Source organism: Solanum dulcamara, chromosome 1, assembly GCF_947179165.1.
Source record: "Solanum dulcamara chromosome 1, daSolDulc1.2, whole genome shotgun sequence".
Taxonomy (NCBI): domain Eukaryota; kingdom Viridiplantae; phylum Streptophyta; class Magnoliopsida; order Solanales; family Solanaceae; genus Solanum; species Solanum dulcamara.
In genome coordinates this window covers 28,282,847-28,354,935 of record NC_077237.1, presented here as the reverse complement: position 1 = coordinate 28,354,935, position 72,089 = coordinate 28,282,847, and the positions used below count along the sequence as shown (strand labels likewise).

Here is a 72,089-nt window from a genome sequence, read left to right as displayed (position 1 = left end):
GTTTAGGAATAGAGAGTTGGAGGGGGGAGAAAGGAAAGAAAACAAAATAAAAAAGAAAGGAGACAGAAAGACAGAGAGGAGATACACATATTAGAAAGAGAAAAGCGAAGATAATCGAGGGTCTTTTTTTAGGCATAAATCAGAGGCTAGGAGTCCAGAGTCTGATTTCTTTTTTTGCCTTGATTGTTGTTGAGTCGTGGTGCGAAAGGTTCATTTTCATCCTAAGCTCGTCGAGTCTCAAGTTCGTTTCTCTTGAAAAGGAAAAAATTTTCTTTGATCTTAACTCGTTTTAGTTGATATATTTTGGTTAATTGAATAAAGTTTTCTTTTTTCTTTTATTCTATTTTTTCTAAATTGTTCGTCTCTTTATTTCCTTTTCGAGTATCTATGTTTGTCTTAACTGGTTGGGTTTGCTGTTAATATTGAGTAAATCAATATTTGGTTCAAATGGGTATGTTTTTGTTGTTGTTTGGTTCAAATGGGTATGTTTTTTGCTGTTAATGTGTAAAGCTTATCTCTTGGGCATATGTTGATTTACAACTGCTCGCTTATTCCCCATATTGAATCAAAGAAAGCATGGTTTAGTTGTTTTAAAGTTGTTATAATCTGTGGCACGATTAAGTGTTTGTGTAGCAGCAATTTGATTTCAACATTTAATGACAATATGTTGTTCTTTCTTGTTGGAATATGTTGAAGGCTTGACTAATACTCACTTTTCTTTGAGTAATTAGAGTCTTTTAAGTCGTATTATTTAATATCACTTATATAATAGGTCATATTCTTGTTAAACTGTTTAAGTATTGGGTATGGTCTGTATCATGCTTTGAGACTCTTATGCTGGACCGAACCTATTTTGGATAAATTCAGTTTCATTTCTTTAGGTCCTTTCATTGCTTCTTTTATCTCTCTATCTATTTTCAGTTTCTCATAAATTTAACATATAGTTTGATACATTTTAAGTTCTCTGTTCCTTTCCCCCTTCATGGTAGTCTATTCAATCTTTTAATTTATCATAGTGTGTTAGCTCAATCCCAAATCTGTTATGGTAGACATTGATAGCAGTTTATTTTTATTTCTTAATTTTATTTGGTATCGGATTAAAATTTGGTAAGAGTTTGATTTAGTGGAGCAGGTTAATACAGTGATTACCTCCCCCCCCTCCCCATCTACATTTTGAAGCTATGCATGTAATAATCCAATAGTGTATACGATTTAATTTAATTTTAATTGATTTATAATTATCATGGTCTGTTGTCTTAAGATATATTGCCTTCTGAAGAATTATGGTTACCTTTAAGCTTTTAATGTGTAGATGTTAGACAGTAATCTGATAAAAAATAAACAAATAAATAAAAAATACTTAAGTGTCATTTATTTAAACCTAGTTTAATATATTAAATTAGCCCTCTCTTAGTTCTTTTACAAATTTAGTCTCCCTTTTTTGTTTGTTGTGAAACTTGCCTTGAGTCCATGATGGACTATTACCTCTTGTGCATTCTGGTTTTTTTGGGTCAAGGAGGCCCAAATCTCCTTTCCAACCTCATCAACAGAAGTCGGCGTATAGATTTCCGTAGCTGATTTACAAGTGTCGGAGCAATAAAATGGACTGATATACAGTCTGTATATGAAATATACAGGAGATATAAGGGGAAATTTGAAATATACACTGATATACAACAGTGGTATACAAAATCAAAATGGGCCAAAGTCCCAAAATACAGGTGGCCAACAGCTTAGTCAGGACGTACAGTAACTAATTGTTGGCAGATTTTCATTACTTTATTCATATATATATTTAATTTGGGTTGTAATAATTTATTTATGTATTTACGTTATTTATTTTGCTTAAATGTTAATTGTAGTTAGGTTTAACTTCTTAAATTCCCCTAAAAGAGGAACTGCTATCTCTTATGACTAATTTATTTTACCTAAATGATACACCCACACACATATATATATATATATATATATATATATTCTTGGTCATTTCGACCACAAATCCTCCTTTCAAAATATTTCAAAGTATTTTCAAATAACTAAATTTTTTCAGAACGAACTCAAGTGTCTTTTCTTTAAATATTTTTTAAATAGTCAAATGATATATGTCGTTAGACAACCACATGTTAGCGGCTATTTTAAGTGCTAAAACTTTCTTAAAATAGTAATATGAACCTCGTACCCTTCTCTCTAAATTTTAAGACTTATTTCCGTTAATGTCTTTTAAATTAAAGTTTTTTCTTAATTCCTTTAAAAAATTAAGTGGCGACTCATTATTAATTGGTTTATTTCTAAATTAATTTTAAACCCCATCTATTTTTCGATATAACAGAAATGGCGACTCCGCTGGAAAATTTAATAGGTTCTAATTATTAGATTTGATTATTTGGCTATATTTGTAATAATGTTTATTTGATTTTATTTGTTTAAATTTCACAAATTATAACAGTTGCACTTCATGACATTAAATTCCGCTAAATGACAAATAGTTTGTATTAGGATTACAACAGTTACGTAGTCACCTACGACTGTTCCTTCAGAAAATAACCACTACTTCTTGAATTAATAAACGGATAGTGGGTTTGTGGTCGTCCAACGCCGTTTATTATATTCAGTCCGCAGTTTGTCTGAATCGGATATCCAATCTCTTTTCAAAGCTCACTCTAGTCTACCTAGCATAAAGCGAAACCAAATCCCTATTTAAGCATTAGCCTAAGATGTATTAATACCCAAGGTGTATTAAGTCCATTAGTAAACAACCAAATCATGTCTAAGGTCCATAACCTAAAGACATATCATTCTTATGTGACATTTGAAAGATGTATGTGTGCAACCAAACTGTTATCCATGGGGGAGGGGATGCTAACAGTACCTTGTTTTGTAGGTATGGCTCATTCTCTCAAATTCGACATGGTCGTAGAAGCGCCTTTGAATCTTAAAATGTGGTGGAACAATCTCAATAGAGACCACAAAAAAACTCTTAATCAGCACATTGGGCTATTGCCATCACTCTTGGAAATGCCTGCTTGGCCTGAATTGATTGAAGCCCTCACCGGATATTGAATAATGAAAAAATGGTATTCCATTTTGGGACAGTAGAAATCACCCCAACAATTGACAAAATTCAAGATGCTATAGATACCATCGGTACGGGATTAAAAAGAAGAGTCAAAAAAGAAGAGAATATTCTGATTTCCAATAAGCCAACCGCCGAAGATATTATAAAATACCTCAAAAATTGACGAAATAAAATGAAAAAAATTCCAATTTCATGTCTTAAATGAAATGAGTGGATCAAGCGTTGCTTTCAGGGATCTATACAATCGATTTGGACATACATATTTCTACATAACTTTTAATCAGGATTTCCAGTCATACAAAGAATGGGATGAGACACGATCGCTAGCGTTTGGCATTCCACTATTCGGAACCATGGTGTTTCCTTAGGGTCCGAACCTTACTATTAACACTCAAATTATCATGTTTACTCACACCGCCTTCCATGGGCTTATTAGTCAAAGAGTGGTAAATTACTACCCGCTTACACCTACTATCTTAGCCGACATGTACCGCGCCTTGGGAAGGTGCAGAAATGGGCATCATTATTTTTACGGATGTAATATGCTCCTCCAATGGTGGATAATGAGTCACTTACTCAAGCTACAAGGAAATCAATATCTCACTATTCTAGATGATAGAGACCCTCTCTTAGGTCTTAAACATGGGCTATAATGGGAGGATCTTGATAGAAGAAGAACTAAGACAGAATGGGCTCAAATTTTCCACGGGCTCAAATTTTCCACGGGTTAAAAGACGATGAAATAAAATGGATGTTCACTAGGTTCATTTCAAAGAAAATCGTGATACGAGGCCATAAGCATCCATTTTTGCCGCTTTTGGGCATTTTAGTTATTCGTCCATACGCACCTATTCGGGTTATGAGGCAGTTTGGAAGAAAAAAAATCATACCTCTAACAGGATATCCTAATATTTATGTGTTCGACCACAGAGACGAAAAAGTCCCAAATATAGGGAATATATTGAAAGAATGGAATAATCCCCCAAAATTGGTTGAAGGTACTCTTGCCAAAGTTCGATTCAATGTCGGATACGTGGAAGGATACAAGAAGTGGCTAAGCAACAATGTGAAGGTCTTTCATTTTCAGTTCCAAACATTTATCAAGGTATTGAAGATAAAAAGTCAGAATCAAAGATAGAATTGGAACAAGTCAAGAATGAAGCACAGGGAATGCATAAGGTGTTCCTCCAAAAACAAGAAGAGGACATGCATACTATAGAAACCCACCAACGTAGTATGGAAAGCCTAACCCAAGAATTGGAAGACTTGAGGGGTAATTTGAGAAATTTAGATACTTGGATGGAAGAGCAAAAAGAGAGCACAAGGTCTCAAACTTGGGAGGAGAAGGGGCATTGGTATGATGGTTATTGGTTAATGGCTCAATATACGTTTCGTCAAGCCATGGGTCAAAAAAAGAAGAGCCGAGGGGAAGATGGACCATCGGGGAGCACCTCGGTAGTTTTGCCCCTGCGTGGGCTTCATTTCATGTATTTTTAATTATTCACCCCTACATGGGTTTGCCTTTACGTATTTTATTTTGATGCATTTTTCTGAAATGACCTATGCGTGGTCCTCTTTTGCTTTTTGTATTTCTCTTAAATCCCCCAGGTTTCATTTCGTTCTTATCCTCTTGGAAGGAACTCTTTATAATTTATGCAAAATTATCTCGGGGTAATGGAATGGTTTAAATGTTCACATACATCTTTCAAATCCACTAGGCCTATCCCTTGGTGTAAAAGGGCAACCTATTTATTTAGGACGCGAAATAACTGTTTATGTGTCTTATGTGTTATTTGCCTCATTGCATGTGATATTTTGCATTACATGCTCGGAACAAAGACTAACATATTTGTTTTTGAGTCATTTTTCTTTTATCAGGTATTTAGAATTAATCTATGTTGATAAACTGACCGAGCACCCTTATTTCACGAGATCAAAGGCTTTCAAAGATTCCTTTCTTAATCAAAATCTGTTAGTAGTGAAAAGAAAAATAATTGTCAATAATGAGAACACTAGTTTGACAGAGATTGTTGTGACAGACCCTGTCGCTAAAAAAATGAGTCGATTGCACAATTGGTTCAACAAATCGCTGAGATGAGAGTTGAGATACAAAAAAATCGAGAATTGTCAAATCTGGCTATCGCCGCCAACACGCCTGTTCCAAGCGAGGGAAGGCCTCCGTTTCATTTCCCTTCTCCAAGTTCAAGTACGGAACACATTCATCACCCATCCTCAAATACCTCCATTGTTGACCTCACTACCTCAAATCCCCATCATGCTTCCGCTTCCTACCAAGCACCACCTTACCCTCAAAATACCAATCCTCAAAACTTCCCTTCTCTATAAAATACCAACCCTCAAGCTTGTCCTCCCCTATGAAGTTAAAATGTTAACAATCCACAAACCTTTCCCCATAACCAAAATCATTATACTAACCAACAGACATTTTCCCAAAATTACCAAGCCCCTCAAAATACACAAAATTCCTCCATTATCCCGTCATTGCCTCAAAAGACAGCTTTTCAAATCTCAATTCCAAATGAACCCTATGCCAACAATTCTGAACTTGATCACTATAAGGAACAGGAAAAGGAGTGGAGGATGAAGGAAGAGACAACCAAATAGAATATGAAAGATGAGATCATGAAAGCTATGAAGGAGTTTCATTACGCTTCGAATGTTGCAAGATTAAATTATAAAGATTTGTGTATCTACCCGAATTTGGACCTCCCGAGGGGGTCAAAGTGCTAAAATTTGATACTTTCGGAAGAACCGAAAATCCTTTGGCTCATTTGAGAGCATATTGTGATCAACTAGTAGGAGTTGGGAAGAATGAAGCTTTGCTAATGCGGCTCTTTAGCCGAAGTTTAAGTGGAGAGGCCTTGGAATGGTTCACCACCCAAGAAATGAAATAATGGTCTAATTGGAATGCTCTGTCCAAAGAGTTTATCAAAAGGTTTGCGTATAACGTGGAGATTATTCCCGATTGATATTCTTTCGAGAAAATCAAGCAGAAATCCACTGAAAGTTATCGTAAGTATGCATACAAATGAAGGAAAGAGGTCGCTAGAGTTCGACCTCCTATGACAGAGAAAAGGATTGTTGAAGTATTTGTACGCATACAGGAGCCTGAATATTATGAGAGATTAATGTTGCTCATTGGAGCAATATTTGCCGAGATAGTCAAGGTAGGTGATACTATCGAGGATGGACTCAAGACTGGAAAGGTAGCCCGTGTAATCTCTTCAACCGAGTCTTCGGGACTGTTAAAGAAGAAAAGAGAGGATGTATCTGCCATCTCTTACACGCCCGAAGGGAAAAGATTCACCAACAGTAACCCCAAGAAATTTATGCCTTTTAAGGCCTCTCTGCGAGATCCACAAAGTTCATATCAAGTTTACTACACTCAACCGAATTACCAAACCCACCTTCCACCTTCTCTATTGTGAATATTTACTCATTATTTGCTTATCGGTCTATATTTTACTTATCTAACTTTGTTTTCTTATGATTTCAGTAAAAATAATGTAAAACTTGCCAATACCATGTCATGTCACAAGCTAAATGAGCAAAATGAGATAGATGATGATAAGTTTGAGGATTATGATGAAGAGGCTACGATACCCGAACACCTCGCCAAGGGATTAAAACAATTTGAAGAACAATATAAGCCAAATCAAGAGGAAACTAAGGCTGTGAATCTAGGGGATAAGGAGTGTACTAAGGAAATCAGAATCAGTGTCCATTTAACAAAGGCTCAAAGGAAGGAACTTATCAGTTTGCTTAGAGAGTACATCGATATATTTTCTTGGTCTTATGATGATGTGTCAGGTTTGAGTAAAGACATTGTTTCTCATAAATTGCCGATCAACTCAGATTGTAGTCTGGTAAAATAAAAGATTCGAAAGTTCAAGCTAGATTTGAGCTTGAGGATCAAGGAAGAGGTTACCAAGAAAATTCAATCTAGAGTTATGGAAGTGACACAGTATTCGAGTTGGTTAGCCAACTTTGTTCCAGTGCCTAAGAAAGATAGCAAGATCAGAATTTGTGTTGATTATAGAGATCTGAACAAAGCTAAAGATAACTTCCTGTTGCCAAATATCCACATTCTCATTGATAATTGTGCCAACCATGAGATGCAGTCGTTCGTGGACTTCTACCGGGTTATCACTATATTCTAATGGATGAAGAAGATGTAGAAAAAACAGCTTTCATCACACCTAGGGCGTGTATCATTATCGAGTAATGCCATTTGGTCTCAAGAATGATGGGGCCACTTACATGAGAGCCATGACGACTATTTTTCATGATATGATTCACAAGGAAATTAAAGTGTACATGGATGATGTCAGTATCAAATCCCGCAAGAGTGCGGATCATTCAATGCACTTGAATTTTTTTTTGATCGTCTACTCAAATACAACTTGAAATTAAATCCCACTAAATATGCTTTTGGAATGCCAACTGGCAAGTTATTGGGGTTTATAATCAGTAGAAGGGTTATCGAGCTTGATCCTACTAAAATCAAGGTGATTCAAGAATTACCTCCACTAAAGACCAAGAAGGAAATGATGAGCTTCCTGGAAAGATTGAACTACATCAGTCGATTCATAGCTCAGTCCACAATGATTTGTGAGCCTATCTTTAAGCTACTGAAAAAAGATGCATTGACAAAATGGATCAAAGAGTGTCAGTCAACTTTCGATGCTATCAAAAGTTACTTGTCTAATCTACCGGTGCTAGTTCCTCCGAGAAAAGAAGTTTTATTGTTGCTATATCTGTCTATCTCGGAAAATGCATTTGGATGCGTGCTAGGTCAACATGATGAGGCTGGGAAGAAGGAACGATCAATCTACTACTTAAGCAAGAAGTTTACTCCATACGATGCTCGTTACACTCTTTTGGAGTAATCTTATTGTGATTTAACCTGGATTGCTCAAAAGTTGAGACATTACTTGTGTTCATATACTACATATCTCATTTCCAAGATGGATTAATTAAAGTATATCTTTCAGAAAGCGATGCCGACTGGGAAGTTTGCAAAATGGCAAATGCTGTTAAGTGAGTTCGATATTGAGTATGTAACCCAAAAGGCGATAAAAGCACAAGCCTTAGCGGATCATCTCACAGAAAATCTAGCAGACGAAGCATATGAGCCACTCGGAACTTATTTTCCCGATGAAGAGGTATCATTCGTGGGTGAAGATATCTCCGAGGCATACCCTAGTTGGATTGTATTTTTTGATGGGGCAGTGAATCATAAAGGAAATGGAATTGGAGCAGTCCTAATATTAGAATCTGGCCAACATTATCTTATGGCGGCCAAACTCCAATTTCATTGCACGAACAACATGGTTGAGTATAAAGCATTCATCATGGATCTAAAGATGGCTATCGATAAGGATATTCAAGAGTTGCTGGTAATCGGAGATTCAGATTTACTAATTCATCAGGTTCAAGGGAAATGGGCCGTGAAGAATCCGAAGATTGCACCGTACGTGAAGTTAGTGCAAAGGTTGTGTAAAAGGTTCCTTAAGAATGAGTTTAGGCATACCCCAAGGTTGCAGAATGAATTTCCTGACGCTCTTGCTACTATCTCCTCAATGATCAAACATCCGGATACAAGTTATATTGACCCTGTGGAGATATATTTGAAAGAACAGCCCGCTCACTATTCGCATATCAAAGCAGAACCATACAGGATACCTTGGTATTTTGACATAAAAAAGTATCTAAAAACTAGAACTTATCCAAATAATGCGACTTTCAATCAGAAAAAAGCAATACGTCGAATGACTAACAATTTCTTTCCAAGTGGAGAAACCCTTTATAGGAGAGCTCCAGATATGGGACTTCTCAGATGTGTCGATGCCGTTGAAGCTATGAAGCTTCTCGAATAGATTCATGCCGGATTCTGTGGAACTTATATGAATGGGCTTACCTTGGCGAAGAAGATCCTTCGATCTGGCTATTTTTGGATGACTATGGAGTATGATTATTGTAAGTATGTGCAAAAATGTCATCAATGTCAAGTGCATGGTGATTTGATTCGAGTACCTCCTAACGAACTCAATGCTATGAGTTCTCCTTGGCCATTTGTGGCTTGGGGTATGGATATCATTGGTCCAATAGAGCCACCCGCCTCTAATGGACATAGGTTTAATTTAGTTGCCATTGATTACTTCACCAAGTGGGTGAAAGCAGCCTCGTATAAATCAGTTATGAAGAAGGTAGTAATAGACTTCGTTCGTAACAATTTGATATGTAGATTTGGAATACCGGATTCCATCATCAGTGATAATGGAGCAAATCTCAATAGTCATTTGATGAAGGAGATATGTGAGCAATTCAAGATTAATCACTGAAACTAAACCGCGTATCGTCCTTAAATGAATGGAGCCGTAGAAGCTGCCAACAAGAACATCAAAAAGATCACGAGGAGAATGATTGACAATAATAGAAGTTGGCATGAGATGTTGCCATATGCTTTGTCAGAACATCAATTGGAGCAACCCCATACTTGGTAGTATATGGGACGGAAGTCGTAATCCCCTCCGAAGTGGAAATACTTTCATTGAAAATCATTCAAGAAGCTGAATTGAGTAACGCTGATTGGATTCGTAATCGAATTGAACATTTGGATTTGATTGATGAAAAGAGAATGACCGCCGTTTGCCATGGTCAATTGTATCAACAAAGAATGATTCGTGCTTTAACAAACGAGTGAGACCAAGAATGTTTGAAGTTGGCCGGTTGGTTCTTAAACACATTTTTCCGCATCAAGATGAGTATAAAGGAAAGTTCACGCCAAATTGGCAAGGACCATACATGGTTCGCAAAGTGTAGTATAGAGGTGCCTTAATATTGTCCGAGATGAATGGCCAAGAGTGGTCGAAACCAATCAACTCAGATGCCGTCAAAAGATACTATGTTTAAAGGTTCAAAAATTTCCTTTATCACTTTACCTGTAATTGTGTCATTTGCTTATAATCGTTTCTATGCTTGTTTGTTTTAAATTAACCCTCTTTTTTGTAATGAACTACGTTTGACATGAATTCTCAAGAATGAGACACGTAGGCGGCCTATGTCGGCCTCGATCATTTTCTATCAAAATCTCTCATTTCTCATTTATATCCCGAGAGGGGAACTGTGTTTGACCTAATTTCTGCCTCAATGAGATACGTAGGCGCCACAACGGTTCGGTCATGTCTCCTATAAGTTCTCTATTTATGATAGAAACTGGAACAGAATTTTTGAGAGGGACTCAAAAATTTCAAAGAAGATCTTTCTACAGAAGAGTCAAGACTAAGGCGCATCAGAAAAAGCAACTGGGACAAAATTTTTGAGAGGGTCTCAAAAATTCTGCAAATATCTTATTGGTAGTTTGATATTCACCAAGACATCTAACTGGGAGGAAAATTTTTGAGGACGACCAAAAAAATTTATCAAGCAGTATCAGACATCTAAATGCAGTTTTGAATATTTTCAACATGATCAGAAATTTAAAGCTAACTACAAATGATCTTCAGCATCATCTGAATGTTTGGTCAGCTTTGAAAGTTAGTTCAAATGATCTCTAGTATTATTAGAAGTTTAATGTCAACCTCAACAATCTCCAGCACCATCTCAGTTCAAAGTCAACTACAAAAATATTCAGCTATGTCAGAATTCTCCAACTTCAACCCTCAAGGATTTTCAGAATTCTCCTAACGAGCTATCAAACATGCTTAAAGCTTTGAACCAAGGACATTTATCTAAGCTATGCATGACATGACATATGGCAGTGACCCTTTCCAAACTGCTTTTCAAAACTCATCTTTCTTAAAAGCTTTTAATACATCAAATATATTTTGAATAAATATATTTTTGTCTTATATCCACCGCGAAGTGGGGAATTAGAGCAAGCAATCGAAGATAGCAAATAAAAGGAGAAGTCAACACAGATCAATTCATTCAAAACTAACAAATTTTCTGTGGATGCAGATTTCTAAAGGATCATTATATTGATCCTTACATTATCCATATAAAAGATAAGATTCAAATTTGAAATATGGAGAATGGATTTGAAAAATCGAAAATCAAAATCAAAAGTTTGTCATGATATTTGAAATAGTTTGAGGTAATTATTCTATATAATCCCTCTTCTTAATGGAGAGAATGAATTTGGAAAAATCAAAAATAAAAATATTACCTTGAAATTTCCAAGCTCCCATCTCAGAGGAAGAAACTCAATTTTGAAAATAAAAAAGGCTCAACAACAAATTAGCGGACTTATTATATCTTTTTATGTGTTTATGGTGATTATATTGTTAGCATAAGTGTGTATTGGTGTTCGAACAATGTGTTTATAATATAAATATGTAATAGCCGTATCTATATTGTTATATATAGATGATTATATATTATCTATACAATATAGATACATCGCTTATATATTACCTAACAATGTATCCATATTGTATAACAAGTTTATATGGATGTATGCACATCTCTTATACATTATAATGCATTATATATACACGATATACATTATTCATATAATACAAATATATTACCTATATATTATATAATAACGTGTAAATATTATATAACAATGTATATATATATATATATATATATATATATATATTATGCATTGTTATATGATGTTTATATACTATACAATAGTGTTGGTAGTTTAACGATAATGTTTTAGAGTAATTGTCACGACCCAAGCCTAGGGCCTAGACGTGACATGGCGAATGAGGAACCCGAAAGTACCTCAAACAAGCCTCTTAGCATTCTTTTAGCCTTTCATAGGTAATGATGATAAATAAACAAGCGGAAATCATAATAAATCTTCAACTTACATATGTCCAACAATACCTCTAACTATTAGATTTAACGGGGCTAAGACAAGTCCCTAGCTCACCCTCAATCATAATAGAAGAAATTCCATAGTAAAATATCTTAACATATCATAAACTAGAAAGATAAAGGAGTATTGTTCCCAGAACATGGGAACTCACCAAAAGTAGTCTTCAATGGAATATCAACTAGCCACGTGGAGGAGAATGAGGAGGAGCACTGATCCCTACATGGTGATATCATGTAGGCAAAAGAGTATGCGTTAGTACTTTGAATGTACTAAGTATGTAAGGATGCATGAACATTGAGAAAACATTAAAACATTTATGTAATATGGAACATAATTTAATGTATGCATAATAAATCATATATATATCCTTTAAAACATTCATTTTGTGGGAAATTAACCATAACCGACATTTAAGACCACGCGAGCTATTACATGGAATCCAACATAACCCCCTACATTGGCCGGGGAGACTACTTGCCAGGTAGAACTCCGTCAACTTCATTCATTTCTTTAACTTTAACTTTAAGGGCTATTTATGGATCCATTAGCCTAAGCCTACAAGGGCTCCTATGTTGGCACATAGTTAATGAGACAAGGGGTTGCTACTAGGATTCCCTTACCGAATCCCACCTCAATGCCTCATTCGGTGCTAAGTCAATCCCACGGAATAGTTTAATACTTCAAAATATTCATAACATATAACTTGAGAATTCAAACATCATATTCGGTAGAATAGCTCATTAAAACATTTGATAATTCAAATATGCAAGAATTGTCCTTATTGCATAAAGAATCCATGATTCATATCATTTCATCATTCTTTCATTTCATAAGACTCCCTTTTTGATCATAGATATTACTTTCATAAATATTTATTTGGAGTCAAAGCTTTCAAGTCAAACTTTATTAAAAACATAGTAAAACTAGGTGGGTTCAAATCACTTCAACTTGCAAATATGTATGTAAATAAATATACATAAATACTTTGAAATCCATTAATTAAAAATCATGCTTTAAACAACCCACCATGAATTTCAAGAACCTTTAAATAGATAAATAAAAGAATTACTTGTAAACCATCAATTCATATATATGAAATTATGTTGCATCAAAATAGAGCAATAATCATTAGTTTAATCATGATTCATACTATTAAGTAAAATTAAGAATTACCATAAGAAAATATTACTTGAAATCAAGATATTTAATTAAAAGAGTTTTTGGACTACATGGGTAGAAGAACCCATGGATAAACACCCACATAACTTAGAGTAAAGCTTAAAGAAAATAAACATAATTTATCATATAATCAAAATAATTTAGACATGAGAGTGGAAGGAATACTCTCATTGAAACCTTACATACCTGGAAACCGAAGCTTTAGTTGGTACCGGAAGACTTAATGACCACTCTTGAGTCCTAGCTTCTCTCCTTGCCGGAACGTTTTGTGTACTACCCGGAATATATGAATTACCGGAATAGTATTTCTTCACTACTAAGAACTAAAACTATATTTGAGAATGTGTAAAGAAGTGCATAGAGAGAAGATTTGCTTGAGAAAGCTTGATGAATAAAATGAGGAAATAAGGTGGGTATTTATAGGTGGGAAAGAGGACCTAACAATAAATAAAATAATTATAAATAAAAATCTGAAAATTTAGTGGAATATATTGATGTCATGGATGATGTTAAATGGAGGACAATTTATGTCATGAGTGATGTCAAATGTATCTAGATCTTTCTATGGTAGGTGAAATGAGTTATCTTTGACAGAATACTCTTTTTGGGAGCTACGTTTGAATAAGATAAATTCCTTATTAGGATTTGGTGTCTTTATAAGAATTGTAGATATGGAAGTCTAGTTTCATATCGTTCAAGAATCAACCAATTTGGATAAACCTATAGTGATATATGATTTGCTTCTATAAACACTCAATTCCGTCACAGCATCCTACCTTACAAAGATTAATTTATTTGACCTACGTAACCTCCGAATCTTAAAATATGGTCTTCATAAAAGTTGTAGGTAATGATCTTGTGGTTACGGAAAAATTTGAATCACTCAATTTGGATATTCCTATGAAAAGTTATGACCAAAATACAGAGGCTGTATCATGTTTAGGCAAAAATTGAAACATCGTATACAACGTTTTTAGGGGATGTTACAGTAATAAATCGCTAAAGGCTATTTTTTTGATTAATTATGTAGAGAAAAAAATGAAATTAATGATACTTTGGACAATACATTTATAATGGTATTGACTATTTAATGATAAATTTTTATGGTAATGAATCTTTAAAAGGGATTGATTTACATTGAAATTTGAAAAATTAAACTAGTCTTGAAGGCTTGGTGGAAGAAGTTGGGATTCGGTGACTTGACTATTTAATGGTAATTTTTTATGTAACGAATCTTTAAAAGGGATTTATTTACATTGAAATTTGAAAAATTAAACTAGTCTTGAAGGCTTGGTGGAGGAAGTTGGTGTTCAGTGACTGAGTTGAACAATCTTATATTTGGTAAATGAATCCTTTTTAGGCTATGGTAAAGAATTTATTTTGAAAAAATTACATAAATACACATATTATTTTTATTATAATCTCCAAAATTCTCTACTATTTAAAAAAATTTCAAAGATTTCCTTTCGGATGCATCACTTCCCTCTCGCTGATAAATTTCTATTCCCCCCGAATACATCTCTCCCCTCTATGATACATTCCTTCCTTCTCAGATATATTCATCTCTTTTCGGAAATATCCTTCCCTTATGTATCCGGATGTTCTATCCTCTCTGATACATCCTCCCTCTCGGATATATCCCTCTTTTAGTAATCAGATGTCTTGATATATTCGGAAGTGCACTAATGTATTCAAAATTCATAAATTTTAAGAAATTTTATAATTTAAAAAATAATAAAAGAATAATATAATTAATATTTAAAACTATGAGATTTATCTAAATTAGATATCTAAAACTATGAGATTTTTATATATATATATATATATATATATATCTTATGCATTGTTATATGATGTTTATATACTATACAATAGTGTTGGTAGTTTAACGATAATGTTTTAGAGTAATAAATCGCTAAAGGCTATTTTTTTGATTAATTATGTAGAGAAAAAAATGAAATTAATGATACTTTGGACAATACATTTATAATGGTATTGACTATTTAATGATAAATTTTTATGGTAATGAATCTTTAAAAGGGATTGATTTACATTGAAATTTGAAAAATTAAACTAGTCTTGAAGGCTTGGTGGAAGAAGTTGGAATTCGGTGATTTGACTATTTAATGGTAAATTTTTATGTAATGAATTTTTAAAAGGGATTTATTTACATTGAAATTTGAAAAATTAAACTAGTCTTGAAGGCTTGGTGGAGGAAGTTGGTGTTCGGTGACTGAGTTGAACAATCTTATATTTGGTAAATGAATTCTTTTTAGGCTATGGTAAAGAATTTATTTTGAAAAAATTACATAAATACACATATTATTTTTATTATAATCTCTAAAATTCTCTACTATTTAAATTTTTTCAAAGATTTCCTTTCGGATGTATCACTTCCCTCTCGCTGATAAATTTCTATTCCCCCCGAATACATCTCTCCCCTCTATGATACATTCCTTCCTTCTCAGATATATTCATCTCTTTTCGGAAATATCCTTCCCTTATGTATCCGGATGTTCTATCCTCTCTGATACATCCTCCCTCTCGGATATATCCCTCTTTTAGTAATCAGATGTCTTGATATATTCGGAAGTGCACTAATGTATTCAAAATTCATAAATTTTAAGAAATTTTATAATTTAAAAAATAATAAAAGAATAATATAATTAATATTTAAAACTATGAGATTTATCTAAATTAGATATTTATTTTTGTTTGACGGTATATTTGTGCAATAAGCCCAATAAAATAATCAAAAAGATATTTTCAGTAAAATAGAGGAGGATGAAGGTTATATTTATATTCAATGTTTTTCAATATTCCAAATCATTTCTGGCCCTTTCCCGTTTTCAGTATAAACCAAACAACACCAATCCAACCATTCATCCTCCCTCCCGCTTTCCTGAGCAATCTAACCAGTGGCTTCTCCTTCACCAAGCAAATTCCAAATTCAAGACCAGCAAGAGAGTTGACGGCAAAAGAGAAGCAGAAACATACTCAAAAACCTCTTCTTTTCCATGGGAATATCTTGATTGGGAAGAAAAAAATTATATTAAATGGCAGCCATTTCCGCATGCTTCTTCACAGTGACACCCACCAGGAATCAATCCATCCTATTCTCTCAAAAACCCTCCTCCTTTGTCCTAAAACCTTCACGAATACACTCTTTTAATTCTTGGAATTTGAGCAATAATGGGTATAGGAGGAGTTCAGTTCATTTGGTTAGGGCCAGTCTTGATGTTGAGGTTAAGACTGGAGGGATTGTGGAGAGTGATAAGCTGCCATCTGATGTACGGAAGCGGGCTATGGACGCTATTGATGCATTGGGAAAGAGGGTTACAGTTGGGGATGTTGCTAGTAAAGCTGGGCTTCAATTGAGTGAAGCTCAGAAATCTTTGCAAGCTCTGGCTACTGATACAAATGGCTTCTTGGAGGTAAATATTGCATTTATTTTTATGGGGAAAAAGTTTGACTTGTGAATGTTATTTATTTTTGGCCTAGTAAAATCAATTGCTTGGTTTGTGAAAATTTTTGGGTTCTTATCAATTAATTTTTTTCATGTAATTGTATCATGTTTATTCCTTTTTCACTTTGTCCCTTGAGTGGCTTTTTTCCCCTTAATAAGGTAAAATTTATAAAAGTATTGTAGGGGTCCATCCCATGCCCGCGTTTTCCCAACAGGTATCAGCATCAAGAATATGCTGGTAGGAACATAAGTGTATACCAAAAAGGTTCTCAAAGATTGTGTAGAGAACTAGAAAGTCTACCATGGCTTCTACATTGTGATATTCAAGAGGGATGTGGTAGGGTGTTAGTAAGCCTGTAGTCAACTTTGATCTTGCAAAAGGTCAAGACAACATAATGGACATAAAAAAAAGTAAAGTAAATGCAGAATGTAAAGTAGACATACTTTATTCTGTTTCGGATCACCAATGTGGTGCTTAGTCCAGTTCCCTTGGGTTACAAGGGTTTCTCTTGAGCTTTGTTGTGTAATTTGGGTACAGTGTAGTTGTTGAAGTACAATGCTAAAAACTCCCTTGGTCACTTTAGTTTCACCTTTGGCATCAATCTCTACCTGTATAGCTACCTACTCTCCTTTCTTTTGTACTCACTAGTCATACTCCTTTCTGTGTAACTTTATGCGATTACTTTCCATGTCTGGAACCTTGACAGATTCTGGAACCCTTGAATGCCTATGTATTGATGGATATTTGCCTTATAATTGAGGCAACTTCTGATGTGGTGACTTGGCATATCGTCCTTGACCCTTGACCTTGGGATTGTTTGATTGCACTGCAAATTTCCTTCCTTGTGATAGTTAGTTTTTATCATTGAATCTATTGGGCTAACAATCTCCCCATTTTTGACGATGACAATCAAAGGGATACTTATTATTTATTCATTTTACTTCCCCGAGTATTTAGGATGATTTCTCCCCCTGAATATATGTTTGTAGTTTCATGTTTAGCTCCCCCTCATTCTTTGACTCTTGTGTGATATTAAGTGACTTGAGTCTTCTTCCCAATAGGTAACATCCCTGCTTCTGATACTAGATGATAAATACGGCACATAGAGACACAACAGGCTTGTGTCTATGACACATAGAAGCACACAAAAGCAATTTCATTAAAGCAGCTAAATATTCACAGGCAATTAATAATACCACATAGAATTAGATATACGCATATAATATTAGAAGAGCAATTTAAAAGAAACATGCATAGATATTATCCCCCTTCAGAATAAAAAAAGGATTAGCAGTCAGAGGAGGAAGAGGAGGTAAGGAACTGGTGGGTGCAAGAGAGGCCACCAAAAAGTACTGATAAGGTTATACAACTTAAAACAGAACCCACAGGAGAGGTAAAAGAAAACAGTTTAAAAGTCTTAATTTCCACCAAGGAAACACCTAAGGGTGTTGATCACCCATTGAAAGAAAGAGTAATAGGACTTCTCAATGTTCTTGGAGAGTGTGGAGTACGAATTCTGGACAGCAACAACTAGCTTCGTGTTTGAAGTCTCAGTCACATGAGCAGTAGAGTCAGCTTTCCTGAGGATTTCATTCACAGACTTGACTCTTTCAGCAGCTGTAGGTTGTAAACAGCTAGCTGTAGCTTATCCACATCAGTCATGTTACCTTTAGAGAGATTTACATTGTGTTCACTAACTCTTTAACTGTCTGCATGCCATCTGCCACTTAGCCAGGGTATCCTCGGATCTCTGCCACCTTAAATCATCCAGAAGCAAGAACATCCGCTATTTTGTCTTCAACAGTTGGGGCTGCCTTGGTCTTTGAAAGAGACTTCTTAGACCACTTACCATCAACAATCAGCTAGCCCATACTGGCAAAAGACTTCGTTTTGGCAAAGTTGAAATAGCAGAGATAATTTTTGGGCATTGAAGAAAACACTTATAGGGCAGTGGGAGTCCTCAAGTTGTTCAAGATTTATGACCCTTCCGGTGGTAATAGGCCCGGCCTTGAAGGCAGAGTACCTTTTCTTTTCTGTGATCCCTCAAAAGAGTTGCATGTCTTCATGACTGAAATCATCCCATTTCTTTGACTTGAGTCTTTTGTTTTCATGACCTTGAGATATAGACTATTTCTTTGTGTTGGTCTTGGATGATACAACAGCCTCTACGTCTGATGAATCTGAGATAATATCCACAATGAAATTTTTTTCTCCAGAGCTTTGAAGACGCTTGCTCGTATGTATGAGGGAACTGGGAGAAAACTTGTCTTTTGCCATGGGAGAGAACTTTAGAGAGAAGAAAATTTGAAAAGAAAGAGGTGAGAAAGGAGGTGAAGAAGGAGAGGGGTTATAAGGTGGTGAGAGGAGAAGGTTAAAGGTTGTGAGGAGATGTGAAAGGACGGATACTATAAAGGTGTATGGAAAATAGAGAGTAATTAAAGGCAAAACAAGAATGTAATTATAGAAGGTAAAACACACATAAGGAAAATAAATATATATAAACCAAGAGCAATAAACTTTTAAATTGATCATTGATTTCGGAAAATAAACATATAAGGAAAGAGAATAAATTTAACCCTTAAAAACAATTTAATTATTAAAATAAGTAACAAGCAGACTGCCCCTAAGGTAACAAAAACGTTCCTCTAGGAGGTTTTATGAAAATATCAGCCAACTGATTTCCTGAGTCAATAAATTCCTAAGTAAATCATCATTTTCAACATGATCTCGAATAAAATGATGCTTGATATCTACCGCCTTGCTCTAGAATGTGCACATTGTATCTAGATAAACTGATAGCACTAGTATTGTCACATAATATTGGCACATAATCATAAGATAAATCATAATTGATTAGTTGGTGCATCATCCATAGTAATTGAGCCCCACAGTTTCCCAGTCCTAAATATTCGGCCTCAGTGGTGGAAAGAGCTACTTATGTTTGTTTCTTGCTTTGCCCGGAAATGAGAGCTTCTCTAAGGATTTGACAAGTGCAACTAGTGCTCTTATGATTTGTTTTATCACTTGCAAAATCAACATTTGAATATCCAAATAAATCAAAGTTGTTAGTGTGGGGACACTAGAGACTGAGATCTTGAGTGCTGATCAAGTAACGAATAATTCGTTTAAGTGCAATGAGATGTGACTCCTTGGGAGCTGATTGGAATCTGGCACATTTGCATATGAATAATGTTCAGCCGACTTGCAGGAAGATACAAAAATGATCAATCATTCCTTGCTATGGCTTTTCATCCATATCTTTTTCGGGGGCATCAGTTCCCAGGCTTGTTGAAGGACTCATTGGAGTCCCAAAAACTTTTTTATTTTTCAATTCCAAACTTTTTAGGAGTTCTTTGGTGTACTTGGTTTGACTAATGAAAATCCCATTAGTTGACTGCCTAACGTGCAGTCCTACGGAAAAAAGTGAGTTCTCCCATCATGCTAATTTCAAATTCCCCTTTGATGAGATCAACAAATGAACTTTCTCTTTCCATTTCAAGTGAAAAAAGGAGGAACAAAGAGAGTGATGCAATGTCATCCTTGTTTTTTCCGGAGAAAGGTAACATACATTAATACTAGCACATAGGATGTGCTGAAGCCACATTTACAAGTAAAAAAAAGTGTCCTTGTTCTATGACTCTATCTTACAAAGAGTCTATGATGTCAAGCGAAGGTTCTCTAATTTTGTATCCTGAAGATGCAAAATTTCTCTGGGGTAGAGTTTAAGCAGTTTCATATGAGTTCCCTTTGTCAGAAATAAAGTCTCCTTTTTGGATATAAAAAAATTATTGTCTACAAATAGAAAAATGCTCTCTCTCTTCCTCTCTCTCTTATTCAATCCAGTTTCCGATGTACTTTTTTCTGATGGTTAACTTGTTTTTGTCTTGTGATGGAGTGAGGGATTACATTTGTTTCGAGCAGGAAAACATTTCATTTAGTCGATATCAGTAATGAAGGTGAACGCTGGTTCTCCCTTTCAGAAACCAGCAGGAGGTATAGAAGCAAGATTAATATCAATAAATGCTATCTACAGTGGGTAGTTGAAACATTGAAGCAGGCTTCACTTCAACCGGGCAATAAATGCAGAAGGTGGTGCAGAAAAGTAAAGAGTTACATTTTCAGGGCAATACAAAACTTTAATAGCTATGGCAGGTTCATCAGGATTGAAGCAATCCTAGGGGACAGGAAATCTGCCATCATTATCCCTGAAGGCAGTTACAACAGAGGTTGGGGAGACATACCTGAGAAAATACAGGGCTTCTTAGGAGATATTGTGGATCCAAGATTCCATCTATGGACAGATGAATCCAGGTCGTACATGGAAGCTGCGAACATCTCTCAATGGCCATGTTTGAATGATACTTTCAATGTAGATGGAACAAGGGAAAAGAACTGCAAGGAAGAAATCGAGCTTTTCCTGTCCAAATGCCTGATTGGGAGCTTCAATGACCCTTTCCACTTTAGCCTGAGATCAGAGGTGATCCAAAAATGGTTCCTAGGCAGATGGCAAATCACGGCAGGGCTGAAGGTCACTCCAATCCGTCACAATCAATTTTTGTTTGAACTTCCTTGAAAAGCAGAAGCAAACAGGGTCAAGGCAGGGGAGTGGTTCTGGAATGGAAGAAGACTTACCTTGGAATGGTGGTCACCTGTTACAGGAACAGGGATGACTACAGTGAAATCAAAAGAAAGATGGATTAGAGCAGTCGGAATCCCTTTCTCCACGCAGCCAACTTGGGAAGCTCTTCCGCCGACATGGTATGAAGGAGGCCCCTGTATGCAATTGGTCGACAAGCCAACTCTAGTTGAGACATCACAATGGACAGAAATCACCATGGTTAAAGCATGCAAGGCCTTTGGAGTTAATGCATCAGGGTTTGAACATGAATTGTTAGATATAGTTCTCAGAATGGAGCAGAGAAGGAGAATCCAAATTCAACAACAATTGGAGAAACATAAATCCGGGGTAAAGAAGAAAAACAAAGGTGAAAAGGAGATGAAAAGGCTGGAATGTGGGATCAATTATGCCACGATTAAGCAGAAAGCTAGTGGGAGTAGGGGTAGGCAATGCAACTTAGCTTCTGTATGAAGCTAAAAATATTAAGCTGGAACGTGCAGGGGTTGAATGAGAGTGGGAAAAGGAGCACAATAAAGTCTCTCATTTAAAAGTGGAGGGTGGATATCTTATGTCTGCATGAAACCAAAATGGAGGACTGCTCTATTAGTATAATAAGGCAGATATGGGGCAATAGGTGGGCTGAATGGTTGGAGTTAAAAGCTAGTGGTACCAGGGAGGTATTGTCATGATTTGGGAGAAGAGAAGATGTAACAAAATAGATTTTCATCAAGGAATCTATTCCATCTCCACCATGCTTGAAAGCACTCAAGAAACCTTCAGATGCTGCTTCACAGGTGTCTATGGGCCACACACCAACCTGGAAATGGAGGTGATGTGGAGTGAAATTGTAGGGGTGAGAGGATTGTGGGAAGGACACTGGATAATGGGAGGTGACCTTAATGTATGTAGATATGAAAGTGAGAGGTTGAATTGTTATAGAAGATCAAGGGCTATGCTAGAATTGTCAGATATGATTCAGGACCTGGACATCATTGATCTTCCTCTACAAGATGCTCAGTACACTTGGTCAAGAGGGGGAAATAGTTTGCCGGCTTCCAGAATTGATAGATTTCTAATCTCACATGAATGGAAAGACACATTCAAAGCAGTGAGACAAACAACATTGCCAAAGGTAATCTCTGATCATAGACCAATATTTCTAGAGAATGGGGATTGGGATGCCACTCCATATTTCAAATTCGAAAACATGTGGCTACAATTTGAAGGATTTACCGAAAAATTGAAGAATTGGTGGGAAAGTTATAGCTTCAATGGCTGGGCAGATTACATAATAATGCAGAATTACAAACTGGAAAAAAATGGAGTTTGGTAAGGTGGAAACTAGAAAATCCAAAGCATTGGAAGATCTTATGGTTCTTGAGAAATCCACAGAAGGCAGGCAGATGAGTCTCTCAGAGGCCAACCAAATGATTAACTTGAGGATAGAAATCCAACAATTAGCCAAAGCGCAGAAATCAAGATGATGCCTTTGGCTAAGAGAAGGAGATAAGAACACAAAATTCTTTCACAAGATTGCTAACTCAAACAGGAGAAACACACGCATGGACAGACTTACGGTGGACAATGTAATCATAGAAGATAATGAGCTAATTAAAAAGGAGACTTTAGACTTCTTTGAGAATTTGTACACAGAACATGAAGATTGGAGACCGTCTGTCAAATTTGAAGGTATTACTACCATTACAGAAGAAGAGAAGGTTGGGTTAGAGCAACCCTTTGAGGAGGAAGAAATCAAAACAGCCATTGACTCTAGTGCTCCTGACAAAGCGTTTGGTTCTGATGGGTATACAATGGCCTTCATCCAAAAGTCTTGGGACTTCATCAAGCCAGATTTTATTGCAGCCATGAATCACTATCATCAACATTGCTGGATGGTGAGATCTTGCAATGCTTCCTTCATTGCCCTTATCCCTAAAAAGAAAGAGGCAATGGAACTTAGAGATTATAGGCCAATTAGACTTATTGGAAATGTTTACAAAATTATAGCTAAAGTTTTGGCAGAAAGATTGAAGAAGGTTATGGAGAAGCTAGTCTCAAATCACCAGAACGCCTTTATTAAAGGAAGGCAAATCACAGATGCATCTCTGATTGCAAATGAAGTACTAGACTGACAGTTAAAACAAGGGGGTATTGGTATATTATGCAAATTGGATGTCGAGAAAGCTTTTGACAAATTGAACTGGTCCTATCTCATTTTCATACTCAGACAAATGGGTTTTGGTGAAAGATGGATTAAATGGATAAAGTTCAATATTTCAACAGTGAAATACTCCATTCTCATCAATAGAAGTCCAGTTGGTTTTTTCTCACCTCAAAGAGGATTAAGGCAGGGAGATCCACTCTCTCCTTTCCTCTTTATTTTAGCAATGGAGGGGTTGAGCAGAATGCTAGACAAGGCCAAACAAATGCAATAGATAAGTGGTTTTGATGTGGCAAGAGTTATCCAGTGAACATCTCTCATCTGCTTTATGCAGATGACACTTTGATTTTCTGTGGAGCAGACAGAAATCAAGTTCTCTTTTTGAATCTAACTTTGTTTATTTTTGAAGCTCTTTCAGGTCTTCACATTAACATGCTCAAAAGTGTTATGTATCCTGTTAATGCGGTGAACAATATGGAGGAACTGGTAGAGATCCTAGGCTGCAGTATTGGATCCTTCCCAACCACCCACCTCGGCCTCCCGCTTGGTGCAAAATTTAAATCATCTTCCATATGGAGTGGAGTCTTGGAAAAGTTTGAGAAAAAGCTTGCATCCTCGCAAATGCAATAACTTTCAATGGGTGGCAGGTTAACCTTAATAAATAGTGTGCTTGGCAGCATTCCAACTTACTCCATGTCACTATTCCCCTACCAAGCAAGACTTTGGAGAAACTGGATCAAATCAGGAGGAACTTTTGTGGGAAGGGAATAGTACTGAGCACAAATTCCATTTAGTCAAATGGGATAAGGTGATGTTGCCAAAGCACCAAGGTGGGCTCGGCATCAATGATCTGGCCAAGCACAATAAATGTCTGCTAATGAAATGGCTGTGGAGATATACACAAGAGGACCAAAGTCTTTGGAAGGAAGTGGTTAGGGCAAAGCATGGAAGCCAAGACCAGTGGAGTACTAAACAAGCAATTGGCCCACATGGAGTAGGAGTTTGGAAGTGCATAAGCAGGCTTTGGATGAATTCTCACGAAATCATCATCTGATTGTTGGAAATGGTTAGCATGTCAAGTTTTGGAAGGACCGATGGCTGGGGAACATCACTCTAAAGGGTGATTTCCCCGCTTTGTTTCAAATAGCCTGGGAGCCAGATGCAACAGTGCAACATTACAGACATGGAAATTTTTGGAATCTAACTTTCAGAAGGAGCTTGCAAGATTGGGAAATAGAGGATTTTCTCAAACTGTTACAAGCTCTCAATAGGTTCATAGGGAATGACATTGCACCAGACCAGTTCAGATGTTGGCATACTGATGGAGGAAAGTTCACAGTGAAGGCAACCTACAATATAACAATGGACCTAAATGCTATCACGGACAACTGGCCTTGGAAACTAATCTGGAAGGTCAAACTTCCACCCAAAATTGTTTGTTTCACCTGGACAACAATGCATGAAGTCACTCTAACATAGGACAACCTTAAAAGGAGGAAGCTTCAGATTGTGAATAGATGCCACATGTGCAACAGAGAAGCAGAAACTCATAGCCATCTGTTTCTGCAGTGTCCAGTTGCTGCAGACTTATGACACATGTTCCTCTCCCTTTTTGGCCTCAGATGGGTAATGCCTAACACTATCAGGGAAGTTTTTGAATGCTGGAGCCACTGGAAAGTTGACAGCACCATCAAAAAGATTTGGAAGATGATACCAGCTTCCATCTTTTGGACTATCTGGAATGAAAGAAATAGAAGATATTTTGATGGCCTCTCAACTAGCCAATCTATGCTCAAAGCTAAATGTCTTTCGTATTTATATAGTTGGTTTTTTTTGTCCCCAATGGATTCCCCTGATAGCTTTGTAGATTTTGTTTGCTCTATGATAGTGTACTAGATATAACATACTAGTGCTCACTCTTTTGTAACTACTTTGCATCTTCTTGATGCCATGAATGGAATCAATTACTTCATCTAATACAACAACAACAACAACAACAACAACCCAGTGAAATCCCACAACGTGGGGTCTGGGGAGGGTAGAGTGTACGCAGACCTTACTCCTACCAAGGTAGGACAGCTGTTTCCGAGAGACCCTCAGCTTAAAAAAGGCATAAAAAGGGGGTCAGATAAGGTTAAAAAATTCAAAGCGCTATAGGAAAATAAATAACGAAGGCATCACAGATAAAATAGAGTAATCACAAGTACTGAAAGTAATAAATAGTAACAGAAATAGCAGAAATGAGAGCACAAGGAATTGTAATGTGCTAATGCGCCTACGAATAGGGAAGAATAACGAGACTATGTACTAGCCTTCTACCCTAATGTGGGTCCTCCACACCCTCCTATCTAAGGTCATGTCCTCGGTAAGCTGTAACTAAGCCATGTCCTGTCTAATCACCTCTCCCCAATACTTCTTCGGCCTACTCCTACCTCTTCTGTAACCATCCATGGCCAACCTCTCACACCTCCTCACTGGGTCATCTGTGTCTCTCCTCTTCACATGCCCAAACCATCTCAGTCGCATTTCCCGCATCTTGTTTTCCACTGAGGCCACTCCTACCTTGTCCCGAATAGCCTCATTTCTAATCCTGTCGCTCCTGGTGTGACCACACATCCATCTCAACATTCTCATCTCGGCAACTTTCATCTTTTGAATGTGAGAGATCTTAACTGGCCAACACTCTGCCCCATACAACATAGCCGGTCTAACCACCACTTTGTAGAACTTGCCCTTAAGTTGTGGTGGCACCTTCTTGTCGCATAGCACTCCGGAAGCGAGCCTTCATTTCATCCACCCTGCCCCAATACGATGTGTGACATCATCGTCAATCTCCCCGCTGCCTTGCATGATAGACCCAAGATACTTGAAACTACTTCTCTTTTGAATGGCTTGGACACCAAGCTTAACTTCCACGCCAACCTCCTGAGGTGTCTCAATGAACTTGCACTCTAAGTACTCTGTCTTGGTCCTACTCAGCTTAAACCCTTTAGACTCCAAGGTATGTCTCCAATCCAACAGCTTAGCATTAACTCCACTACGAGTCTTATCAATCAGGACTATGTCATCCGCGAAAAGCATACACCATGGCACCTCACCTTGAATTTGTCGCGTCAATGCATCCATCACCAAGGCAAATAAAAATGGACTAAGAGCTGATCTTTGATGCAACCCCATCCCAACTGGGAAATGCTCTGAGTCCCCTCCTACTGTCCTTACCCTGGTTTTGGCTCCCTCATACATGTCCTTGATCACCCTAATGTATGCCACAGGTACATCTTTAGCCTCCAAATATTTCCATAGTATCTCTCTTGGAACTTTATCGTAGGCCTTTTCTAAGTCGATGAATACCATATGCAAGTCCCTCTTTCTCTCCCTATATTTCTCCACCAGTCTCCTTATAAGATGGATGGCTTCTGTAGTTGAGCGTCCCGGCATAAATCCGAACTGGTTCTCTGAAATAGACACGCCTCTCCTCACCCTCATCTCCACCACTCTTTCCCACACTTTCATAGTGTGGCTTAGTAACTTGATACCTCTATAGTTGTTGCAACTCTGGATATCCCCTTTGTTTTTGTATAGAGGGATCATTACGCTCGACTTCCATTCTTCGGGCATCGTTGCCGTTTTAAAGATGACATTAAATAACCTAGTCAGCCACTCCAAACCTACCGAGCTGGCGCTCTTCCAAAATTCCCCAGGAATCTCGTCAAGTCCGGTTGCTCTTCCCCAGCGCATCCTACGAACAACACCCTTAACCTCTTCGACCTTAATACTCCTGCAATATCCAAAATTGCGACGCCTCTGTGTATGTTCCAAATCTCCCAACACAAAGTCTCTGTCCCCTACGTCATTCAAGAGTTTATGGAAGTATGACTGCCACCTCTGTTTAATGAGAGTCTCTTCTACCAATACTTTTTCATGCTCGTCCTTAATGCACTTCACTTGATCCACATCGCGTTCCCTTCTCTCCCGCGCCCTGGCTAGCTTGAACAATTTCCTATCCCCACCTTTTTCTAGTTCAGCATAAAGGCGTTCAAAAGCTACCGTTTTTGCCGTCGAAACAGCCGACTTCGCCTCCTTCTTCGCTATCTTATAAAGTTCCTTATTCGTCCACTTCTCCACCTCATCCGTGCTTTCTATCAACTTCGCGTACGCCATTTTCTTTGCTTCCACCTTCCCTTGCACTTCTCCATTCCACCACCAGTCCCCTTGATGTCGACTACGACTATCTGTCGAGACTCCCAACACTTCCCTTGCTACAACCCTAATACAACTAGTCGTCCTATCCCACATACTGTTCGCATCCCCACTACTATCCCAGGCCCCCATGTTCTTCAATTTCTCTCCCATCTCCAGGGCACTAGCCGTGGTCAAACTCCCCCATCTGATCCTAGGTCGATCATTCCCGACCCTCTTCTTCCTCGTCATCTTGATCCCTAAATCCATTACCAAGAGCTTATGTCGGGTTGTAAGGTTGTCTATCGGAATGACCTTGCAGTCTTTGCACAGACCTTTATCATCCTTCCCAAGGAGTAAAAAGTCTATCTGAGTCTTAGCCACCGAACTACTGAAGGTTACCAAGTGGTCCTCCTTTTTTGGGAAATTCGAATTAGCTATCACCAACCCAAAAGCTCTTGCGAACTCCAAAAGTGAAACTCCTCCTCCATTTCTGTCCCCGAAGCCAAAGCCTCCATGCACATCGTCATACCCTCCCGAAATAGATCCGATGTGCCCATTGAAGTCTCCTCCCACGAAAAGCTTCTCAGTAGGCGGTATGCTTCCCACTAACTCGTCCAAATCCTCCCAAAAGCGCCTCTTCTCCTCCTCTGCTAAGCCCGCTTGCAGCGCATAAGCACTAATAATGTTCAAAGTGGTCCCTTCAACGACCACCTTAATCGACATCATCCTATCAGTGATTCTCCTAACCTCCACCACCTGATCCCTTAGATCACTGTCTACTAAAATGCCTACCCCATTCCTATACTTTGATCTACCAGAGAACCAAAGCTTATACCCGTCTACCTCTTTAGCTTTAGTACCTACCCATTTGGTCTCTTGGACACAAGCTATATTAATCTTCCTTTTCTTAAGAATCTTAACTAGCTCTATTGACTTTCCCGTTAACGTCCTAATGTTCCAAGAACCTACTCTTGGTCTAGACTCTCCTTTAACCCATTTACCCCTCCTTACCCTCGTCCCCGACCCTGAATGAGAACATGACCCTAATCTACCATCACTATCCAAAGCCACGAAAACGCGTATGAACTACTAAAGTATTCAATGGTCTAAAGTCAGCAAAATGTAACGACAAGTGTATGAACAAAGAATATTTGGAAACCGGAGGTACCAACTCCAGTTGAAAAGAACCTGGTTCACGTCGGAAATATTGTTCACGCGCTGAAAATACTGTTCACCTCGAAACACTGTTCATGCACCGGAAACACTGTTCACTCGCCGGAAATACTGTTCACCGCCAGAAACTACCGAAATACCTGTGCAAAAACTGCCCGAAAATCTACTGGTGGGGGATTTCCGATCGCAGTCAAAGAGGAGAAAAGAAAAGAAAAAAAAACACAAAGAAAAAGGAAAGAAGAGATGAAAAGAGAGAACAGAGGGGAGAGAGATCTGGCCGGAAATAGTCTTCGCCGGTGGCCGCTTGGGGAGGTGGTGGCCTGGGTGTAGGTGGGATGGAGGTGGGGGGTCGGGGGGGGTCGGGGGTGGGGGTGGGGGAGTCACTTACCGTTGTGGAAGATGAGAGGAGAGAGAAAATTCAAAGCTCAAAAAAATTCATCTAATTTTTTTTTAAAAAAATTCTTGCCTAGCAGAGGATCACAACTTCCAAATATGATACCATCAACATATACTTGAAGGATCACAACATTTGAAGAAGATCTTTGAATAAAAAACCTAGTGTCAATTTTTCCCCTTTGAATATTGTTACTCAATAGAAAAGAACTCAAGCGCTCATACCAAGCCTTTGGAGCTTGATTTAGACCTTATAGAGCTTTAGAGAGTTTAAAAATGTAATCATGACATGAAGAATTTTCAAAACGAGGTGGTTGTTTGACAAAAACTTCTTTAATAAAATTATTTAAAAAAGCACTTTTAACATCCATTTCAAAGATTTTAAAACCTTTGAAAGAAGCAAAAGCTAGTAGGATGCGAATAATGCTAATCTTTCTACAGGAGCAAAGGTTTCATCATAATCAATACCTTCTTGTTATGAATAACCTTAAGCAACCATGAATAACCTTAAGCAACCAACCTTGCCTTGTTTCTGGCGACTTTTGTTTTTGAAAATGTTAACTTTTTGTATTACTCAACATTAAGGGCTATGCTGGCCACCTTCAAAAGATGTGACAAGAGAGGAAACAAGACAAAAATACTTGCAAAGAGCCTATGAAGTCCACTAATTGGATCTCCTCTTCTATATCCTGTTGTTTACACCAAAATCCTAGAGTAGTAATAACTTTGCATTTGATCTTCTGTATTGTACACTCGTTTCCTCTTTTTTTATGAAAATGGTAACTTTTTCATCTATTTATCCACATGCATACTACATCAATGTAGTACCCCTTCCAAAACACATTACAATCTAACAAACTCTATCTGTGCTTTTTGTCACAAATAGTCTAAAACGTCAAAAAGATCTTTTGCATGTACTAATACTTCCTGTTTACACCAAAAATAATAAAGAGCTAGACAATTCATCTTAAAAATCTGTAAATTGTTCTTCTTGCCCTCAAAGCACCTTTGATTCCGTTCTTTCCACACTGACCACCATGTGCAAGTTGGGACAATCTTCCATCTCTCTTCCTTTACTAAAGTATTGCCCACATTGATTCAACAATTTAGAAGTTGTGCTATGTTTCTTGGTTTCACCCAAGTTATCTTCCTAGGACTGCTGAATATTCTCCATAATTGATCTCCCCCCATTTGCAATGCTAAAAGAGATGGTTGATTGGCTCTGCCTGTTCGTCACATAAGTAGCACCTTGAGTATAGTTGGAACTTCCTCTTCCTCATATTTTCTTGTGTCAACAGTGCTTCCTTTGCTAGTAATCATGTGAAGCAATTTACTCCTTTCCTTCAAAATAATTTGATTCCTTTCTTTCCCTATAATCCACCAAATACATGCTGGAATTGTTCTCCACCATCTTTTCTGACTCGTACTGCTTTTGATCCAGCAACTTAGGAGATTAGAAGTGTATTCTGGCACAGTCCAATAGTTATAGGCTATGCTAGTAAACAAAGCCCACACTAGTGCAGTTACCTTACAGTGCAGGATTAAGTGCTCGTTTCTCTCTAGAGCCATCTTTACAGAGGTGGCATCTAGGTGTGGTGTTGATGACCCTCTTCTACATTGCATCATGAATCAGACAGCTCCTCCTAGAAACCAGCCAAGTGAAGCACTTCACCTGTTCCACCTGTTCTACATTGCATCATGAGTCAGACATCTCCTTAACCTTTCCCATTCTATTGCTTATTTGGAAACCTCTGATCCACCTGTTCTGGATAGCAATCCTGATCATACTAAAAGGGGAGAGTGGATCACCTTGTCTCAACCCCATTTCAGAAGCAAAGAAGCCATCACTTTCACCATTAACAAGAACAAAGAATCTAACAGTTTTGGGACAAAATTCAATCCAATTCACCCATTTAACTCCAAATCCCATTTGCCCTAGGGTGTTGAGTAGGTAGTTCCAGTTTACATGGTCATAAAGTTTTTGCATGTCAAGCTTACACATTATTCTGGGGAGACCATCTTTCATTCTTGCATCTATGCACTCACTAGCTACTAGTGCAACATCAATGAATTGTCTTCCCTTTATAAATGCCATCTGATGCTTGTTGACTAGCCTGTCCGCCACTGATTTGAGTCTCTCAGCAAGAATTCTAGCAATGATCTTGTATATCCCCCCTACTAGATTGATAGGTCTGAAATCTTTCTACTCTGTGGCACCTGGCTTCTTTGGGGTTTAGTGCAATGAAGGTTGCATTGAAACTTTTCTCAAAAGTTTGGCTGGAATGGAAAGAATTGACAGTATCTATGATGTCCTCCTTCAGGGTGCCCCAAAAAGTTTTGAAGAACACCATCAGGAAACCATCTGGACCAGGAGCCTTCTCCATTGCACACATATTAAGACATTCTGTAATTTCTTCTTCTTCAAAAGCTCTCTGTAACCATGTCTGTTCTTACTCAGTAATTCTTGTCCCACCATGTAAATTTAGTTCTGGTCTCCACTGCTCAGTCTCTTTATATAGTTCTTTGTAATAGCTCTGCACCACCTCCTTAACACTGTTAGGATCCTTGACTTCAATGCCATCCACCTCTAACTGATTCCATAGAATTAAACCTCCTATTTGCAGTGCAATTCAATGGAAGAACTTTGTATCTTTGTCTCCCTATTTCAGCCATTGGATCCTTGACCTTTGTCTCCATGCAATCTCCCCATTTTTAGATACCTCTTCATATTCCATACCCAGCTGAGTCTTCTGCATCACTTCATCTTTAGTGAGAGGTCTCAAATCCTGCACAACTTCCCAATTGGATATTTGGGCCAATATATCTTCTTTTCTTCGCCTCCAGTTTCCCCTATTGTCTTTGCTCCACTCCTTCATTTTCCCCTTGAGCATTTTCAATTTTTCTGCTAGCACAAAGCCTGGTCTGCTATCTACATTGAAAGAAATCCACCATTCTCTGATCTTGTCCTTGAAGCCATCCACTTCTAGCCACCAAGTTTCGAACTTGAAATATGATTTTTTCCATTCCCAATTTTCACAGCTCAGCAATATGGGGTTGTGATCAGATACCAGTTTTGGTAGAATGGTTTGTTTGATTTGGGAGAAACTTTTCCCCCATTCTGCACGATGTAGAAATCTATCGATTCTAGAGGCACAATCAAAATCCCCACCCCTTCTCCATGTGAAAGATCCTCCAAATAAAGGAGGATCCACTGGTTCTAGCTCCTCTATGCAATTGGAAAATTCAGCCATCTCGTGGCAGTTTGTTCTATATGAGGGGTATCTAGTGACATTGAAGTCACCACAGAGTCATCCATGGCCTGAGGCAGATAATTCTCATACTGATAAGTTCTTGCCACAGTATTCTCCTGGTCATATGATTACAATCAGCATAAACACCAGTCAAGTGCCTACTCCAATTGTCATTTACACTGGAGAACTTACCTGTTATGCACTGGTTGCCATCCACCACCAACTTCCCATTCCATATTCTTTTATCCCAAAGAATTAGGATTCCCTCACTACTCCACTAAGCCTCCTTTTGGATCCCCCCATCCATCTGTTGTGCTATATGCTCTGTATCATATTATCTATCTGACCATCTAGCTTTGTTTCTACTAACACAAAGACATCAGCCCACCACTGTTGAAGTAATTCTCTAACGAGCTTCCTTTTGCTTCCCCCATTCAAGCCTTTGACATTCCTGGAGATTAGTCTGACTCTCATTGATGAGTGAGAGTTAGAATTCTTGCTCTGGTTCTTGGTTCTCCCTCCTTGAAATTTACATCAAAAAGTTCCATACCTCCTTAGGAACGGTAGATTTTGTAGATGTTGATCACTAAAGATTCTCCTTGGTACTTCCCTTTTTCCCTTCTTTGATCAAGTTTCATAAGCAATTCAAAAGCTTCCTGCCTGCAGCTTTTGATATCAACTCCAAATTGCTGGCTCAATTTGATCTTGTTGGCTTGTACCCATTTAGTTGCTTCTGTTGAAGCCTCTTCTTCGTTTGCGTTGTTATCAATCTGTAGTGGGACTGGTTCTTGGTCGTTACACATGCCTACTAAAGCTTCTGAAAAATCATCATCCTTTGCTTCTCCTTGTGCTTTTTTTATTATTGACAACACGTATTACTAGACTTTTTGCTGGAGTTTCTCCACTGAAGAGGACGGAATTTTTTCTTTCTAGAAGAATCTACCTTCGGAAATATTTGACCAACAAACGGTTCTGTGAAGAGCTTGTCTTTTTTACAAGAACCCCGACTCCTTGGGCTCAACTTAACTTGCCCCTTTGAAGAATATAAGTCCAGATTTGCAGTATTGGGCTTTACAGGCTCAATTTGACAGTGTTTGCTCTAACTTGATGAATCGTGATCCGTCTCCCTCCTTGGATATCTGTTTTAGGGAATTACTTCGTGAAGAGCAATGTCTTTTCACACAAAATGCTTTCAAGCAAGAAAACATTCACACTGTTTCATTTGCTGCTCAAGGAAAAGGAAAGGGTATGGATATGAGCCAAACTCAATGCTACAGTTGCAAAGAATATGGTTATATTGCTAGCAATTGTTGTAAGAAGTTCTGTAATTATTGTTAGCAACATGGGCATATCATCAAGGAGTGTCGCAGACGTCCTCAAAACTGCATGATCAATGCCTTTCAAGCAGGGATAAATGGTCCCACTTCTGATAACTCATCTTCATTGGGAAGTAACAATCAATTGGTATCTTGACTATTTTGCAAATAAGAAATATTAGATATCAATCATAACTAGATATTCAAACTACATACTTTATTTAAAATAAATATAATACTTAATTATAAATTGGGAACTAATAGCGTAAAAAATAATTGGTATCTCGACTATTTTGCAAATAAATAATAGCTTAACATTAAATAATTAATAGAAGTTCCAATCATGAATTTAACTTTTTCACCAACTCATATTAAAAGGTACTCTCTCTGTCCCAATTTATGTGGCACACTTTCTTTTTTAGTCCATCCCAAAAAGAATATCGTCTTTCTATAATTAGAAACAATTTAACTTAAATTTTTTCGTATTACCCTTAATGAAATGATTTATCACTACACAAATGGTCAAGAAGTGTATTAGACCAGAAATTTCAAATGTCTTCCCTTTTTTTAAACTTTGTGCCAAGTCAAACAGTGTCACATAAATTAGGACGGAGGGAGTAGATTTGAAGGAGTAGTAACATAATCGCCTAATATGGCTGAACTATAAATTTTACTAATGGCATAGAAGGTTCTTAAGCTATTTTAGTTAATGCTTTATGAAATATGAGTTCCAGCTTTCAGTTCCTCCAAGTTCTACTTGTTTGCTGCCTATGGTCATCACATTAAAATTTTCAGCCAAAAGAACCTCTAAAAGTAAAATCTCTATCTCAAATGTCTTATTAAATGTTCTTTTATTTTATATAAGATATTATCCCAAAATATTAAAAGGGAACAACAAAGTAAAGGGAAATAAATGCAAATCATACGTTCCTCTACTTTTTCTTCCTTTTATTTTGTGGAAGATTTAATTAATCTTCAGCTAAATATCATAAATTCCATCGCGTGAGCTAGACATTTGACTTTCCAAAGGTTGTTTTAATTAGAGATTTATATTTGGAGGCTGATGCTAAGCAAGTAAAATTTGGAGGATCTAATGGTTGGATATACTTATTTAAGGAATAACTGGTTTTTTCAGAATAGTGAAGGACCTCTCTTGCTATTGGCTCATATTGCCTGTTAAGCTCACCATAAAACATGAAGTTCTCTTATTTTGATTAAATCAACCAGTTAGAAAAAATTGAGAAGGTTAACCCAACGGATGATGAGTATGTTCTTAAGAGTGATCAGTGTTAACATTTTTTTTTTGAAACTGGTAACATATATATATTAGATCTGCACCATAACAGTGCTATCTACAATTACAAAAACCCAACCATGCTTTTACGACTGCTTCACAAGGAACCTATCATATCAACTAGTGATTCAGTCTCCTCTACATAGTTTTCTTTACACCAAAAATAGAACAAAAGAATACAATTCATCTTGACTTTCTGCACAAAATTGCTTTTGTCTTCAAAAATTCTATAGTTCCTCTCCTTCCAAATTGTCCACCATATACAAGCTGGGACAAGTTTCCACCACTTCTTTTGTCTCATTGCACCACCATTATAGTTCCAGCACTTCAATAACTCACATCAGTGGTAACTGAAAAGTTTGCAACATCCTTGTCAAGTTTCATATTTTGTATCTTTTGACAATTATGTTCAAGGTTCTTTATTAGGGTTTTCTGTTGGAGTCCTCTAAAGTTTTGTGGAATATAATATATTAGTGAACTTCTTAGTTCTTTATTTTGGAAGTTGATCACTTTTTTAATGGATGACATGTAGAGTTGTACCGTGAAGCATTTATGCCACATTTCGGTTGTTTAATCAGATTGCGACTAATATGGTTTTGGCAGGTGTCAGATGAAGGTGATGTCCTGTATGTATTTCCTAAGGGTTATCGTTCAAATCTCACAGCTAAATCATTTAGGATGAAGATTGAGCCTTTGCTGGAAAAATCAAAGGTATTAATCCTATTTTATTGGTGATGTCAGTATGTGTTTTTTGGAATAGGTTTACCCATAATACTTATCTTCCGAGGGAACCTCAATACTTTGCAGCTTGCAGGTGAATACTTAGTGAGGGTTTCCTTTGGTACAACACTAATTGCTTCGATTGTCATTGTCTATACAACCATAATTGCTATCCTCTCTAGTAGAAGGTATCCATAGACATTAAAATTCTTGGAATCATTTTGTACCTACTTTTGCTTGAGATACTTATTTTTCTCAAATCCACATTTCCCCTTGAGGCCTGTTTGGAAAGTCACCTTGTAATTGGAATTGAGTGTAATTATACAATTTTGGCATGTTTGTTTGATCAAGTAATTACTTGGTCAACATATAATTGAGGGAGAGTAATTACATTCTTCAATTCTTAGGGGGTTGAGAATTGCTAGTAATTATATGGTGCAAGTACAATGTTACTTTTTCTGTATTTGTTTAATTTAAATTTTTTTTTTATAATTTTTAAATTTTTACTTTTTAATATGTTATTCTTTTTACGTTATTTTTTTATTTCTTATTTTCAAACCTTGTGCTTCCGTGAATTTCTCATATTTGTTTCTTTTCTTCCTTTTTCCCCCTCCATTTTGCTTATTTTTGTTATCATTCTGATTGTTTAAAGTTAAACCTCCTAATTGTAGAAAGAATGAGGTCATCTACAAACTTGGCTTATATTGGATTTGTCACTAAAGTTGGATTTCCTTTCTGAATGAGGTTATAGACAAACTTGACTCATATTGAGTGATGTAAGAATTGATATATTATTTTTTATCAAACATTTGAAAATGTTGTAAAATTATGGCTGTAATATTGATTTTCTTGTCAAACATGCATCGCCATGATGTTTTGCAAAGTCTGTGTTTGGTTAAAATTTTTATCAATTAATTCAACTAAAATATTGTTTGCTTGAAAACTGATTATATTTAGTTACAAATCTACAATTATTTAATGCTACATTATATTTTGAATACCTAGTAATATATAAAAATTTGTAATATTTCTTATATAGGCACATGTTTATCAAACATTAATGTCTAGTTTTTGATAATTAACTTTTATTTTAAAAATTTAAAAGATCTGGCTGTGTAATTACACTTGGGCAACCAAGCACTACGTTTGTAATTTCACAGTAATTACGTTATGACAAACAAATAGATCTTCGTAATTACTATATTGTATAATTACTAGGCTATAGTAATTACACCATATCCAATTACAAGGTGGCTTTCCAAACTGTTAGTTTTGGGCCATTTGTTTTTGACATTTGCTTTCTTCACAGTGAAGAAGACAATCGGGGAAGACGAGGCAGATCTTATGACAATGGTTTCACATTTTACTTCAGCCCAACCGATTTATTCTGGTAATTATAATTTGATCCATTGTTGTGGAAAAAACAATGTCTCTGTAGTGCAATTTTGCTTATTTTTGTTTGCTTCTTGAAGTTTATAAAGGGCCTCACTTATGGTCTCTTTTGTGCATTCATGCCCTTAAATTTTGACTGATTTCAAGGTTGTCTTATTATGTTTATTTATTGTAATAACATGAGATCATTAAATTTAGAGATAATTGAGTGTTTTCTTTTCCTTGATTTGATATTAACTTATTTCCCCATCTGATTCAACCTTATTTTTATGATGCATATTTTGTTAGTTTGGCTGCGACCTAAGTACCCAAAGAACCAGGTTCTTTGAGCAATTATGCAAGAAGGTAAATTACAGAATTGTAAATCAACACAAGTATTCAGAATGGAGAAGTCCTTGCTCAAGGGAGACAAAGACTACGACCCACCTCTGTAGGATTTACTCAAACTCTTCCACCAAAATCGATCCAAATTTAAGGTTTACAACCGCCTTTATAACACCTTAAGAAATTGTTCCCAACAATCTCAACCTCTGCCTCTCTACTCTTCTCTTCAATGACTCTACCCTATCAATGAAGTCCCTTACAAACACTAAGCAACACCTACTTCAATCAACTAAAAAAGTAATCAAGACATTGTCTTGGAACCAACACAGAAACTAACTATTACACTCAAAAACTGTGTGGATAAATTTTTATCAGAACAGATTCTTTTGTTGTAGCAACAACTTTTTCTTTTAGACTCTGTAAAACTCTTCTCACTTTAACGTCTCTCTCTTCGGGTGTGGTCAAACTCCAAAGCATTAAATTGTGTTGTTTATATAAGAGTAAATAGCTACCTTTTAGTTTTCCAGTCCAAACACGAATAGGTTCGACTTTCAGTTTTCCAAGCCAAATCAGTAGTCTGGGCTCCTACTCCATTACCTGACAAGTTTAATGGGTGGATCCAGGATTTCAATTGGCATGTCATTGGTGTTACGCTCCAAATGCTACAAAGGAAAGAGAAGTGGTATGATGGGAAATTGGATCAGCAAGGAGTTTGTCTGAAGGGCCTTTGATGGCTGTGGGGACTTTTAATATTGTTAGAGGTTTCTTGAGAGTAAAAGAATTGCTTTAGATACAATAGAGCAATGTCCGACTTCTCAGATTTTATAAATTACATGGAGCTGGTGGATCTACAATTAACAGGAGGGAAGTTCACTTGGAAGAAATGGGATAGACATGTCATAGACGCAAGACTGGACAGGTTCTTAATTTCAGAGGTGTGAGATGAAGGCTTCAGAAATATCAGGCAATTTGTAGTGCACAAATCAAATCACTCTCCTTTGATGCTACAATGTGGTAATTGGGATCTAGTTAAATTCTATTTCAAATTTGAGAATTGGTGCTACAGACACAGGAGTTCAATGAAAGAATTAAGGACGGGTAGGATTCCCTTGTTTGTGGTGGAAGGCCAGACCACATTTTAGCCTACAAATTGAAAGCTTTGAATGATAAACTAAAAGAATGGAGTAGGATAATCCAAGGAAACTTGGGTTTGCAGATTCAAAATATTCTTAACCACCTTGCAGAACTAGGATGATCATAGTAATTTATCTGAGGTAGAGTTAGTCACAAAGGCTGCTTTATCTATGAAGCTTGAGGAGATAGCAAAGCATGAGGAGGTGGCATAGAGGTAAAGATTCAGGTCTCTATGGCTGAAACAAGGGGATAGCAAGCACAGTTTTTCCATAGAACAACAAATGCTCACAAAAGATACAACTCTATTGACCAACTTTTTTTCTGATAACCACTACTCTATTAACGAACCTTCTGTAGAAGGGGATATTTTGGTGAATCCTGAGACTTCAAGAGAGATGTAGTAACATACTATGATACGGAAATAGAGGAATGGAGACCACAATGTAATCTAAGGGTATGCCCCATGGTATCATGAGATGATAATTTGATACTACTAAGCCGTTTGAACCTCAGGAAATATGGGACAGTATCAAGGTATGCGCAGGAGATAAGGCCCAGACCTTGATGGATTTTCAATGACCTTCTTTATTCAGTGTGGGGTAACTGATATGCATTCTATTTCAGATGACTTCTGAAAGAAGGTGGATCAATCGGATCAAATTCTACATCAGTCAATGAAGTTCTCAAAGGCTTGAGGCAGGGAGATCCTCTGTCTCCCTTCCTCTTCATTTTAGCAATGGAAGAACTGAATGATATGCTGAAGACTGCAGGAGCAAATGAGTGGATCAGGGGTTTCAAGGTGAACACTAGGCGAAGCAACAATATGGAGATCTCTCATCTGCAATATGAAGATGATATCAATTAACAATGCTTATGGTGATCTTTATTCCAATTGAAGCTACCTCTGGTTTGAATATAAACCGTCTCAAAAGCGATATCTACCCAATCAATGAGGTAACTGATATGCGTAGGCTGACTGAAAACCTAAGTGGAAAGATAGGAGAATTACCAAAAGTATAGTTGGGAATGCCACTAGGAGCCAAAAGCATATCTAAAGGTATATCATATATCTTTAGTCTTATATGTAATGGTTAATAGGGAAATGTAAGAAGAAATTGACTAGCTGGAAGAGTCAATACTTAGTGTGCTTGATGCTTTGCCTACTTATATGATGCCTATATTTTCAATGCTTGCAAATGTGAGAAAAACAATTAATGCACTAAGAAGGAATTTCTTTTGGGAAGGAAACAATGAGAAAAATAAGATACATATGGTTAACTGAAGCACTCTTGACAGTTAGCAAAAGAAATGAGGTTGGGCAATTAGAGACCATAAGATCCAGAATCAAAGCCTGATGTTGAAGTGGTTGTGGAGGTTGTTCTAGATGAGAACTCACTGTTGAAAGAGGTAACTAAGACCAAGTATGGGATGAGAGGTAATTGGACAACAATTCCTGTGAACACTTCTTATGGGGTAGGGTCAGTGTGTGGAGATCCATAAGGAACCTTTGGTCATTAATCAGGAACAAAGCAATATTCAAACAATATAATGGGATGAAGATCTCATTATGGGTAGACACATGATTACTCCAAGACTCTTTGAAGCAGGTATTCCAGATATCTACAATCTCTGTTATGTACTGCAAAATAAGAGTTTCCCTTTGAGTTGGGTAAGACCCTGTGAAGATAATTGTGGCGGAAATATAAGACAATTAGAATATCAAAAAGGGAAGAAGATACTTATTTGAGTTAATCTAAATAAAAGGAACTTTATTTATTCGAAAAAAGTAAAGATAATAGCACCATGATGGTTGGTTTCGTCCTTTCCTTTTTCCTGATTGATTAGTGACCATGACAGCTAGCCTAATACCCTAAAAGTTCTATCTTTTGCTCTTAGGTATTTCATGCAAGAACTATTACTGCTTCTGTTTCAGGAAGAAATATACTTATTTCTCACATTTTAATGTTCTAACCTAGAAACCGTGATACATGTTCAATGGGTAACTTTATCATGACCCATATATGACCTTAGGGTTCTTTTTCCATTTTGAAATACTATGCACCATGGCTAAAAGCTTCATGAAATCCCAGGCACCTTTTTAATCTAGTTAATTTCTGTTAGGTATTGGGATCCATACTACTATAGGAGACGACGAGTTCGCGAAGAGAGTGGTGGGATGAACTTCATTGAATCTGTATGTGGTAAAAGGCATTAGAGTAGATGTTTTTATATTTGCGTCTGAGTCTTTCATAATTAACGGTTGTTAAATTTGCAGGTTTTCTCCTTTGTGTTTGGTGATGGTGATCCAAATCAAGAGATTGAAGAGGAGAGGTGGAAGTTGGTAATAATTGAGCACTGAATTTAGCGGTCCGTTGCTTTTTTTTTTCTTTTTTCTGGGGTGGGGGTGGGCTGGGGCATGTGAATAACGAGAAAGGGAAGTAGAAGATGATGTCATTTGGTATTAAAATTTAACTCATTCTCGATAGAATTGCAACCACTAATCTACAAATCCAAGTCAAGTAGTATATTAATTAAATTACTTATTTCTGGCATGTGATAATTTGTCTACTTCTTATGTTTTCTTCCTCTTTCCTGCTTCTAGTAACTCTTTAGTCTTGCTTTTTGGTCGGGGTTAATCTCTACCCACATAAAATGACACGAGATGTTGAAATGTTCTCTTTAGGTTGTTCTGCATTACAGCATCTTTCATCCACAATCAGTGTTCTAGTTGTTTCACTACAAATTTCTTTTTGCAGTTACAAATTTTTTTCCTTATCTAGATACCTTATTGATACCCCAGGACGTCTCTGTGGTTACTTTGTCTGGATAAAGGGGTAGGTATTCCGGATGAAGTGACCCTTGCTTCAATCTTTTGGTGTAAATCATAAGATGACTAAGAGATTGTAGTCATACTCTTGTATCTAGGGAGGGCAATGGGGCGGGGTATAGTATTTGCGGGGTAGTGCGGGTGCAAAATGTTTTTGGAAAAAAACATGCGGGGAAGGAAAGGTATGCAGGGCGGGGTTTTTTCTTTTGGTTGCCACTTCTTTTAAAGTTTTCTTTTGACATTGGCAGAAAGGACATGTTCAGAGATTTTTGATAGCGAATTTTTATTTTCTTGAACTCTGGCAGAGCAAGCACATCTAATTTTCTAGGACACGTTAAGAGAATAGTTTGAGATGGAGTCTGCTATTTTAGTGCCTACAGGAAAGCCTGAGACATCTGATTCAAATGTTATTACTCCTGGTACTCTATTTATGGCAGTACCATCAATAGCTATTCAATATTATATACAGTTGAGGTTGAATTGGGTGATTATTTGTAGGTTATCCTTGTCTATATATATGGTCTAGTGAGTGAAAGAGTTACATTATTGTTTGAAACATTTTAACAGTGTAAGCTAGTAGTACAAGATGACATAATAGGGATTATTTTATAGATGAAGAATGTAGCACACAACTACTGTCTCCTTCCCAAAGCGCAAGGGATGTATGTGGTGCTTTGATGAAGCTATGTGGGGCGGGTTTATGCGGGGCGGGTTCATGCGTGGCGGGGCAAGAAAGAAAAATTATGCTATGCAGGGTGGAGCAGGGCGGACCAAAGTCTTTGCGGGTTTATGCGGGCTTCCCCGCACCCGCCCCTACCCCGCCGCATTGGCCATCCCTGCATGTATCTAAGCTCAGTGATGGAAGGGGTGTTTGATTTTTTTCCTGGTAGAGGGCAACTGTAAATGCAATTCTCTCATAGTCTCATGTAGCTACTTGGTTATTTGAGCAATGAATTGAAGAGAGTGAGGTACAGTTTTGCGTGGTGGCCAGTTGGGATTTTCCATGCTTAATGTTAACTTTGTTGGTAGGTAAAGAGCAATTTTTATTGATATACTAGAAAAAAGAGAATGCTTGGAGAGACTTAATGTTAACTTTTTTTATATAGGACGGGGGATGAAAGTTGCGTACATGAAAATGTTGCGATTGATGTGTGGGCATAGTAGAAGGGATAGGATTAGGAAATGAGGATATCTAGAATAAGGTGGGAGTGGCTTTGTTGGAGGATAAGATGAGGGAAACAAGACTAAGATAGTTTGGGCATATGAAGAGATGTACGGAGGCCCTAGTCCGGAGGTGTGAGAGGTTGGCTATGGATGGTTTCAGGATAGGTAGAGGTAGGCTTAAGAAGTATTGGGGAAGATGTGATTAAATATGACATTACACAATTTCAGCTTACCGAGGACATAACCTTAGATAGGAGGTTGTGGAGGACACAAATTAGGGTAGAAGGTTAGTAGGTAGTAGTGCATTGTCTTGTTATCAGTCCATACTAGTAGTCGTAGTATTGCTCTTGTATTTTTTTTTTCTTCAATTTTTGTTACTATTTGTTGTTTATTGTAATTTGTTTATCGTATTATTTTGTCGTGGTTACTGTTCCAAATGCTTTGTTATGCTTTCACTTCCATTACTCTTTTTTTTGGACTTCTTTGGATTGTTTTTCCTTGAGCTGAGGGTCTATCGGAAACCACCTCTCTACCTTTGAGGTAGGGGTAAGGTGTGCGTACACTCTACCCTCCTCACACCTTACTTTGTTGGACTACACTACTTTGTGGGACTACACTGGGTATATTGTTGTTGTATGTATGGGTAGAGAAATCATATCATAGATGTTTTGATGCCTTCTCAAATTCAAGCCACTCCCTGAAGGCTAGATGTTTGGTTAATCTTTTTAGTTGGCTTAACTACTGTAAATAACACTGATCTTTGTTTGGAGTTTGTCAGCTCCTTGGCGTTATTGAATATCTCCTTTGTAACATTTGCATCTGTTGACGCTTTTTAGTGATACCTACGTTCTCAAAAAAAATAGTTTAATGTATGTGCTGTCACCAACTTTTACAATTTCTTATGTTATAATCAGATATTTCTAGCAACATATAATAATTACCATTGTCTAAAAACTTTTGCAGGTAGGGCAGTATATTTCATCAAATGGTGGTGTTGTTGCTGCTGAAGAACTTGCTCCCTTTCTTGATGTGGAGACTCCTAACAAACTGGTACTTGATGGGTCTTACACGACCCATATGTTGGATTTCCTGTCCATTATCTTTTCGCTTTTTCTTTCCCCTTCCAGAGCAGTAATAATGCTATAATTTTGGTTCCAATGGCCTTTTCGGGAAAACTATTTTTAAATCCATTGAACATTTTGAATACTTGGTTATTTGGTAACCCTGAGAGTCCATGGTTTTGCGTTTCAGTCATACTTGATATCTTGTTGATTATTCATCTTGCTTTTTTGTGCTTATTTGCACTTCGTTATCTTACTCCTGTTCTGAAAACTGACTTTTGAATTACCTGTGGGATTTCTCTGACAGGATGATGAGTCATACATCCTTCCGGTGCTTTTACGGTTTGATGGTCAGCCTGAAGTAGATGAGGAAGTAAGTGAAAGCCTTATTAATGATATATTTTTGGTTGAATTCTTCCTTCAGATTAGTATGGTTGATGCCTTTTTCTGTGCACGTGGCTTTGGAAAAGGATTTGGTGTCTTCCATAGTGCAACCTTGGCTTCAAGAAAATTTTGAGGATCAATTTTAGCTTCTGAAACAGCCTCTCTACCTCACAGAAGGTAGGGGTAAGGTCTACGTACACCCACCCCTCCCCAGACCCCACTTGGGCGGTCAGACTGGATACATTGCTGTTGAAGTCTACAATGTCATTTTCTGACACCTGGTTCTGGGCCACAGACATCAGAAATTATTGAACTTTTGGCCCATCAAATTTTATCTCCTCACTTCAATTAACCCCATTACTGAAACACTTGCCTTCGCCAGCCATTTCATTTGGACTCCTCACTCTGATTCCTGGAATCTTAAACATGTATCATACTTGTGTTGATTAGTTATATTATGGATATTGTAATTGTGTTAATAGTTCAAAATAATCTAAAGAATCTGTTTAAAGTTTAACATACTAATCTCAAATTCACACCTGAGCTCTGTTTGTAGCCAACTCATATGTCGAGTCGTTTGAGAGAGCATTAATTATCATATTTTGACCCTTAGAGGATATCTGAAAAGATCAAATATATCATCCAAGCTTTGAACAGAGCCAAGTCTTTTTCCTAATCTACAAATTTGGATAACAAAGCTCAAGATACGGGATAAAGAAGTCATTTCTATTTTTTTATTCAAATTGTATCAGGATTTAGACATCAACAATGTAAATGAAATAAGGAGTTGAACCTAAAGAAACAAGGGGACTATAAAAGAGTTTCAGTGTTATAATATGCAAGACGGTGTAAACTTCTGTCTCATATCGGCTTCCTTTTTCTTTCTCAATATCTATTAAATGGCTGTTTCTGCATTCTAGTATAAAAAGCACAGATCACTGCGTAATCGCCAAATGCTCGGGAGTTCCTCTATTCAATCCTTTTCCTTCTTCTTGTTGCTGGATATCTCGTTCGTAAATTAGTTTTTCTCCTCTTGACTAAAATTTCAACTTTAATGGCTCAGAAAATTTAGAAGGAATTGTTGATTTGAGCTGTTGCGTATATTATTGGTGTCATTGACTTTTGTGTACAAGTGTGGTGCGAAAATTTAAATATATTTATAGTTTCTTATGGGAGTTTACAGCATGGGGTGCTGTGGTAAAAGTGATATAAAGATAAGGCAAACATAATAGTTTTAAGGAGACTGTATGCATAACTACATGGTTGTTGAGGGGCTTTTGATGTCTCTTTCTCTCATTAGGCACACAAATATCTCCCTATAGCAAGATTCTCACATTCTCGTTCTAATTATTTGTTCCAGGGAAATATCCTGTACCGATTTCCATCACTTCAGCGTACTGCTGCTCCACAAAGGAGTGAAAGGGAGGAGTATGTAGGAAAAAGATGGACTGACTGGGTTGGACAGGTTGAAAGATTTTTCCAAGAGAAGAAGTGGCAATTTAGGTATCATTTGTCTTAACTGTTGGTAAATTTGGATTTCTTACTCGTGGATTTGAGTTCTCAAACATGAGTGTTTACAATGCAGTAAAACAAGCTCATCGGAAAGGGCATTGGTTATTGGATTGGGTGGGCTCAATTTGTTTGGAGTCATTGTTCTTGGTACTATGTTGAAGTAAGGATCTCCATGTGGTGCTTTAGACTTCTTAATTTTTGCTTCTTAACTTTTATTTGTACAAAGAGCTCCCCTATAGATGCAAAAGCAACCCTAGAAGTATTAGAATCATGCTAGGCTTGCTGTTTTTGTTCTTTCATTTTCATATTTTTCTGTAAAGGCGTTTTCAGTACTACCTAAGTACTGGTTTATAATACAAATTGTTACCTTCTCATAAAAAAGAAGAAGTGAGGATTGCTTCACAAGTCATCCCCAAGAGAGGAAGCTTCAAGTATCTTGGGTTAATAATTCAAGGAAATGGGAAGATTGATGATGTGTTTACACATCGTATTGGAGTGGGATGGATGAAATAAAAACTTGCATCCAGTGTCCTATGTGATAAGAAGGACCCTCCAAGACATAAAGGTAAGTTTTATAAAGTATTTGTTAGACTGACTATGTTATTGGGAGAGAGTATTGGCCAGCCAAAAACTCACACGTTCAGAAAATGAATGTAGCAAAAATGAGGATTCTTAGACGTGCGTGTGGGCACACTAGGAGAGATAGGATTATGAATGATGGGCTAAAGTAGGAGTGGCCTTAGTGGCGGACAAGATGCAGGAAATGAGGCTAAGATGGTTAGGGCATGTGAAGAGGAGGTGAACAAATGCCAAATGAGGAGGTGTGAGAGGTTGGCTGTGATAGGTCTATAAAGAGGTAGAGATAGATTGAGGAAGAATTGGGAGAGGTCATTAGGCATGACATAACACATATCCAACTGAGGACAAGGATTAGGATAGTAGGTTAGTAGGCAGTCGAGCATTTTCTCCCCTTTCTAGGTGGGAGCATGTCCCTAAACGTCAACAAAAAGTAATTGTAACAACAAAGTACTTTTATTGATTGAAATTGGAAGCTGTAACTTGTGCGACTTGCCAAGTTGTCACACTCTACAAATATGATTGAAATTAAAACTAGAACAAGGTAAAGCACGATTCCTAACAAGTTGATGAAGGACACGTTGGTGGGGTTGCCCTAGCCGAATGTGCTAACCGGTAGATGACGTTTTTGCTGAAAGAAAGGTGGAGGGAGACTATGAGGGACGTCGCCTAGAGGTTCACTTGAGGGGAAGTGAGTAGAGGCCATCGTTACTCTGACCTAAAAGAAGAAAGTGTCAGAGATGCTTGATATTTTACATGAAAATAAGAGGGATGAAATTGAAAAATACGTTATCTCGTGCAAATTTTTTAACCGAGTAGACGTTTTTTAATAGAAGGAACTTGACTATTTTTGAGGAAAAGGATTTTGAAGAGATAGATAGACTCGAATTAACATTATGATTAATGTGGAGCCTTTGACAATCACAAACATGAACTTGATCCATGCCACGATAGTCTTCTACTTGTTGTCTAGTAAGATCGAGAGTAATGTGATGAGTAGCCAAGTGTCAGGAAACCCTTGCGGATTAATAGGGTCTGGAGCATGATGGGACAAGTATGCTGTAGGGTTGATGGTGTGATTGTACCTCTGGAAATACGTTGGGGCTAGATGATTAAAATTGTGGCAAATTTGACATCTTTGGTGTGAATCATTGGCAAATCACTATTGCCTTGTGGTTAAGTTGCCTCAATAGGAATTGAATTTGGCCCCATGATTTTCTCCTCTGCCACGACTATTGTTTTGACCACGATCACGACTATAATTTGTGGTACGATCCGACCAGGAAGAACATTGAATGAATTTAACAACATCTTTGGATATAATATCTAAAGATGACGAGCCCGTGATGGACGGAGACGAGAGGGTTTGGCCATGAATAAACTCATGATTTAAAAGAAGGCTATGTAGTTCACTAAACGCGATAGGTTTTGGCCGAGCTAGTAAAGTTGTGGCGATATCTTTGAAGTGTCACGACCTGCAACTCGATTCATGATGACACCTGCCATAATCCACCAATAGGTAAGCCAACCCATCCGGAATGACAAGTAACAAGCATATTGGGTAGAAATCTAAAATTAGTGAAATTTAACTACACAATAGATAAATTGACAATGGAAGAGAGGAAATGACATAAATATATACAATAACATAAGATCCAATCCCACGACCTGGTGGACGAAAGTACAAAAGCTATTACAAGAGTACAAGTCCCAAAAATAGACCAAAAAGTACAGACTTGTCTCGAATACAAAAGACTAGTCAAAAACTATATATATAGATGCAGATAAGTTGAACTAGGACGCCATGTCGCCATCAGCTCACCCTCAATCTCTGTAGATCTCCACGAAAGCTCGAATCACCATTGTCTACTTGCGTTCAGAACTGCATCAAGAAAACAGATGCTAAGTGTAACATGATTACCAAAACAATATGTACCCAGTAGGTATCATTGGCGGACTGAGCTTGGAAAGTAAAATCATAATAAAAGTGACGAAGGAACGGTAGCTAAAAGTCAAGTAGACGACATAAAGGCAAAAAAGCTAATGGATCGCCTCAATGATCTAACACAACAGAACGATAAAGTAAAGCAACTAACTATAACCTAATTGGACTCCCATAAGCCCATAAGGTACACTCGTGCGCAATTGAAAGAAAAATAACTCACACGGACCCCCATAAGCCCGATGAGTACACAAGACAAGCAAGGGATAATGGCTCCAAATTGCAAGTCTACGGCAATCACTAGCCTATGCCTAGGCTAAGGCCAAGAACAAGGCACCAATATCAATACAACTGGGCATATAACTACAACATGGCATGGTACAACAAGACAAGCAAGGTAAACATGCTCAATTTCCCTGAAACTTCTCGAAATGAGGCCAAGGCATGAGTGCTACCAACTAAACATGATACAAACTAGAAGCCTGCCCAAAGCTAGTTAAACGTGTAAATACCAACACAAGCTCAATCTAAGATCCGTAAGCCATAGCCTACCTCAAAGCTGATCATGCGGGCTCCATAATCAATTAAATCGGAGTTTTTCCCTTCCAAACTGCCTCTAATCGCTGTCGCACTATCAAATAAGTGATCATGACGTCAATACAGACGTTTTGACACCCAATTCGCAATAATTGAGGATGGGTCCAAAAACTAGCCAAAAAAAGGCTTTGTGGGATCCGCGTAGGGAATCTCGAAATTGTCTCCATCAAATAGTCCCATTCAGCTCTAGACACTTGTGTCCCGAAAACGGGCACAATTTCAAGCTTAAAACAGCCCTAAACAGATCATGGAAGAACACTTAAAGAAATCACCATTAAAGAGGGAAAATAGAGGTCTTGGGACGAGAAATTACCTCCAAAATGTGCCCACAATGCTATCCCGATGGTCAATGAATTTGGCTTTAGTAAGATATTGAGCGATGTGTGGCCTAGTGGTCAATGAAGTGGTTGAGAACTATGAGGAGGTGGTTGGTAGACAGAGTTACCTGGTACTTGTTACTTGTGGGAGGTTGCGGGTATCCCGTCGAATTAGTCGAGGTGCGCGAAAGCTGGTCAGGACACCACGGTCATCAAAAAAAAAAAGATATTGAGTGATATTTATATCATCTTACTTCATATTTGAAGTTGCATATGAAGATTGAGAATTCTGATTTTGGAAGGTGTGGAAAGATCAAATAACAATCAAAATTATTTCTTCGGAGAGTGACGAGATAGGGAGACTTAGAATAACGTGGTCCTACAGAATCCATTGAGAATAGACTGGATTGGGAATAACTTCTTTATAGTTATTTATTTGCCCGAGATGTGAGATGGACGGCATGAGTTACTTCCATCAACATATCCTAAAAGGTTTTGGCCACAAGGGAATGACAAAATTTGCGTTTGGCAGAATAGGTAATTAGAAGAATTTAGCTTGATTGAGATAAAGTGGTGCATGATTGAGGAGTGATGGAGGAGATGGGCTGCAGGAATTCATTTGTGATTGCTTGAGGAAGAGAGTTTGGGTACTTCCAGAACCATAAGTATATTGTTTCTTGCTCACTGTTGCATTGATACATGACAGGAACATACACACAATAGAGTAAACCAAGTCTAGGACTCCTACATACTACATGAGACTACAAACAATTAATTGATGGTGGTAGGATAGGAATTATATCTGGACAAGGACTCGGGCTGCTAGACTTGGACGCTAACTGTCTAATATGAAGTGGTATGCTTTACTTAATTTGTAGTTCAATAAGTTGTTCAAGCCGAGGATGATATTAGGAAAAGAGTTATATCAACTTGTTCAAGGTGTTCCATCTGTAGACAAGAGGTAGAGACAATCAACCATCTATTCTTATATTGCAAAGTGACTAGTCAGCTGTGGGACTTGTTTATTAACCTCAAGGGTATTATAAGGCAAATGCCAGGTAGAACAATTTAACTTCTGTGATGTTGGAATTAAGGAGGTAAAATTCCTACCAACAAGCCAGATAGACGATCGTCCTAGCAGCTATTTGGTGGACTGTTTGGAAGGAGAGAAACTTCGAATGCTTTGAAGATTCAACTAGCAATATGCATAAGATCAAGATGAACTGCATTCTCCTTTTTTTTTTTTGCGTGTGTGTATTTGTAAAGCTGAATATATTGATAATCTTGATTCAACTTTACAGGTTTTAGATTCCTTGTAAGAAGAGCAAGGTCTATACTTTGGTTTTTGTTGTAAACATCTTTTGGTTTCTAGCACAATCATTGTGCTGAAGATTCATATATTCCCTCCGTCCCAGTATAAGTGTCTTAGTTTGAGTGGACACATAGTTTAAGAAACAAAGAGAGAATTTTCAATCTTGTGATCTTAAATTAAAGATGTGTGTAAATCCTTTCAATCTTGTGTTCTTAAACTTGTCTGGTAGAATGTTGGAATTTGAAAACTTACTAATTATAGAAAGGGGCTTTTTTTGGGACAAACCAAAAGGAAAGTAAGCCACTTAAATTGGGACGGAGAGAGTAACATTTTGGAATATGCATTTTTTTCCAAAATAATTCTATGTATATTTGTATTCATGTTAAAAATAATATTAGTTGTATAGGAAAATACACTGATATCTCAAATTGCAACAACAACAACATAATCAGGATGATCCCACATATGCGGTCTAGGAAGGGTGGGGTGTACGCCAGACCTTACTCCTACTTTTATGATGTAGAGAGGTTGTTTCCTTTAGACTCTGACTCAGAGAAAACATAAAAATAAATTGTGGTGAAACTACTGTAGAAAAGAAAAGAGAAGTGCTGACAACAACAAAAAGTTCCCACAAATGCAAAAGTAAACTGTGGTGAAACTAGTGTAGAAAAGAGAAGCACTGACATCCTCAAACTGCAGTTGACACGAATTCACTATTTCACTGCTCCCAGGTTTTCTTCACTGTGCTGCTGACACAATGCAAGGTTTCAATGAGCTTGCTCTCAATGTTGCCTGCTGTCCCAGCCCATTGCTTCCTTTAATCCCAATTGTTCCTCCATATCAACATTAATGTAGACAATTACAACCAATCAAATTAGCTTGTATTCTTTTCTAAATACCCCTTTTTCTGCTGCCACTACCGCTACCTTACCAATGAGTCAAATGTCTTTTGATAACATTGTTTTTCCCGCATAGCCATAAGAGTAGGTACTGTACGAAGCCAAACAAATCAGGCATTATTTCTTAAAATCCACACTTAAATAATCATAGCTATTGTTTGGAATCTGCCATGTAAAACTAGTTTGTGGATCATCCTGTGGTTGCCGAATGATGGGTTTGGACTTGACCCTCGACCTTTCAACTTAGCCAGTTATCCAATTCTTTTCAGGCCCAAATTGTAATTTATACCCCCCCACCTTTACTATATATTTATGTAAGTAATGTCCTAGCCGTCAATAATTGTAATCATTACTTCGGGTCATTGCAATGTTTCTCTAACATCTACCACTTGAATTGTATTTTGAAGGAACATGACTGTCAGTCCAAGTAGCTTCATCTCATTTGTGTCAGAGATATTTCCGTTACTTCAGGTATCAACTGTAGTATCATCTGTGAGCTAAACTTTGTTTTAGTGTATTGATTGCTTTGTTTGATGATATTACTCTCTCTTCAAGGTCATTTAGTGCATCTGGAATTTAATTTTCTTTTGACTCAATGATGTACGAACCGACTTGGTAACTAGAAAACCTTATCTTAAAATATTGCCTGATTGTAATTACTTAAACTTTGCCATGGTCGAGCCTGAATTTCTTTTATCTTTGTATTAATGAATTTTGGCCTGTAGTTAAAGTAAATTATTGCAAGTTCCAGTGCTAGTTGATTATCAATTAATTATTTTGGGAACTCCATGTCTTGATTGATTCTTATATTATACAGCAGTTATGTAATTCAGATGTATCCAACTTGTTATTTGGAAGTAAATAGTGTTTTGAACTGCTCATTCATTCATTACTTTATGATGTTACTTGCAGATTTATGCTGGCTCATTTTTCACCATTCCCTTGATCCGATGGTTTCTTGTTCAAAAGAGAAATGGTGAAATTGAAAGAAGAAATCGAGCCAGGGAACGATATGCACGAGCACTTGAACGACCCGATTTCTCACTGCGGAGGAAGGTATCAAATTTTGCTGCTTTCTTTACTACTCCCTCTGTTCCAATTTATGTGGTAGTATTTCCTTTTTAGTTCGTTCCAAAAAGAATGACAAATTTCTAAATTGGAAATTCTATCAACTTAAACTTCTCATTTTATTCTTAATGACAACTTCTTATATCCACAGAAATGTAATGTGGCATGTTTAACAACATTTTAGCTGTGTGTATTTTGGTTACTTAAACTTGTCTTTGTTTATGCCAGTAGATTTAATCTTGTTGTAGGCTGTAAGGAGGCGTATGCATCTATAATTGAAATATCTGTTAGGTAAGGACTAAATAGTTGGTAGATGTAGATTCTAATGTGAGAGTGCTGCTTGGAAGGAGTACCATGCACAAAACATGTAAAATGTTACATGTTATTAAAGAAAAACATATGAAAATGCAGGTAATGCTATATCCAATATACGTGGCTGGCTAAGTTGCTTATTTGGTTATAGTCTGAAATTTTATTAGTTGCGACACATAAGATACAAGTGAAAAGGAAACAGAAAAAATGTAGAGGGACCTTTTATATTAGCAAGAAGAGACCACGTCTTGTGGGGGACGTTGTGACGCTAGCTCAATCTTCTACCATACTAAACAGTCCAGTATTTAAGTCTGTAAGTTTATATCTGTATCTTCGGATTTCATCAACGATTGGTTTTTTTCTGTTGAAATAGTAAATATTAGTATAAACAGTAAGACTCAAAGATTGTGGAATACATTTTATTACATCAATAAACCAAAACATTCCCGATTATGTATGCAGTACATATATGAACTACTTCGGAAATTGAGGTGTGATTAGATGGGATTGTGGTGTCTAAATGCAAATAATTCAGATATCTAGGCTTCTTATTCCGAGAGCATGGAATAATAGATAAAGATGTCACACATAGATTCAAAATCGGATAGTTGAAATGGGGAAGTGCTATCGAGGTGTTAGGTGATAGAAAGACGTCTTACCAAAGTGAAAGATAAGTTTTACAAAACAGTTATAAGACCAACAATGTTTTATGGGAGTGAATGTTGGGCCGCTAAAGTCCAACACATCCACAAAATGAGCGTCGCAGAATTGTGGATGCTAAGATGGATGTGTGGTCATACAAAACTAGACAAAATTAGAAATGGCCACACTTGCGATAAAGTCAAGTAGCACATATCGAGGATAAAATAATAGAAGTCAGCTTGAGATGGAATGGTCATTGCCTGCGTCAACCTCCAAACACATCGGTCCTATATGTAAAATCATGGTGAGTGAAGGTGTTAAAAGAAGACAAGGTAGACCTAGAGCCATTTGGAAGGAAGTTGTCTCAAAGGACCTACAACCAGAGGCGGATTCAGGATTTGGAGGGTAGCGGTGCCACACAACGCTGCTATTTATAAAGGCCAAATAATGTAAAGATATGGTCGTTTGGGCTTCGGTCCGGGTTATTTGTCTTTTTCTTTATATAGACAAATAGATCGAACTAAAAAAATGAAATAAATATGACAACTTAGTGCAAAGAAAAATGCTTTTAATAATACAAGTAATATCATAAATATGTCATCAATTTTTAATTGCACTCGACAAGTTTTCATATTCTAAAACACTCAATGATAGCATAATTATTTGTATTATTTAAATACTTCACACTTTATGTAACAAACTAAATATAAAGAGGCCGAAGATCTTCACATACATAATTTCAATGACTTAGACGAAGTAATATTGAGAAGTCTCAAGCATTGACTGACAATAATAATAAATCTAAAGAGGCCGAAGAAATCAAATGTAATTAGAGCCTTGCTTTGTAATTTGAAGTTATTGATCCCTAGCCCCCCATTTTTCTTGCTCTGTCTCATTGATTTCCACTTGACTAGATGGTAGCCTTTTCTCTCTTTATTCCCTAGCTAAAGAAAATTCCTCCTGATTCTATTTAACCTATTAATAATCCCTTTTGAATAGTCACAGGACAGTAGATCATAGAATACTCTTTTACATATGGTTTCAGTGCAACCTATGCCCTGCTTTGGTTTATAATAGATACTGAAACAGTTACCAAGGTCAACAAAATTAAGTTTAAATTGTTTTTACAACTAATCTATCTGATTAGCGTGAGCTAAATGCAATATATTAATACATTTGAAGATCATTGTGCCCATGGCTTGATGGATAAAGTGCTTAACTTCTAATCAAGCAATTGTGGGTTCGAATCTTTCGGGCATGAATTTTTTTGCAAAAGAAACGAAAAACGCAGCATAAAAATTCTAGAAGAGTGTCATACTGCTGAAATTGAGCTCACATCCTTGAGACAGAGACTTGACCGCTTGCCATTGGCACCTCACGCTACTTTGTGACTACGGGTGGAACAAAAAATATTTGACAGATATCTTCTACTATATATATAATCCTTCGGGGTGGCCTAGTGGTTTGGGCTTGGGACTTCCATCTTGGAGGTCTCAAGTTCAAAATCCCTTGCCAGTGAAAGCAAGAGATTTGCCTTCTGGGTCGAACTTGTCACACCGGGCTTGCCTAGTGCAGGTTATATCTCTTCTATATGGTTTGCGAGCTATTGCATAAGAGCGGGGGTGTTACTCTTTGCGCACCCAAAGGATAGCGGCTATATATATATATATTGGGACTTTCTTTATTCTTTTTTCGTTAAAACCCAAGGATCCGTCATTTTTGTTTCATCCCCCCAGGGGGACTGATTCTGACTATCCCAATTCGGGAGAGTTGGTCCAACCCTCCTGATAGGCGGGACAAAGCGCTTTCAATGGTGATGAAAGAGGGGGAAATGAGGCGAGTGTTATCGAAGAGAAAATCGTGATGGAAAAAGCGTGAGGAGAGATCCTTCCCTAACAACTACTGTTCAATCCGTCCTTGAGAGTGAGAGGAGTCGTAGGAATTCACATTGCCGTAAATATATCTTCCGGATGTCATGGCATCCCCCACCCATGTACATAGATCCGCTCCTGCCTACAACCTCTTGGGATCCATGAAGACTTAACGAAAGTTAGGCTACAATAAAAAAAAGATCTATTTAGACTCTACTTATTACTCCCTCTATCCCAAAAATAATGTCACCTTACTATAACTAGAAACAATTTAACTTTAAAATTCTCCTTTTGCACTTAATCAGAATGATTTACAATCAAAAATAAAATAAAAATAAAAATTTCAAAAGTCTTCCTTTCTTTCTTAAACACCGTGCCAAGCCAAACGTGGTGCCACATAAAATGGGATGGAGGGAGTAGTAGTTTTATTCATGTCATCAATTTTACTTACGTTCTATGCCTATCTAGCAGTTGTTTAGCCTTTCAAAGATACATCACTGGAAAATATAAAGAACAACAACAACAACAACAACAACCCAGTGAAATCCCACAACGTGGGGTCTGGGGAGGGTAGATTGTACGCAGACCTTACTCCTACCAAGGTAGGACGGCTGTTTCCGAGAGACCCTCGGTTCAAAAAAAAAAAAAAAAAAAAAAAAAAAAAAAAAAACGGAAAAGGGGGTCAGATAAAGTTAAAAAAATTCAAAGCGCTATAGAAAAATAAATCACGAAGGCATCACAGATAAAATAGAGTAATCAAAAGTACTGAAAGCAATAAATAGTAACAGAAATAGCAGAAATGAGAGTACAAGGAATTGTAATGTGCTAGTGCGCCTATGAATAGGGAAGAATAACGATACTATGTACTAGCCTTCTACCCTAATGTGGGTCCTCCACAGCCTCCTATCTAAGGTCATGTCCTCGGTAAGCTGTAACTGAGCCATGTCCTGTCTAATCACCTCTCCCCAATACTTCTTCGGCCTACCCCTACCTCTTCTGTAGCCATCCATAGCCAACCTCTCACACCTTCTCACTGGGTCATCTGTGTCTCTCCTCTTCACATGCCCAAACCATCTCAGTCGCATTTCCCGCATCTTGTCTTCCACCGAGGCCACTCCTACCTTGTCCCGAATAGCCTCATTTCTAATCCTGTCGCTCTTGGTGTGACCACACATCCATCTCAACATTCTCATCTCGGCAACTTTCATCTTTTGAATGTGAGAGATCTTAACTGGCCAACACTCTGCCCCATACAACATAGCCGGTCTAACCACCACTTTGTAGAATTTGCCCTTAAGTTGTGGTGGCACCTTCTTATCGCATAGCACTCCGGAAGCGAGCCTCCATTTCATCCACGCTGCCCCAATACGATGTGTGACATCATCGTCAATTTCCCCGCTGCCTTGCATGATAGACCCAAGATACTTGAAACTACTTCTCTTTTGAATAGCTTGGGCACCAAGCTTAACTTCCACGCCAACCTCGTGAGGTGTCTCACTAAACTTGCACTCTAAGTACTCTGTCTTGGTCATACTCAGCTTAAACCCTTTAGACTCCAAGGTATGTCTCCAATCCTCCATCTTAGCATTAACTCCACTACGAGTCTCATCAATCAGGACTATGTCATCCGCGAAAAGCATACACCATGGCACCCCACCTTGAATTTGTCGCGTCAATGCATCCATTACCAAGGCAAATAAAAATGGACTTAGAGCTGATCCTTGATGCAACCCCATCCCAACTGGGAAATGCTCTGAGTCCCCTCCTACTGTCCTTACCCTGGTTTTGGCTCCCTCATACATGTCCTTGATCACCCTAATGTATGCCACAGGTACATCTTTAGCCTCCAAACATTTCCATAGTATCTCTCTTGGAACTTTATCGTAGGCCTTTTCTAAGTCGATGAATACCATATGCAAGTCTCTCTTCCTCTCCCTATATTGCTCCACCAGTCTCCTCATAAGATGGATGGCTTCTGTAGTTGAGCGTCCCGGCATAAATCCGAACTGGTTCTCTGAAATAGACACGCCTCTCCTCACCCTCATCTCCACCACTCTTTCCCACACTTTCATAGTGTGGCTTAGTAACTTGATACCTCTATAGTTGTTGCAACTCTGGATATCCCCTTTGTTTTTGTATAGAGGGATCATTACACTCGACCTCCATTCTTCGGGCATCGTTGCCGTTTTAAAGATGACATTAAATAACCTAGTCAGCCACTCCAAACCTACCAAGCTGGCACTCTTCCAAAATTCCCCAGGAATCTCGTCAGGTCCGGTTGCTCTTCCCCAGCGCATCCTACGAACAGCACCCTTAACCTCTTCGACCTTAATACTCCTGCAATATCCAAAATTGCGACGCCTCTCTGTATGTTCCAAATCTCCCAACACAAAGTCTCTGTCCCCTACGTCATTCAAGAGTTTATGGAAGTATGACTGCCACCTCTGTTTAATGAGAGTCTCTTCTACCAATACTTTTCCATGCTCGTCCTTAATACACTTCACTTGGTCCACATCGCGTTCCCTTCTCGCCCGCACCCTGGCTAGCTTGAACAATTTCCTATCCCCACCTTTTTCTTCTAGTTCAGCATAGAGGCGTTCAAAAGCTATCGTTTTTGCCGTCGAAACAGCCGACTTCGCCTCCTTCTTCGCCATCTTATAAAGTTCCTTATTCGTCCACTCCTCCACCTCATCCGTGCTTTCTATCAACTTCGCGTATGCCATTTTCTTTGCTTCCACCTTCCCTTGCACTTCTACATTCCACCACCAGTCCCCTTGATGTCGACTACGACTGCCTGTCGAGACTCCCAACACTTCCCTTGCTACAACCCTAATACAACTAGTCGTCCTATCCCACATACTGTTCGCATCCCCACTACTATTCCAGGCCCCCATGTCCTTCAATTTCTCTCCCATCTCTAAAGCACTAGCCGTGGTCAAACTCACCCATCTGATCCTAGGTCGATCATTCCCGACCCTCTTCTTCCTCGTCATCTTGATCCCTAAATCCATTACCAAGAGCTTATGTCGGGTTGTAAGGTTGTCTATCGGAATGACCTTGCAGTCTTTGCACAGACCTTTATCATCCTTCCTAAGGAGTAAAAAGTCTATCTGAGTCTTAGCCACCGAACTACTGAAGGTTACCAAATGGTCCTCCTTTTTTGGAAAATTCGAATTAACTATCACCAACCCAAAAGCTCTTGCGAACTCCAAAAGTGAAACTCCTCCTCCATTTCTGTCCCCAAAACCAAAGCCTCCATGCACATCGTCATACCCTCCCGAAATAGACCCGATGTGCCCATTGAAGTCACCTCCCACGAAAAGCTTCTCAGTAGGCGGTATGCTTCCCACTAACTCGTCCAAATCCTCCCAAAAGCGCCTCTTCTCCTCCTCTACTAAGCCCGCTTGCGGCGCATAAGCACTAATAATGTTCAAAGTGGTCCCTTCAATGACCACCTTAATCGACATCATCCTATCAGTGATTCTCCTAACCTCCACCACCTGATCCCTTAGAGCACTGTCTACTAAAATGCCTACCCCATTCCTATACTTTGATCTACCAGAGAACCAAAGCTTATACCCGTCTACCTCCTTAGCTTTAGTACCTACCCATTTGGTCTCTTGGACACAAGCTATATTAATCTTCCTTTTCTTAAGAATCTTAACTAGCTCTATTGACTTTCCCGTTAACGTCCCAATGTTCCAAGAACCTACTCTTAGTCTAGACTCTCCTTTAACCCATTTACCCCTCCTTACCCTCGTCCCCGACCCTAAATGAGAACATGACCCTAATCCACCATCACTATCCAAAGCCACGAAAACGCGTATGAACTACTAAAGTATTAAATGGTCTAAAGTCAGCAAAATATAACGACAAGTGTATGAACAAAGAATATTTGGAAACCGGAGGTACCAACTCCAGTTGAAAAGAACCTGGTTCACGCCGGAAACACTGTTCGCGCGCTGGAAACACTGTTCACGCCGGAAACACTGTTCGCGCGCTGGAAACACTGTTCACGCGCCGGAAACACTGTTCACGTGCCGGAAATACTGTTCACTCGCCGGAAATACCGAAATACCTGTGCAAAAACTGCCCGAAAATCTACTGGTGGAGGATTTTCGATCGCAGTCAAAGAGGAAAAAGGAGAAGAGAAAAAAAAATACAAAGAAGAAGGAAGGAAGAGATGAAGAGAGAGAACAGAAGGGGGGGAGATCTGGCCGGAAATAGTCTTCGCCGGAGGCCGCTAGGGGAGGTGTTGGCCTGGGTGTAGATGGAATGGAGATGGGGGGGGGTCAGGGGGGTCGGGGGTGGGGGTGGGGGAGCACTTACCGTTGGAAGATGAGAGGAGAGAGAAGAGAGCAAATAGTCATAAAGTTCTGATTCTTAGTTCATGGAAAATATAAAGAACATAAACTCAAAAAGAACATATATTATTTTTGTTATTATTCTTCCTCCTCCTTTTTAATAGTGGTTCTGAGATGAGTTAAATGAAGTAACGTATTCATATAGCCCACTCAAACATGGTCAATGAGGATTCTTATTTTTCTTTCTCTCCGTATACACCACGAAATACATACTGGACTGGTGTTCCATAGGCTTTTCAAAACTTTTGTAGTGGACATTGGCAACATCCATCTCAAACGCAAAATATTGTAAAACATTTACCAAACTTGTGCTGTTACAGAACAGTGTTCAAAAAGTTGGTTAATTGTCTCGGAGCATTCTCCCCACCTGTAACATTTATTGCTTAGCTCAGTGCCCCTTCTCTGCAAATTGACCTAGACAAGCTAATGCTTGACAAGTCAATACCAATGTTTGATGCCTAGTGATTATGTTCACAGCTTTTGTTACTTACGTCTTGTTCCCACTTTCAAGATGTACCAATTCTCTTAACTATATCTATAATTTTCAGCTTCTGAGTGCCCGGGATATGGCACAGAGAACTTTTATTGGTCAGGATCGAATTGTTTATAGTACAGACAAGGACTTATATGAGCAAGATTATGATGCACAACAATGGGAGCAAAGATTCCGAGAAATTGACAAGTCCGAATAGATGGTAAAGAATATTTTGTTTTGTTAAGTCCCGAGTTCCATATGCACAGAGACTCGGATAAATTATACCTTTAATTGCCTCCAGCCACGACATGAGGCAGGCAAAGCTGCTAGTCCACCAACTGTTAGCCATTGTGTATACTCAATTTGCTGATAAGAATTGGAGCATGCCAAGCAATAGATTTTGATGTAATCAGCAACATTAATCCAGCTAGAGAACTACAGGATTCGAAGAGTAGTTCATTAAGAATGTCCCAGTTGTGTACTTGAAATGACAATCTGCTGCAAATGCCAGGATTTATAACAAAACTAGCCTCGTTATGACATATTTAGTCAATTAAGATGTGTGGTTACTCTGTATGTTAAATTTGGAAACATTTTTTCGGGCACAATTATTTGACTATTTTCTGAAAAGCATTAAATATTGTTTTAGATTATTCCATGCAAAACCATGAATAGGAGCTAATGTAATTAACTATGGACAATTGCGAAATAATCTTCTTTATCATTAGACTTTTCATTTTGTAAATTGAAACGTTTCTAAACTTGTGCATTATGCAGCACAGGATCAATTTACATATGAAAAGCATTAAACATTGTTTTAGATTATTCCATGCAAAACCATGAATAGGAGCTAATGTAATTAACTATGGACAATTGCGAAATAATCTTCTCTGTCATTAGACTTTTCATTTTGTAAATTGAAACGTTTCTACACTTGTGCATTATGCAGCACAGGATCAATTTACATATGAAAGTCGTTTACGCAGTGTTTTTGTGTGCTTTATACAAATCAATCCGATGTGGCGATATGGAGCAAGTATTGAATATCACCCCAACCATAATCTAGTTCATTAAGTTTAGATAAAAACAACTGCTAAATGTCGTCTCTATTATGGTGATCCCCTAGCTGGGGAAACTCAAATCCCCACAATTGATGGCCCTTCATTGACCTTGACAACAGCTCCGGGGCCATTAGCAGATATATCGAAGTTGGGCAAACTGAAGGAGAACACACCTAGAACCTCTAGAAAGGAAAACCCAAAAATTTCATTAGCCAATATCCTCAAAATTGCCTAACTTTGACCCCAAGCATGTTTATCTGAACTAGACCACCCTCGTGGGCATCTACTTTAAGAGATTCTGTAATAGTAGGTGCCCTAATGAAATTATTGCCATAGTCTCCAGACTTGATTCAGAAGTTGAGACATCATTTGCCCCTATGCAATACCAACTCCCTTGGCATTTGTTTTAATGAGACTCTCTGAGATGGTCACATCACTAGGACGAGCCTTACACCTGGCCACTAACAGCCTATATCCTAGTTGAAATTGACTTATCCAAACCAAAGAGAGGATGAAACGTGGGTGGGATGTAAGAGAATAAAAAGATAGTTGTGCAAATGATCATTGTCAATATGCAGGGACATTCAAATCGTATATGTTATACAACGAGGAATACTTTGGAGGCAAAATGTAGAAAGAACAAAAGTACACTTATTGGACACAAAAAGGAAACTAATTATTGGCCCATAGCCCACTCTTACATTGCTTGGATGGTGGTTTCCTATGGTTTCATAATGTACGGTATTGTATGGTATAGTATAGTACTGTACTGTACAGTATAATACTATGTTTGGATAAACTGCATGATTTGTTATAGTTTAATGATAATTTTGTTGTTTGGTTTGACTATATGATACTGTATCGTAATTGATAAATTTATGAAAAATGTCCTTAATTCTTTTGATGCTTGATTACAATTTTTGTACGTTTTTAGTTACAATTCAACAAAAAAAAAGGTTAATGATATCCGAAATGAATCCTGATCAATACTTGACTCTCTCCGATTTCCAAACTCATCATTCTTTTTTGGACACATTGAATCTATGAGAAGCATTTATCAGAATGAAATAACCCATTAAACCAACATATTACTAAAATAGAATCGGAAAAAAGGGAAAATCAAGATCTGGGTGAATGAATGCAAACCTGTGATGAATTGATGAGAAAAGGAAAGGAAGAAGAGAATAAAGTGAGGGTATAATTGAAAAAAAAAGTAAATAATGAGATATCACCAAATTGGTGGTTTCAAAAAGTGAGGGTTGTCATGGTTACAAAATCATAAAATCAAATCATACCATATCATGTAATTTATGAACAATCAAAATAAATGTGGTTCTCTTGCTAACCAAACCATACCACGGAAAATCACCATCCAAACAAGTTGTTAATAACTCTTTATGTCCTGTCGATCCAAAGTAATTACCCTGCATTCTCCTGTCAAGACCCGACTCAGGGCCTAATCGTAACACTATGATCGAAATCTCGAAGGGCTCCAACCAAGCCTCTTGTTCGTATCATAAGCATACATACGATAAAGTAAAAGAGGAAATGTCATAAGAGAGTCTAAACCATGAATAGTAAGTGAAGAATGTCACATAACATAGACCCAAAACATTTGTCCAATTAGACGCCTCTACATATGAACATGGGCGGGGGGCTAAGACATGTCCCTAGCTCACCCTCAATATGAAAACATAACAAAAGTCTTTGGAAAATAAGAAACAACAACTCATACTTGTCCTTGATAGATGAGGACTCACCAAGACTTCGCCGATAGAAAGCTCACTGGCCTCGTGTATGGATATGATCCTCAACCTCAACCCTTACATTATGAGACAATATAGGCAACAATATGTGTTAGTACGTTTGAATGTACTAAGTATGTGGGCATGACATGCAATGAAGATCATAAGATGTAATGATCAAGATTATACATTATAAAAAGGTTAAGTAAAGTCATGAGAAATACCATGTTGATCAAAGCATTTAAAAGTCGTAGTTGAAGATCATAAAATAGCATAATACTCATATACATATGTGGGATATGAACCATAACCGATAATAAGACCATGCGAGCTATAACATGAAATTTCATTGTCTCCCCATACAACGATGAAAAGGGTAATCTACTTGTAAGGTAGACTCTACCACGCTAGGTGGCTCATGTACATACGCTATATGTGGATCCACTAGCTAGGCCATAAAGGCAACCTATGGTGGCACGTAGTTTATGGGACATGAGGCTGCTACTAAGGCTTTTGGTAGGGCCCCCATCTCAAGTCCACTCGGTGCTAAGTCAAATCCCATGGAATACATACATAGCATAGTAATCATAGTTAACATAGCATAGACATGATCATAGGTTCGTAATTCATAGAGTAGCTCATTTCATAACATAAGTGAAATGCGAGTATTATCCTTCCACATTACAAATCATACTTGCATAATTCATGTCGTTAGGCCTTAGGTTACCACATAGGGCCCTAAGTCACCCTTTTCCATAACTTGCATGAAAATCATAATTTAAAACATGCTCATGATTCATGTTCATAATTCATATTTGAATTTAGAGTGAAAACTCATATACATAATCAATTTGATTGAAAACCATAAGAATACCTTGAAAAACATATGACTCCATGATCAAAATTCATAAATTCATCGTAGAAAATAGCTTCATGCATGAGCTTTTATAATTCATCTTGAAATCATGTAATTACGTAAAAACATACACATAACAATCATAAATAATGATTAAACACGAAATTGAATCAGCCCAACATAATTCATCAAAATTGAAGTTCAAAAGTAAGGAGATTCCGTGGATTTTTGAATTAAACCTTGGACTCCATGAGTGGAAGGGACTCATGAATCAATCCACACATACCTTGATTGGAATTAGGCTTGAATTTGAGAAAGGAGACTTGATCTTAAAGAAACCTTAGTGAAAGCTTGATGAACTATTGAGGAACCTTGGAAGAGAAGTCTAAAATTTGTTTGGGAATTTATGAGGGAAAATAAAGAGTTTTAGGAGTATATAGGATACCATTCGTAATGAATTTGGCCCTTGAAACGTCCACATACATTATTAGAATATTGAAAAAATACCAAACTACCCCTCATTAAAATTCCAATTGGGCAACTCTATGGATGGGGTCTACGGGTCATAGATATTATGGCAAGTCGTCATTACGACTTGTCCTGCAGGTCCTGAGAAAGACCTAAAAATTGAGTCTCTGATCTTTTTTTATGGGTTGTGTTTACGATTCGTCGTCCTCTCTACGGCTCATCAAAATGGCTCGTCTTGTAGATCTGAAAAACTTGAAAGTTGGTAGCCTCTGAAGTTTTGTTATGACTCCTCTTGACATGTCGTCTTTTCCTCTACGACTCATTCTGTGGAGTCGTAGAGTGGATCCCTAGGATGACATATGTGGTCATCATACCTTGCCTAGACGGCTCTTGTCTATGAGTCATCATTCCTTCTACGAGTCGTCAATATACTCGTCAACCCATTTTTTGCCTTAGCCAACTTTCCAACCTTGAACCCTTTTTCCACGACTTTCTTCTACGACCGATAATCCTCCGTATGAGTTATAGACCCACTCGTAGACTTGGGGTCAATGGTCTTTTCTTGAAATTTTCCTTTCGTTTGACTTTTCATCTTACGGGGTCATAAAATACCTCCCCCTCGAGAACATTCGTCCTCAAATAAGATTCAACTAGATAGGAAAGACATGGAAAGAGGACTAACAACCCATCATGAACATAGGAATATTTTTGGAAATGCATAGAACATGTAAATTTCATACTTAACATAAAACATGGCTTTTGACAATTACTTTCATGAATCATGCATGAATATGAGGGACATATGGAACTGAAACTTAGGAGTTTATTTGAATTGATCATGAACAACTTAGTACCTTTAAGCTTGAGTGGAAGGAAAGAGATATGGATAACGCTTCATCATGTCGACTTCCGCTTCCCACGTAACACTCTCTTCTTGTTGATTTCTCCACAACACCTTGACAGACACAACATCTTTATTCCTTAGTGTTTTTACGTGTCGGTCTAAGATTTCTACCGGGACTTCCTCATAAGTCAAATTCTCTTCAATGTTCACAATTTTCAATGGCACAATGAAGTGTGGATCACCCACAAATTTCCTCAACATAGACACATGAAATATTGGATATACCATAGCCAATTCAAATGGCAAATCTAACTCATACGCCACTTTTCCAACCCTCTTTAAGACTCTATAGGGTCCTACATATCTAGGACTCAACTTCCCTTTCTTACCAAATCGCATTACACCTTTCATAAGTGATACCTTCAAATACACCCAATCATCTACATGAAATTCAAGCTCTCTTCTCCTAGTGTCCGAATAGGACTTTTGACGACTTTGAGCTGTCTTCAATCTTTCTCGTATGAGCTTTACTTTATCCATTGCATCAAATACCAAATCTAGATCAATCAATGCCATTTCACCCACTTCAAACCATCCCACAGAAGATCTACATCTTCTCCCATACAAGGCTTCAAAAGGACCCATTTGGATACTAGAGTGATAACTATTATTTTAGGCAAACTCAATTATGGCAAATGGTCATCCCAACTCCCTTTAAGATCAATCACACATGCTCTTAACATATCATCCAAAGTTTGAATTGTTCTTTCGGCTTGTCCATCAGTTTAAGGATGAAAAGCGGTACTTAGCTTGACACTAGTATCAAGACCTCTTTGAAACGACTTCCAAAAATGTGAAGTTAATTGAGTACGTCTATCCGATATAATCGACAAAGGAATACCATAAAGTTTCACAAGTTATAGAATGTACAACTTAGCATAGTCTTCCGCACCATAAGAAGTCTTAACCGGTAGAAAGTGCGCCGACTTGGTCATTCGGTCCACAACAACCCAAATAGAATCATGTTGTCTCCTAGTGCGAGGCAAACCCGTTATAAAATCCATATTCACATCTTCCCACTTCTAAGTAGGAATCTTTTTGTCTTGAGCTAAGCCTCCTGTTTTTTGATGCTCAACTTTAACTTGTTGGCAATTAGGACACTTAGCCACAAACTCCGCTTTGTCCTTCTTCATGTCATTCCACCAATACACTTCCCTAAAATCATGATACATCTTGGTGAATCCTGGATGAATTGAATACCAAGAATTATGGGCCTCATTCAATATCAACTCTCTTAACCCATCAACATTTGGAACACACAAATGACTTGGTAACGTAATACCCCATATACCCCTTGGGAGAAAGACTCAATGGCTATTTTGGCAACCGACTTCTTCAATTCAACCAACATCGGTTCATTTTCTTGTTTGGCCTTAACATCAACATCAAGAGACAATTTCAAACCATTATGTATAATAACACCTCAATCATTGGAGTCGACCAAACGCACACCTAAACGTGCCAATCTATTGACATCTTTAACCAACTCCTTATTACCTTCCTCAACATATGCAACACTGCCAGGGACAATTAACTAAGAGCACCGGCTACCACGTTTGCTTTACCAGGATGGTATAATACACTCATGTTGTAACACCTCAAATATTTCTACACCAAAACTCAAACCATTCTTTATATGCATATATGATCGAACTTGATGACTTGTAGTTGTATATATGAGTTAGGATCAATTCCTAAGTATTTGAAGTGTATTAGAGGCGTTTTAGGGTCAAAAGGAATCTCTAACACCAAGCCAAGTCCAAAGAATTTCTATCGACTAAGTTTTCGTATGAGACCATAGAAGGTCAACTTCAAATGACCATATATCCTAAAATATAACGAATAGGGTGGCCCATTCGAGTACAAAGTTATGCCTAGTTGACTAGAGAGGTGCGCAACAAGTCCGCGACGCAAACCTGGCGCGGACTTGGCCAGTCTTTCTAGATATTTTTTGACTAGAGAGGTGCGCGACAAGTCCGCAATGCAGACCTGGCGCGGACTTGGCCAAATTTTCCATATTTTAGTAAGGGAAACTTGGACCATTCCCTATTATATATATACGATCTTGGATGCATTTTTAGGGCATTTTTGCAGTCTTTTGCCTCCCCAAAATCATAAACTTCATCCTCCACTCTCCCAAATCATCTCCTAAAAAAACAAAATCCTCTCAAACTCAAGGGATTCAAGGATCCTCATTGAAGATCAAGAATCAAACTTTCTTAAAAGCTTCAATCTAAGGTATGTGAGTTTTCATCCATGGGTTCTTCCACCTATGGAGCCCAAATATTGTTTCAACCTAGCATTTCAATTCAAAATGATAAAATCTTATGGGCTTTTATATGATGGTTTCAAATGCATAGATTATGGTATATTTGAAGTTTATTTACTTATATTGATATATATATATATATATATATATATATATATATATATATATATATATATTCCAAGTGATGAGTTTTTATGGGTTTTCATTCTATGATTCCAAATATATAGATTCTTGAATATTTGAAGTTTATTTACCTATTTGACTTATGTTGATTCTTATTTACATGAAATGGATGGTTTATCAAGGTTCTTATATGAAAGTTTGAAAGGTAGTTTTAAAGTGCATATGGTGGGTTGTTCCTAAGATATTTGATTTGATGCATTTATAGCACTTTCATGCATACAAAAATTCTTTAAATGTATTTGAAGGTCTTTATGAAATTAACCCACCTCGCTTCTTATGATAAAGAAAAGTTGAAATGAAGTTTGACTCCAAATGACCGTTTGACAATGTCTACAAATGAGTTTAAAGGTGCTCTGTGAACATAAGTTTTATGAATGATGATTCTATAATGTTCAAGAAAGTTAATGATAGGGTGAGTTAAGTCCCTAAAGATATTTTATGTATAAAGATAAGTGATGAAGAAATGTCTACACTCACATCACATGAGACAAAGTTAAGGAACTATTCTATGATTTTGTTCTTATGAAGGATAGATGGGTAGTAGATATGTCCCCTTCCACATGGTGATTGACTTTATGTTTTATGGTTTTTCTATTTTATTGAGAGTTTACTTAGCACAGAGTGGACCTTGAGATAGGCATTCTCTCCCGTAGCAAAGGCAAGAGACCCGTAGAAAGATTCCATTGTCCCATAACTACGTGCCACCGTAGGATAAAAGATCACCCGTAGAAGAGGCTCGATTCCTTAGAGGGTCACCCGTAGTTGAGGTTTGATCCTTCATGTAGCTTAGTGGATCCACTTAGGCATATAGGAGTCTATCTTGGCAAGTTGTCTCCCCCTTTTCTCCGATGTATAGTTAAACATTGGGACTTTATGTTATGGCTCACATGGTGTATGCCGATTAACGGTCGCTCTTACTAAGTTACAAGGTCATTCTCTCGATGTTTAAGGTATTTCTTACTATGACTACTAATATCTGTCATATGTCCATGATCTCTTATAAGGTTAAAGGTCCTATCTCACAAGTTATATTATATGAAGTAATTTTGACTTCGAAGTTTCATGATGTGCATTGATCAAGAATTTCTTATGTTTAAAGATTGCTTTTAAGCTCTACTCATGCTCATTATGATTGGTCATGCATCTTATGGAATATTGATGATGTTCTTTTACTTGTTCATGCATATCTCACATACTTAGTATATTCAAAATACTAACGCATACTTTTGCCTACATGATATAACCATGTAGGGACCGGTGTTCCTCCTCCTCCACATGGTTAGTTTGGATAACTTGAAGGCCACTTTTGGTGATTTTCCATTTTTTCGGGGACAATACTCCTCCCCTTTCTAGCATATGTAATGTTGAGGCATTATGACACCTATTTTGGTAGTTCATTGTTAGTTTATTTGAGGGTGAGTTTAGGACAGGTCTTAGCCCCCGCCAAGTCTATGAGTAGAGGTATGTTTGGACATAAATGTATGATGATCTAAGGGTGATGATGACTCTTATTTTATGATGTTCTCCCTTAGTCCCGTTTCCTCCTTTTTCTTCCGCTTGATATTTATTGTCATTACTGATGAAAGGCTAAATGAATGCTAAGAGGCTTGGGTGAGGTACCTTCGGGTTCCTCATTCACCGTGTTACATCTAGGCCCTAGGCTTGGGTCGTGACACATGTCATAGTCTTTTAGAAGTTTAAGCCACCTCCTTTTCCTAAGGTTCAAGTCCCTTTGTATTAACACATATTGCAAACTTTTATGGTCAGTGAACACATCAACATGTACCCCATGAAGGTAGTGACGCAATATTTTCAAAGCAAATACAACCGCTGCTAGTTTAAGATCATGGGTTGGATAGGTTCTTTCATGTACCTTAATTTTTCTAGAAGCATAGGCTATCACCTTACCATGTTGCATCAAAATATAACCCAAACCAACACGTGAGGCATCAAAATAAACAACAATCCATCCGAACCTTCAAACAATTTCAAAATAGGAGCCGACGTAAGACAATCCTTCAATATTTGAAAAATCTTTTCACATTCATCTGACCATTGAAATTTCACCTCCTTTTGGGTCAACTTAGTCAAAGGCGAAGCGATAGACGAAAACCTTTTAACAAACCTTCTATAGTAGCCTGCTAAACCCAAGAAACTTCTAATATCCGAAGGAGATAATGGTCTAAACCAATTCTTAACTGTTTCTATTTTCTTTGGATCTACTTTAATGCCATCACCGGACACCATATTGCCAAGAAATGCAACTTCCGTTAGCCAAAACTCACATTTAATAAATTTAGCAAATAATTGCTTCTCTTTCAATGTTTGCAACACAATGATCAAGTGACCTATATGATCTTCCTTATTTCGAGAGTAAATCAAGATGTTATTAATGAACACCACAACAAACATTTCCAAGTATGGATTGAAAATACGATTCATTAAATCCAGGAAGATAGAGGGAGCATTAGTCAAGCCAAATGATATTACTACAAATTCAAAATGACCATACCTTATTTGAAACTCCATTTTGGGAATATCACACTCATTTACCCTTAATTGATGATAACCCAAATGGAGATCAATCTTAGAAAAGTAGCTTGCTCTTTGTAATTGGTCAAACAAGTCATCGATCTTGGAAATTGAATATTTGTTCATTATGGTGACCTTATTCAATTGCCGCTAATCAACACACATTTGGAGTGAACCATCCTTCTTCCTAACAAATAACACGCGAGCACCTTATGGTAAAATACTTGGCCTTATAAAACTCTTATCTAACAAATCCTTCAATTTCTCTTTCAACTCCTTAAGTTCCACCGGAGCCGTATAGTAAGGAAAAATAGAAATAAGTTGGGTATCTGAAAAGAGATCTATGCCAAAGTCAATTTTCCTTTAGGGAGGAACATTGGGAAAATCATCGGGAAATACATCAGAAAACTCATTAACTATAGGGACCGACTCAAGAGTAGGAGTTTCGGAATCAGCATCACTAACTCAGACAATATGATACATGCACCTTTTGGAAATCATTCGACCCTTAACCATCGCATCATTAACCTTCTATTGAAGAATATGCTCACTAGGAAAGTGAAACTTATCCAAACGAGTCCTACAACATATAGATGCATAAGCGGCATGTAACCAATCCATACAAAAAATGATGTCAAAATTGGTCATATCAAGTTCAACAAGATCATATGGAATAACTTTGTGCAAGACCGACACAGGACAATCTCTATAAGCTCTCTTGTCTACCACCGAATAACCAATGGAAGTATAAACCGAAAAAGGTTCTAACAACACTTTGGGGCACACATCAAATCTCATATCAAGGTAAGGAGTAACAAAAGACAAATTGGAACCCAAATCAAAAAATGCATAAATATAAAAGTTAAAGACCCGTAACATACCCGTAACCACATCTGGAATCTCATTAACATCTTACCTAGCATGAAGAGCATAAAATCGGTTATTGCATTGGCCATCCTCATGTTTAGGTCGGGTGCCTTTTTTCACTTGGCCTCCTTGAGGATGACCTTCTACCCCTTTGTTGGCAACACGAGGCACTCGGATTGCTGATTTCCCACCTTGACGCATCCATTTCAGGCACCCGTTCCCATCAAGCATCTACCTCCATAATCCTTTCCACACTTTGCATATGTAGGAAAGGAAGGGCTACTAGAATTCACACCTCCTCCTCCTTGAGCCTTAGGGTATGACACCCTATCCTTAGCTAACTTCTTCCCCGAACCTTAGCCTTATTGAGAGAGGCCACTACTGCCACCTCTAGTCCTAGAATTGGAGAACCCACCTTTATACCAAGCCCTCTTAGAATCCCTTACCCTCATCTCTTTGAGCTTTTCTCCTTTAATTTATTTGGTAAAAGTAATGAGCCAAGATATGTCGATCTCCTTAACAAGCATAGCGGTGCGTCATTCCTTAGCAACCAAGTTAGAAACCCCTGATATGAATTTACTTATTCGGGCACATGGATCGACAACCAATGAAGGAGCATGCTTAAAGAGCTTAGTAAACTTGAGGGCATAGTCCCTTATTCCCATATTTCCTTGTCGAAGATTGATGAGCTCCTACATCTTAGCTTCACTTAGTTCAAGAAGGAAAAATCGATCAAGGAAAGAAAGTTTAAAGGCTTCCTATTTAATGAGACCTTCATGCACCCTTTCTATCTTCCATTAGGTATACCATACTTGTGCAACACCCTTAAGTTGATAAGCTGCTAACTTCGAATTCTCTTCAGAAGACACCCCCATAATGCTCACTATCTTATAGACCTCATCTATAAAGTCCCTAACTCATGAGGCTAGAGTAGGAAAATTAGGAGGAGCCGCAAAACCTTGATTGACTGTCACTTGGGCTAGCATAGTAATGGTGGTCCGGAACTCTGCATTAGTCACTTGGTTGGGTAGGGGACAATTGTCTTGAGTATCCGAGGTATCTTTAACATTGTTTCTAGTTAGAAATGGTGGTCTTCTTGGAGTCATTTTTCTGAAAATTGCAAAGAACAATCGTTAGAGAAATGAGGTGTTACAACACACTCTACAACACGACATAAATCATGAAAGAAGTGAGAATTCCTAAAATGTTTTATAGCCTCCTATTCATAGAAGTGGGGCATTTCACAATAATGAATAAGACTCTACTTGACGCGGCATGTTGGAAACCCTAAGACATCTTAAACCTTATGCTCTGATACCACGTTTGTCATGATCCGATCAAGTC

General features: G+C 37.7%; 1 protein-coding gene across 2 annotated transcripts; it reads left to right on the top strand.

Annotated features, from left to right (window-relative positions):
* Nucleotides 1–15,942: 15,942 nt before the first annotated feature.
* LOC129903420 (uncharacterized protein At5g03900, chloroplastic) lies at nucleotides 15,943–60,508 on the top strand. Of its 2 annotated transcripts, XM_055978983.1 has the most exons (14): nucleotides 15,943–16,546; nucleotides 35,571–35,678; nucleotides 35,775–35,875; nucleotides 36,997–37,077; nucleotides 40,659–40,731; nucleotides 40,813–40,878; nucleotides 43,492–43,578; nucleotides 43,897–43,962; nucleotides 45,334–45,476; nucleotides 45,559–45,645; nucleotides 51,536–51,599; nucleotides 52,041–52,184; nucleotides 59,934–60,080; nucleotides 60,162–60,508. In XM_055978983.1, the coding sequence occupies exons 1-13, from the start codon at nucleotides 16,169–16,171 to the stop codon at nucleotides 60,075–60,077; spliced, it is 1,542 nt and encodes a 513-aa protein (XP_055834958.1). In that variant the 5' UTR covers nucleotides 15,943–16,168; the 3' UTR covers nucleotides 60,078–60,080; nucleotides 60,162–60,508. The 2 variants fall into 2 exon arrangements, with proteins under 2 accessions (XP_055834958.1, XP_055834950.1); XM_055978975.1 differs by having other exon boundaries at nucleotides 59,934–60,508.
* The last annotated feature ends 11,581 nt before the right edge of the window (nucleotides 60,509–72,089 follow it).

Coding starts and splice junctions, on each gene's coding strand:
- LOC129903420 (XM_055978983.1), top strand. CDS start 16,169: ATGGCAGCCATTTCCGCATGCTTCTTCACAGTGACACCCACCAGGAAT. Junction 45,477..45,558: donor GAGAAGAAGTGGCAATTTAG/GTATCATTTGTC, acceptor TTTACAATGCAG/TAAAACAAGCTCATCGGAAA. Junction 45,646..51,535: donor GTTCTTGGTACTATGTTGAA/GTAAGGATCTCC, acceptor TGTATTTTGAAG/GAACATGACTGTCAGTCCAA.